This window comes from Thamnophis elegans, chromosome 6 (genome assembly GCF_009769535.1).
Source record: "Thamnophis elegans isolate rThaEle1 chromosome 6, rThaEle1.pri, whole genome shotgun sequence".
Lineage (NCBI taxonomy): Eukaryota > Metazoa > Chordata > Lepidosauria > Squamata > Colubridae > Thamnophis > Thamnophis elegans.
Window position 1 is genome coordinate 22,967,556 of NC_045546.1, and position 72,089 is coordinate 23,039,644.

At 41.7% G+C, this 72,089-nt stretch overlaps 1 protein-coding gene across 1 annotated transcript; it reads left to right on the forward strand.

The window, feature by feature from the left end:
- Nucleotides 1-28,694: 28,694 nt before the first annotated feature.
- PDX1 (pancreatic and duodenal homeobox 1) lies at nucleotides 28,695-46,996 on the forward strand. The gene is made up of 2 exons (XM_032219750.1): nucleotides 28,695-29,124; nucleotides 46,608-46,996. Exons 1-2 carry the CDS (start codon nucleotides 28,695-28,697, stop codon nucleotides 46,994-46,996), a joined length of 819 nt encoding a protein of 272 aa, XP_032075641.1.
- Nucleotides 46,997-72,089: the final 25,093 nt, after the last annotated feature.

Below are 72,089 nucleotides of genomic sequence, written 5' to 3' on the forward strand. Positions count from 1 at the left end.
TATAGAAGCACAAAGTGATATAGCTATCCTTATTAAGGTGGGTGACTTGAAATGGCTGAGCAAATACAAACGTGCTTTTCAAATAGACAACTATTTAAAGTTACAACTGCCAAAACATCTTAGGGAGATATTTACGTGAGTGAGATTCGAACAGCTTGACACATATGGAACCAGATATGGAAGATTCCATTTGGGTTTGCAGAGCGGCAAAGGTAGAAGATCTGGCTCACATCCTATTTGATTGTTGCCTGTATAAGAGGGTGAGAGGCAGGTACCTTGGTCTATATACTGAATGAATGACAATGTCAGGGCTGCTTCACTTAATAACCAAGAAAGAAGCCACTCAACTGCATTTTGCAGACCCATTGGGATCCCCATAACAAAACAACTTATCGTATACGCAACTAGAATCTGAAAATAACATTTAATGCAGCACAGTACTTGAGCAAAAGGGTTTGGTTGAGATCGGCATATGTGGGACTAATTGGGATAGATTGTAAGGGTGATACCAAAATATAATTTTATCATATTTTATTTATCTATATATTCAATTATTGTATTTTATTCCAATTTCATTTTCAACAGTATATTCCAATTTCATTTTTAAATCGTATTTTATCCAATTCCATTTTAAATTGTTTTTATCAGATTTTAGTAATAATTTGTGTCTGGAACTCTGCACTTTGATATGGGCCAAGGGCTAATCAATAAAGTAAACTAACTTTATGAACTATAGGTTTTGGTATTGTGGGCACTGCAATTCCCCCCCCCCCAAACTCTGAGGATTTCCTTTGAAGGGCTAAAATATTTGGTATCTTTTCTGCTTTTGGAGTAAGTTCTTAATATTTGTTTCTTGGCCTTGTAAAAATTGCTGTATTTAATTTAAAACACCTATTTTACATCTTGTTCAGGACAAAAATAAACTAAGTCAGCAAATTTCAGCGCTTGAAATTAAACTTTAGGGGTGGAAATACAAATTCCATTTCAGTTCACTGGAATATTCCCTTAAATCTAGCTAAATCCAATTGAATTATAGGGAAGAGCACAGTTCTGAGTCTTCATACTTTTTTAAAATAAGGATGCCAGTCAAGCAATATGAATAGATTGACTTAATAGATATTCTTTTTTATTAGAAGCCAATCTTTCAGTTCATACAGGAAAATATTGACTACATGGAGACTAGTGTATGCTGTATCATGATGTGAGCACCCAACACTACAAAGACTATAAAAGGATAAGAATATCCCAAAAGGAATTGTAATTAGGTGTGAGGAAAAGAGGAAAACCATTGTATTTATGATAATCTAGTATCTGTGAAGATTTGTAGTCATCCAGGTCATCCTTATCTAAAAGGTGTTTTTTCAAAAGGCAACTGGATTGGACTGTTTTTTTCCTTGACAAAGAAGATGTTTCACTTCTCATACAAGAAGCTTCATTGGTTCTGATAGAATGGTAGGGGCAATGGAAGGATTAGACAGGATGAGGGAGAGGTGGAAGGATCATATTTTTTTGCAGTCATCTGGTTATTAGCCCTCTTCCTGCGAGCTCTTGCGGCCACTTGGTAGTTTATTTGTGCCCACAGGGGCACAGAGTGCAAATGGGGATAGAATCTTCTTGGAACTTCTGTGAAGGTTGCGTTGTAGACAGGACATAGGAGATAGGTGATGTTGTACCCTTCCCCCTCTGTTGAGAGAGGGCTGCTCATTGTTAACATAAATGGCCTCTTTTACTCCTCTTTCAACCCAATGGACCTCTCAATCCAGAACACGGACTTCTTCCCTGGGAAAAAAACAAAAAGTACATTTGAGTTGATCATCTCGTATTTTTCAAATAAATTTTGGAGTTATATCTATGTGTCTGCTCAGATTTTTGATTCCCCATGTGGTAGTTTTCTTTACTTACATTGGAATAAAACATTGGTCTTTCGAGGTTTTGCACAAGCATTTCCTTCTTAACATTTTTTTAATGGCAATACTTATTTGAGGTGACCTTAGCCAAAATATATAATAGAGGTGGTATTCAGCAGGTTCTGACCATTTCTGGAGAACCGGAAGTGGAAATTTTTAGTAGTTCGGAGAACTGGTAAATAACATGTCTGACTGGCCCCACCCCCATCTATTCTTTGCCTCCCGAGTCCCAGCTGATCAGGAGGGAATGGGGATTTTACAGTATCCTTCCCCTCCAATGCCCACCAAGCCACACCCACCAATAGCAATAGCAGTAGACTTATATACCGCTTCATAGGGCTTTCAGCCCTCTCTAAGCGATTTACAGAGAGTCAGCATATTGCCCCCAACAATCTGGGTCCTCATTTTACCCACCTCGGAAGGATGGAAGGCTGAGTCAACCCTGAGCCGGTGGGATTTGAACCGCTGAACTGCTGATCTAGCAGTAGCCTGCAGTGCTGCATTTAACCACTACGCCACCAAGCCACACCATGCCCACCAAGCCACGCCCATGGAACCGGCAGCAAAAAAATTGAATCCCACCACTGATAGATAGTATTATGACATGCAGCAGTTAGCTTACCTGATAGGGACAGTTAGCTAAAGCAGAATGCAAACATGAAATGCTGTCATTATGCAGATTATGATAGTCAATCAATTTTATCTGTATTATGATGGCAGAAAGCCAAATCAGAGTATAGGACATCATTTCACTTTGCATGGGGAATTTTTTTTGATTGAATTGCATTTTTCAGCGGAAATATACCACGTTCCCCCTAAAATAAGACATACCCCAAAAGTAAGTCCTAGCTTGATTTTTACACGTGCACCCAATATAAGCCCTACTCCAAAATAAGCCCTAATTAAGACCCTGCCCACTCCAGGGTGCAGGGGTAAAAATTAAACTAGGGTGGGGATGGGGGGTGGAGCTGCCCTACGTCTTACCTTCTGACAGTTGCAGCCAGGCCTCGCACATTCCGACACCTGCCTTGCCAGCCCATTTCTTCTGCAGTCAGACTTCGTTGTTACCAAGATAACAACTACATGAAAAGAAGAAGAAAAGATGCATCGATTATGTTTCAAGGATTAACGCAGTGTTTCTCAACCTTGGTGACTTTAAGTCCTGTGGACTTCAACTCCCAGAATCCCCCAGCCAGAGCTGGCTGGGGGAATTCTGGGAGTTGAAGTCCACGGGATTTAAAGTCACCAAGGTTGAGAAATGCTGGATTAACGTAACCATATAATTTATTGCCTACAATTTATTAAGGAGTGAAAGAGCCATTTGAACATAGTGGTTAAGGGACAAGGCTAGAAAACTGGACGCTGTTAATTGTAGTACCACTTTAGGCACAAAGCATAATAGAGGTGAGCAATAGCGTAGTAGGCCTAGGAAGAAGGCAGTTGAAAACCTCCTTGAAAAACCTTGCCAAGAAAACTGCAGGGGCTTGTTTAGACAGTCTCCAAGAATTGGACCCAACTGAGCAACAGAAAAATAATAATAATTAAGGGTTAAGTAGGAAGCAAGTAACTAATAGGAGCTCCCAGAATTCACAGACAACTGCCTAAAATTATCTTTCCATTCTCCAAGTGATTCCTAAATGTTTCTGTTTAATGCTGGGTCATGAAATGGAGGGTTTAAACCTCAGATATAGACGGGTGTGAAATTGGGATCTATGGTATAAGCATGTTCTTGTTGATATATATATTCTAGAAATGGAAGGGAAAAGTTCAGAACTGTCCCACTTCCATTAATTCAGAACACAGTGAGGTAGTGTTTGTCCTTCTCGTTTTGTTGAGTTGTACCCCCATCTTCTGAGCCATGGTGGCGCAGTAGTTAGAGTGCAGTACTGCAGGCTACTTCTGCTGACTGCCAGCTGCTTACAATTTGGCAACTCAAATCTCACCAGGGGTCAAGGTTGACTCAGCCTTCCATCCTTCCAAGGTGGGTAAAATGAGGACCCAGATTATTGGGGGCAATAGGCTGACTCTGTAAGCCGCTTAGAGAGGGCTGTAAAGCACTGTGAAGTAGTATATAAGTCTAACAGTTCCGCCAGTTCTAACGTCTTCTATAGAAGAGGTTCCACAAATCTACAGTGCCATTTAGAACCGGTTCTAAGTCCACAAGTCTTAAAGCTGTCAAGTTTGAACATCCCTGGGGTTTTTTTTTTTCCTAAAGGGTAAGGGGTGCAAGGATCTTGTAACTTGACAGCTTTAAGACTTGCACACTTCAATGCCAGAGTTCCTGAGCCAACATGACTGGAGGAGGAATTCTGGGAGTTGAAGTCCACAAGTCTTAAAGCTGTCTAGTTTGAACACCCCTCAGGTGTTTTTTTCTAAAGGGTTAGGGGTGCAAGAGTCTTGTAACTTGACAGCTTTAAGACTTGCGTGCTTCAAATGCCAGAGTTCCTGAGCCATTTTGGTTGCTAAGCAAGAGCGTTATTAAGTGAATTTCACACATTTTACAAGTTGGCCACACCCTCCCAGTCATATGGTTGGCAAGCCACTCCCACCTGATCACATTGCCAGCAAGCCACTCCCACAAAGTAGGCCACACCTACAGAAGAGGTTCTAAAAAAAATTGAAACCCACCACTGAAGTCTAAGTGCTATTGCCATTGCTATCTTTGCATCAGACATCTTTCATGGCAGGCATCAAGTGATGCATTTGTAAGGTAGCACTGAGTCAAAACTACTTTGCCCATACTACACCATTGACGAAAGCTGTTCTATTTCCTCTTCCAAACAATTATAAAAGCTGTGTTCTATCAAAAGATACAGAGTGAGCACCAGGCTTTGCTATGACTTCCAGAATGCTATGCCAAGCTCAATTTATCCAATGCCTGGTTACAAATTTTAAAAAGAACATATGAAAGCTTTTTTTCCTGAGCATTTGTTGCTGTTAACTAGCTACATTCTCTTATCACCTGTTCATGCAGGCAGAATTAAAGAGAATTAGCTGTAAATCATATAAAATTCATGTACTTTTAAAGGAAACTGTTTGTTCTACTTAGAAATGCTCATTAGAGAGAGTGTCTCACATTAGGATACCAGCTAATGGTGCTCCCCGGGAGAAGAATCAATTTACTTTGCTTTTTTATTGCCCTGTCTTTGTTTACCTGGCTTGTCTATGTATAATAGTCACTGTTGCAGTAAATGTGTCCCCATCAGGCCACATTTCAGAAGAACAGCTCAAGTGAAAATAACACTGGATTTCACAGAGTAAGCTGTATTTGCAAGAACTTCTGATGGTGTCTACATAGATACCATGGCGGTTGGTTGTCCTGAACGGTAAAACAAATTCTACAAATAAAATGAATTGTTTGATGCCCCAAAGCATCCTTTGGTCTTATGATGAGAGAATACTAAAGAGAGAGAGAGAGAGACAGAGAGAGACAGAGACAGAGAGACAGAGAGAGACAGACAGAGAGAGAGACAGACAGAGAGAGACAGAGACAGAGAGAGGCAGAGAGAGAACCAATTTCATAGTATTCTGTCTTTAATCCGGGATGAGCAATCCATGTCCCATAAGTTCCACCAGGGTGGCGTTTGAGATGGCCAGGCTAATTCTGAGTGTGATTAAATGATTGATAAGTTTGGAATCACTACACTCCCACAAGAGACCTGGGTCTAGTCCCACTCCTCCCCCACTCCCACCGACTCTTATTTAGCATCAATTTGCCTTGACCATTAGTAGATCAGATTCTTGTGTAAAGGTAGCATGAAATAAACTTGCAGTACTTTTGAATTTTATCCCAGCACCTGTTTTCTCGCACCTGATAGGTACAATGGAATTTTGAACAATATAATGCAGTTTTAAACTTTCTGAAGTGATTGAGGTTAGATTTATAGGCTGAGTCCCCTCCGGGGAAAAGGGCGGCATACAAATATAATAAATCAAATCAATCAATCAATCAAGGAGGACAGGAGAAAGAAAGCAAATTAAAAACCAACTATTGGATGGTATCAGGGGTGGGTTCCTGCCAGTTCTAACCTCTTCTATAGAAGAGGTTCCACAAATCTACAGTGTTGTTTAGAACCGGTTCCAGCTCCCTCCCCCCACCCGTCCGCACATCATCAAGATGAAGAGCGAGAGGAGGAATTCTGGGAGTTGAAGTCCACAAGTCTTAAAGCTGTCAAGTTTGAACACCCCTGGGGTTTTTTTTTTTCTAAAAGGTTAGGGGTGCAAGGGTCTTGTAACTTGACAGCTTTAAGACTTGCACACTTCAATGCCAGAGTTCCTGAGCCAACATTTTGGTTGCTAAGCAATAGCGTTGTTAAGTGAGTTTCACCACATTTTACAAGTTGGTTACGCCCACCCAGTCACATGACTGCCAAGCCACTCCCACCCAATCACATGGCCGGCAAGCCACTCCCACAAAGCAGACCACACCTACAGAAGAGGTTCTAAAAAAATTTGAAACCCACCACTGGATTGTATGGATTTAAATGTGTGACTCAGTTATGGTTATACCTATAGTTAAATGTTAAGGGTAACTTAAAATTTATCTTTTTTCCTTTTCAACTGCACACATTTCATATTGTCCAAATAAGTCTTTAAAAGAAGCAGATTTCCCCAAATCTTAACAAATTCTGAAAACGTAACTCTGAACATTGTTGAGATGTATCCTAGAAATTACTGATAAATGGCCTCCATTGTCTTTTAACACTAAAATCACGCTATGCAAGTAGTAAATCTATGGAAGTAGTTTACATAGAATCCTTGAATGTAGCCGTACTGTATATGCGAGCACTGTACAAAAATCTCTTTTCCATCTTCTAGCTTAATTTTTGAAAAACATATAAATATGGGAAACAAGATGTGTTGATTCTTTATTTTTTTTCAGCTATTAAAATTAAAACTTAGCAACTCCAAAGGCATTTTCTTGATGACTTCAATTATTTTCTCTCAATAAATAACCAGACCCCAAATTATTACCTCACTAAAGTTCAGACTAATGTGCTGACCATGGAAAAAAATGGAATAAGTAATTATCCAATAAAACTATCAAACAATACTGTGAATCATACCGCTCAAGGAACAGCAATTTCAAGAACGAAACTCTGCTATGCAAACACGTCAAATATTTTATTTTTGTATTTGTGAATGCATGTAACCCTTAGAGCTCCAATGATTCCAGAGTCTTAACATTCAGATAAAAATAATATAGTAATCATAGCAATAGCAGTTAGACTTATATACCGCTTCATATACCACCTTTCTAAGCGGTTTACAGAGTCAGCATATTGCCCCCACAGTCTGGGTCCTCATTTCACCCACCTCGGAAGGATGGAAGGCTGAGTCAACCTTGACCGGTGAGATTTGAACCGCTGAACTGCAGATAACAGTCAGCTGAAGTGGCCTGCAGTACTGCACCCTAACCTCTGCGCCACCTCGGCTCTCATCATAACCCAAATGCCATCATAATAATATAAACTGAAGGAAAAGGCAACACATATGGGAAGGTGGGAGACCATTCATATTGTGCAACTTGCAGAATAAGGATACTTTCTTAAAGAGCCTGGTGCTTGTTGTTCTCAGGAAAGTTAGAGAGTGGATCCTTGAAAAGGACTGTCTCTGAGTCATTTTTAAACTACTTGAAGGCAGGCAAAGTGGGGGACTATAAGTATTTCTGAAAAAAGCTATTCCAAAGAGGAGGTGAAGCGTGTTCAAGAAACATAACTTCTGAGCAATATTCTGTCAATGCATACCGATTCTTTGTCATCCAACCAAAGCATTTGCCCACACATTGATTCATATCAATGGTTGGTTGTGTTGATTTTTATCTTCCTCCATCATTTATCTAGGTTTCACCTCTGCCATTTCCTCACTATTGCTCTAGATATCACTGCTGTCAGCTCCTCTTCAACATTTCTGTAGTAAACAATAAAGCCCCGTGGGGCAAACTTAGTCAAGGTCCTGATGGCCTTGATATTCCAGGATCAAGTAGGGCCAGGGTAAAGCTGCTCACCATACTCTTAGGGCCGACTACAGGCATGGAGATTGATGTCTCCCCATCAGCCTGAGAAGCACAGATGTGAACAGAAGTGGCATGTGAAGGTTTGCTGCTGTGTATGGGGCCCAAAAGGTCGGCCCAGTGGGTCATATAATGTTGCTGTCATGTAAATGGTTATTTGTAATTCCCTCATAGCCACGAGGGCTGGAAAGGGTTAACGAGTGCCCAGGGTTAACCAAAATCATGGCCCAATTTCTATAAACATCCTCACTTAATACCTCCCAGTGTGCATTTCCACTTTTCTGCCTATCATGCAGACCCAGACTGGACAAATTTATTATCCTACATGAAAGGGTCGACAATATAGAAACACAACTAGCATGACTTAACACCTTAGAAGCAAGATTAGCATCCTTAAAAAAACATATAACACAGAAAAACAAAGATACAAAACCTCGAAATCCTATCCTAACCCAACAACCACAACCACAGATAACCACCAACCCTGCAAGTAATATCATCATCCTTTTCAAAGACACCATCGAAGGTGAACAGAAGCGTCCCAATGCTATCTTATTTGGTCTTGAGGACACCAATGAATCCGATGACATCACAAAGGTTCGCAGCAGCATCAGTAACGTTCAGGCATCAACCATCTCTCCCGATGGAATCATTGACAACTCCTGTGATGTCCCCGAGTTCAAGAATAGCGACGGCTCGGTGGCTCCATGCTTCTGCAGCGTCATTTGCAAGAGCGAGTCCAGCAAAGGCCAACTCATCCACACAATAAACTCACTCACCAAAAGTGCATTAACCATAAGAAACTTCGTTCACGGCCTGACCTATCCATACTGCAACATGACAGCACCTGTGAGCTCTGCTCAGAACTCAAAGGACGCCAGGACCAAGGAGAGACTGAAATTCAATACTTTGGACAGCTCAAGTATGGAGGACATTGGTTTAGTCCCGTCAATGATTTTATATTCTATTTTTTCCCACTTCTGTTAGCATTAGTGAGATAAGAAGCCCTACTGAAATAAATAATCAAATCAGGCTCAGAAGCATTAACTAACAATCTCTATTTCAATCAAATTGAATCTAAAGAGTGTTAATTCTATTCAGAAGCTCCCACAATGTGATGTAAGAAGGCAGCAAGAAGGCAGGAGAGTAAAGGCAGCAAGAAAGATTTGAAGTCTATTTCCAGTAACAAGTATAAAGACTTCTGAAAGACCAGGGGTGGTGCAGCTTCTGTTGGCTTGAGAGCTATCCAGGCTTTAAGAGATGTACTCCAAAAGTGGATGTGGACAAGTCCAAAGTTTGTTTTGGGGACTTAAGTGTTGAAATGAGTGCAACCACCATATGCATCAAGCCAAAACATGGATGCTAGAAAGTTGTAGACTTGGGGCCTCATTTTCTGCACCCTTATTGTGGGAAAATACCATAGACCATGTTTTTAAAAAAAAAAAAAAAAAAAAGTCAACAGTGGGAATTTCTTTTGCCTGTGGGTGACTGAGAGTATAATCCAATCTGCCGGGAGGTACGCAAGTCCTGAGTGGAAATAACACATTGTGTATTATAAAATGCACCATTGCAATTCTTTCAAAGGTAAAAATTCTGTAAATATGAAAACTCTGAGTGATAAACTGAGATTCCAACTCTTCGGTATGGCTCTCCAATTTTTGAAAACTGTCATCAAGCTGTAATGTTGAAGAGTAGAGAAGAGTAGTCAAATATACCTGTGTTTAATTTAAGTATGCAGGTAGTCCTTGCTTACAAGAGTTTTTTTAAGGGATTGCTCAAAGTTACGACGACGCTGAAAAAAGTGACTTGTGACCATTTTCCCCACATGACTGTTGCAGCATCCGCATGCTCATATGATCCAAATTCAGACTTTGGGGAATTGACTCATATTCAGGGGTGGGCTGCTATGAGTTCTCCCGGGTTCAGGAGAACCCATAGCTAACGTTATGGAGAACGTTATGGAGAACGTTATGGAGCTAACGTTATGGAGAACCTCCACATCCCACCCCTGGCTGGCCCCACCCACCCTGCCCAACCCTCCCCTCCCATGCGGCCAATTTTGGATGCGAGATAAGCGCAGGGCCCACGTGGGGGGCTCAAGGAGGGGAAAAACGGGCCTCTCGGAAGTTCAGGAAGGCCGGAAATGGGCCCATTTCTGGCTCTCGGAGGGCCTCAATAGCCCAGGGAGGCAGTTTTCACCCTCCCAAAGGCTTGAGTAAAGCCTCTGGAGCAGTGGTGGGTTTCAAAAATTTTTAGAACCTCTTCTATAGGTGTGGCCTGCTTTGTGGGAGTGGTTTGCTGGCCATGTGACTGGGTGGGAGGGGCTTGGCAGTCATGTGACTGGGTGGGCATGGCCAACTTGTAAAATGTGGTGAAACTCACTTAACAACGCTCTTGCTTAGCAACCAAACTGTTGGCTCAGAAACTCTGGCATTTGAAGCACACAAATCTTAAAGCTGTCAAGTTACAAGACCCTTCCATCCCTACCACTTTAGAAAAAAAAAAAACAGAGATGTTCAAATTTGACAGCTTTAAGATATGTGGACTTCAACTCCCAGAATTCCTCCTCCAGTGATGTTGGCTCAGAAACTCTGGCATTTGAAGCACGCAAGTCTTAAAGCTGTCAAGTTACAAGAACCTTCCACCCCTAATCCTTTAGAAAAAAAACCTCAGGGGTGTTCAAACATGACAGCTTTAAGACTTGTGGACTTCAACTCCCAAAATTCCTCTTCTCGCTCTTCATCTTGATGATGTGCAGACAGGCAAGGGGAGGGAACTGGAACCGGTTCTAAACGGCACTGTAGATTTGTGGAACCTCTTCTATAGAAGAGGTTAGAACTGGCAGGAACCCACCCCTGCTTGGGTACAATCTCAAAACATATGGAGGCTGACTGGCTGCACCCGCCATGGCCACGCCCACTGAACAACCAGGCAGGGAACCCATTGCTGAAATTTTTGAAGCCCACCCCTGCTCATATTAATGACAGTTGCAATGTCCCAGGGTTTTGTGATCACCTTATGTGACCTTCTGACAAGCGAAGTTAAATGGGGAAGCTAAATTCCCTTATTATTAATTAACCATATTACTATCTTAACAACTGCGGTGATTCACTTGACAACTGTGGCAAGAAAGGTTGTGAAATGGTAAACCATTTGACCACTGTCTCACTTAGCAACAGAAACGTTGGGCTCAATTGTGATTGCAAGTTGAGGGCTACCTGTATATAAGGTTAATTTTACTTTTTTTCTTTTCCAGTCCTGACCATATTGCAGCATAGTTTCCAGCACATCATTTCAAGACTAAATGCAGCCTTTGGCCACAAGGATTCATTCTTGATGAAGTTTCTCCTTTTTTGCTTTCCAGTCGTACACCTGAGCCAAATTAATTTATTGGCTGAGATAATGAAATGTCCATAAGATTCCATGAAGATAAAATCCAGGTACCCCTGCTATGGGAATCTCAAAATTGTTCCTATATCCCAAGACAACAGGAGAATAGAAAATGAGGTTGGAATAATTAATTAGCATATAGAGATTGGTGAGCGCTGAGATTTTGATCCTATTCTTTCCCAGGACATTCCTTCTCTTTCTTTCTTTCTTTCTTTCTTTCTTTCTTTCTTTCTTTCTTTCTTTCTTTCTCTGTCTCTCTTTCTCTCTCTCCCTTTCACTTTCTTTCTCTTTCTCTCTTTCTCTCTCTCACACTCTTTCTCTGTCTCTGTCTCTCACTCCCTCACTCCTTCCCTGTGCAAAGAAAAAGGTTTTTTCAATAACCTACATGTTGCCATCTATCTCATCCTAGTAATAGAATGGATTTTCACTGTCCTTAGTCTAATTGCTTTATTACCCTTTTGTTTATTTATTCATAAGGACTGCTGTTAAGTGACATGGGAGAGCAATTGCTTAATGGATAAGTATTAAACCAAATGTTTCACTGGTTTTGGGATGTTACTGAGGAGGTAAAGAACTGAAGAGAAATTCCTGTCCAGAGAAGAGGATTGGGTGGGTTAAAGTAGTGAATCTATCTTTTGGAGACGTTGGAAGCAATATCCATCTGGTTCAGTTCCAAGCCAGGAGAAAGGTACTGGAGACAAAATGGAGGCTGGAGGCTGATTGGAAAGGGGGTCCATTTATTGATCGAGCAGAACCACCAAGCACGTGTGATTCTGGGCAGCTGACCAAATGGAGTTGAGTGTGAGGAGTTTTTTTAATACCTTCTCTTGGGCTTTGCACTTGAGCTTCCTGTTCCTGTGCAAGAACATGTATTCTAGTGGCTGTTGTGGGGCTCATAGGTTATCTGAGCTAAGTTTGGTTGAAGTTTATGAGGGTGATGCAATAATTCCTATTTTGGCTTAATGGCTTTGCCCTGGTTTGGATCTTGAGTGAGGGATAATCTGCCTTTGTTCAGACTTTGCTGCAGGGAGCAATGGATTGCCAAATCTGCATTTCTAAAAGCTGTCCCAGCTCAGTATTTACTTGGGGCAGGGAGCTGGGACTCTGAGTTTCTGTCTCCCTTAAGATTTTTTGTTTCTCTTTTAGGGGAAATATTTTATTCTGCTTTTTAAAAATATTTCATTCTTCTGAGGGGAGGTGGCTTCCCGCACAGAAGATATCTAGTCAATACCCATCTCCCATTATGTGATCATTATTATTATGATTGGTCATAGAATTAGTTAGATGTTTAGACTGTATTTGGTATTTTTACCCACCTATCTTTCCAAGGACTTGGGATAGGCAGATGTTGTTTGATGGTACTAAAAGTATTATTGCAGGATGTAAGCTGTTCCAAGTAAAGCTGCCTTTTGCAGTTGACTGGTTTTGTCAGTGCAATGATGTTCAAGAAGTGCTCCATATGTTTTGGGATTGTGTACCCAAGCAGGGGTGGATTCCTGCCAGTTCTAACCTCTTCTGTAGAAGAGGTTCCACAAATCTACAGTGCCGTTTAGAACCAGTTCCAGCTCCCACCCCCTGTCCATCTGCACATCATCAAAATGAAGAGCGAGAGGAGGAATTCTGGGAGTTGAAGTCCACAAGTCTTAAAGCTGTCAAGTTTGAACACCCCTGGGTTTTTTTCTAAAGAGTTAGGGGTGTAAGGGTCTTGTAACTTGATAGCTTTAAGACTTGCACGCTTCAAATGCCAGAGTTTCTGAGCCAACATTTTGATTGTTAAGCAAGAGTGTTGTTAAGTGAGTTTCACCACATTTTACAAGTTGGCCACGCCCACCCAGTCACATGGCCGGCAAGCCACTCCCACCCATCACATGGCCAGCAAGTCACTCCCACAAAGCAGGCCACACCTACAGAAGAGGTTCTCAAAAACTTTGAAACCCACCACTGTACCCAAGGTGTCTATTACTATCAGCTTTGTTTCTCCTTTTACATTTCTCAGTCACCCAGTGAAGAGCAAGGGAACTGAAGAAGCTTCTTGGGTGAGAAGCAAAATATTTTCAAAGAAAAAAAAAACCAAGAAAGTCCAGGTGCCTTTTGGAAAAGCATCTTTGGGGCAACCATGACCTGGGTGATTGAGAATCTGCATGAAGAGCAAAAATCTGATTTGTACATCTTGTCTAAACCAATTGGCTTGAAGCCACATTGTATTTCCCACATTTTATTTGTTACCTTTAATCAGAATCCTACCAAATGTCTTTTAAGCACACTTAGCAAACGAATCCCCCTTTAATGTTTGCATTCTTCCTCCCTTTTTCTTATCCAATACCAGCATTTTTCAATTGACACAAAAGTATGCAGCCTTCATGTACATTAAGCACAGCCACTACGTAATAAGCCCTATCCATATTTTTAGATTCTCTGTTACATCATCTATACTTGCAGTATTAACTTTTTTCAACATTCCTGTACCATTTTTGTCCTGGGTACATAACATTTATTTCAATTCAATTTTTCAATGTATCCCCATGGAGATCTCTAAGTATTCCTATTGGTTTAACCTCTCTCATGTTACATTCAAATCACTGTTCCTATGAGTAATTTCTTCATCCATTTCCAAAACAATGTCCATCAGGATTGCTGGGCAAGTTTGCTACCTCTTTTATCTTAACTATTTGTTGCTGTGTTTGTCTACATTCTTTGTGACTTTTAGTTTATATGTATGCATGTTCTAGAGTATCATGGTTACCCTCATTTTTTTGCAGAAATCGTTTTCTTACATGCATTTTTCTTTCTACACAATCTCTTTTTGTTTATCTTTTTTTAAAAACATGATTTTCATATTTTCCATTCTCGTAACACCAAACTCATCTGTGTTACTCTACAACATTACTTATTCACAATATTAAATTCTGCTGCAATCAAAATCAATTCCCAGCATAATTTTTAGCCTTTATTCCAACAACTTCCACATCCTTTCTCCTTATGATCAATGTATTTCATTCTGTAGGGAGATTATCTTTGAACACCTGTTCATATAGGATACATATTTTTACTTCCTGTAGTAGTTCTTTTACTGCAGTTTCTTGTCACTTTTTTCCCTTTTTCTTCCATATTCATTTCCCCCCAAGATCAACTCTTGACTTACATACAGGAATCATCCTTTTACTTCCGCTCTTCCAGTTTTCTGCCAGATTTGTTCTTGGTTATATCTTAGCTAAGTATGATCCTTTTCATTTATTTTTTTCTGGAATTATGCCTCTAAAATATTTCTGCTTTCTGTTCAAATTTTATATTGAAAATTTTGATGTATTTCTTTCTAGTATTTTTGAGGATTTTTTACATAATCATTTGTAGTAAAATGTTCCTTTTGTTATGACTTTCAAGTATTTATTGTTATATTATTTGTCTATCTTGGTAAATATTGACAGCTATACACCATTTGTAAAACAAAGTACCAATTTTCTATTATATTATTTATTTTTCCATAACTTTTCCTTTTGTATTGTATCTTTGAAGTTTTATATTCACTTTATCATCCAGTTAATTTATTTGTTCTGTATGTATGTATGTATGTATCTATCTATCTATCTATCTATCTATCTATCTATCTATCTATCTATCTATCTATCTATCTATCTATCATCTGTCTGTCTATCATCTGTCTATCTATCTATCTATCTATCTATCTATCTATCTATCTATCTATCTATCTATCTATCTATCTATCATTGGTCTATCTATCTATCATCTATCTATCATCTGTCTATCTGTCTGTCTGTCTGTCTATCTATCTATCATTGGTCTATCTATCTATCTATCTATCTATCTATCTATCATCTGTCTCTATCTATCATCTATCATCTATCTATCTATCTCTATCTATCTATCTATCCATCATCTGTCTATCTATCTATCATCTGTCTGTCTGTCTATCATCTGTCTGTCTGTCTGTCTATCTATCTATCTATCTATCTATCTATCTATCTATCTATCTATCTATCTATCTATCTATTATCTATCTATCATCTGTCTATCTGTCTGTCTGTCTGTCTATCTATCTATCATTGGTCTATCTATCTATCATCTGTCTGTCTATCTATCTATCTATCTATCTATCTATCTATCTATCTATCTATCTCTTAATGTATGATATTTTATGTTATGTTTCAAATTGTATCCCCTTCCTCAAAGTCCCTCCTTTTTGAGATCATGTTTTATTTATCCAGCAATATGTGAATACCTCAAATTCTTACTTTTGTTGAGGAAATTTTGCTGAGTCTTTAGACTGTTTCTATGTCTTCATGCACCATCTGAGAAGTATTCAATTAGTCCTGAGACATAAATTCTCCTGTCTTTTTTTCCTGACAATCTTTGACAATTCCCCACCCCACCCCCAGTAAGAGAAAATTTCTTTTAAAAATTTCAAAAACAAAGAAATCTCAAAAGCAAATTTTCATGGATGGAATATAGAGTTCCTGTACCCATTTTGTTAGTGGTGTGGTGGCCAAGAAATGTATGAACTTCTCCTGTTTTTTCAAGCCTCCTTGGATTTCCATACTGCTGTCACATCACAAAAAAAGACATTTGTTGAACTTTGGTAGTGCTTTTATTATCACTGTTAAGGGAGAGTCCTGCCATTCAAAAATTATTAGACAATTTCCATGCTCACGATTTTCCACTGATTTTTTTTCTGTCTTCAAATTGAATAGACAATTACAAAAATATGTATGTGTCCATCTGTAGTATCAACACAAGGAGATGCCAGGATAAGAAAAAGCTGATTTAACATCGGAATTGCCAGCAATCACTGTATATAAACCCCAACTAATCATTCTCTATTCTAGACATATTGATATACCGTATTTTTCGGAGTATATATTTTCACTCTCAAAAAAGAGAGTGAAAATCTGGGTGCATCTTATACACTGAATACAGTATTTTTTTTCCTTCCAAAACCCTGCCCTCTTCACCAAAATGGCTGTGCATTGCCTTTAGGAGGCTTCCCGAGTGCTCCTGGGGGCTGGGGAAGGCAGAAATGGGCGAAAAATGGACCGAGTTTTTTGCTTGCTTTTGCCCACACCCCCCTCAACCCTCCAGGAGCATTCTACAAGCCTCCTAAAGGCTATTCATGCCCCCCCTTTTTTGGAAGAAAACGGGCCCATTTTTATTGTATACTGTATATGTATATCCGGAAGTGGGTAACACTGAATTTGGAGGTGCTTAACTTCTGTGCAAAGATATTAAGTTACCTTCTGGGTAGACTTATAAAGAGTTGTTGAATGAGACATTTCTCATGTTACACCTCTCAGTGGCTCCAAAGAATTCTTCTAGAAACTTTTCCCATGCAATATTTAATGTGAGAATATTATTCTCTAAACATGCTCAGACTATGTCAACATTCAGTGAATATTTTATAATCAAAATCAATATATGGCATCTGAAGATATTGCAGGGAGTTAATATTCAACAGGTCTGAAATGCATCAGTATTTGGCAACACTAGACAACTGCTGATGTAACAAATAACGTTTGACAGTATCCCACAGATGACCTGCTATATGAAAATTAGTTACAAATTATTCCAATTCTAGTCATGCATTTTTCATCAACATTTAAGGAGCACATTTCTGGAATTTTACTCCAACTCTTGTCACATGCTGAGTCTGTTGTTATCCCTGTGAACTCGGTTTGATGACTAACATGAATGAGTGATCCTTGTTGCAATCTTGTCCGTTACCCTCAGTTGTGATGCACCCATCGTGATTCATGCAAAATTTATTTTATTTATTTTATTTGTCAATAAGTACAAGGAAACAAGTATGAAAAACACATGAAAAAATGGCACAAATAAATGGATAAAATAAGCAAAACATAGCCATTAACACATAAAAAGTACATATAAATGGGACAGTAGGATAGGGACGGTAGGCACACTGGTGCGCTTATGCGTCCCCTTAGGGATCTTAACAAATGCATAAGGTCCACGGTAGACAGCGTAAGGCAAAAGGTATGGGGGTTAGAGGAACTAACAACAGGCTCCGGTAGGGTGTTCCACACATTTACTATTCTATTGCTGAAATCGTTTTTCCTGCAATCAAGATTCGGACATATTACATTTAGTTTGCATCTATTGATAGCCTTTGTGTTCTTGCAGTTGAAGTGAAAGTGGTCATTAATTGGTAGGATGTTATGGCAAATTATCTTGTGCACTAAGCTCAGTTCGGAACGTAGACAGCATAGTTCAAGGTTATCCAGACCTAAAATTTCAAGCCTGGTGGTATATGGAATTTTATTACGAGCAGAGGAATTGAGTACTCTTCTTGTAAAATACCTCTGGACCCTCTCTAATGTTTTGATGTCCAAAATGCAGTGTGGGTTCCAGGCAGGTGAGCAGTATTCAAGGATAGGTTTGGCAAAGGTTTTGTATGCCTAGTTAGCAGCATAGCATTACCAGAGAGAAAACTACGTAAAATAAGGTTGACTCCTCTGAATGCCTTTTTGGCAATGTTGTTACAGTGAGCTCTGGGGCTGAGGTCTTTCGAAATGAGTACTCCTAGGTCTTTGACAGAGTGTGGCTCATCCTTTAGATCATTTCCGCCCAGCTTGTATTGTAAAATGAGCTAGACTAGAGCTCACATTGCAGACAGAATTTTCCCAGCATATGAAACCTACTGCTTTCCATAACATCTGCTTCTTCGTGGCACGACAAAACCGCGAAGCCCTTATCCGCGGAGACATAAGCGCGTCACTAAAGCCGTGATGTCATCATCGCGCATCATCACCGCCGCGACAACGGTGCGGCAACAGAAAGGCGCTTTAAAATGGTGCCGCGGCAGAAAGCCGATTTCCATTAAGGTAAGGGTTAGGATTAGGTTTAGGGGTTTGTTTTAGGGTTAGGGTTAGGGTTAGGTTTAGGGTTAGGTTTAGGGTTAGGTTTAGGGTTAGGTTTAGGGTTAGGTTTAGGTTTAGGGTTAGGGTTAGGTTTAGGGTTAGATTTAGGGTTAGGGTTAGGTTTAGGGTTAGGTTTAGGGTTAGGTTTAGGGTACTGAGTGCTTGGGAATGCGCGGATTTGCCCTCCGCGATTATGTCATCGCGGTAGGGTCGCGTTTTTCCTTAGTGCTTTGAACGGCGCGAATTAGTCTTCGCGCTTATGTCTCCGCGGATAAGGGCTTCGCGGATTTGTGGTGGAACCCTGCTTCTTAACTTGTGAATGACTGAGAATGAGGGAGCTAAGTAATATGGCTTGGGATGGGCCTTAGTGATGGATTAGGGACCATCACGAATGGCAAATTATCCAGGATGTGTTGGCGAAGGGCTTAGGGCTTATAGTTCTCTTCTTCCCGAATATGCTCACACCCACTCCAAGGAACTAGATGCTATATGGGAACCCCATGAGATGGGTTTAGTTTTAAGAGAAGAGTGCAATTAGATAACGAGTGCAGAGTCAACATGAACAATGTCTGAGTGAGAATTGAGTGCAAGCGAGCAAGCGAGCCCAGGTAAAGGAAATGATCTTTGTCCTTTGTGTAGCTTTCCACCCCCTTCATAGCCTCGTCTCCAAGTCAACGGGTCCCAGCTGGGAAGAAGCAGATTATTTATCTCCAGAGGTCAACCTTTTTCAGCTTCCTAACTAATCAATGCACTCAATCCAGAGGTAGTCCTACAGTATCCATCATACAAAGAGCTCATTCACAGATGAGCTTCTACAATAACAGTTCATAGAAGGGGCCTCCTCACACCACACAAGGCAATCCTTCCCTACTGTTGCATTTTATCTCCCTCACCTGCCTCCCTCCCTCCCTCCTATCTAAGTCCAGATGTCTTTTCCCCAGAGAAGGCCACAAGTAGCCTAGAACTCTAGCTATGCCCAAAGATGCATATATCTAGTCTCCATTTAACAACAAATCTCTTTATTATGGATAATAAAAGATACCCTCATGAAATAAATGGATTTAAGGTAGTTATGATTCATAATTTCATTCATTCTAAAAGAACCCATACCTATGTTAGATATACAATACAATACAATAGCAGTGTTGGAAGGGACCTTGGAGGTCTTCTAGTCCAATCCCCTGCCTAGGCAGGAAACCCTATAGCATTTCAGACAAACGGCTATCCAGCATCTTCTTAAAGACTTCCAGGGTTGGGGCATTCACAACTTCTGGAAGCAACTTCTGTTCCACTGATTAATTGTTCTCACTGTCAGGAAATTTCTCCTCAGTTCTAAGTTGCTTCTCTCCTTGATTAGTTTCCACCCATTGCTTCTCGTTCTGCCCTCAGGTGCCTTGGAGAATAGTTTGACTCCCACTTCTTTGTGGCAACCCCTGAGATATTGGAACACTGCTATCATGTCTCCCCTAGTCCTTCTTTCTATTAAACTAGTGATACCCAGTTCCTGCAACCGTTCTTCATATGTTTTAGTCTCTAGTCCCCTAATCATCTTTGTTGCTCTTCTCTGCACTCTTTCTAGAGTCTCCACATCTTTTCTACATCGTGGTGAACAAAACTGAATGCAGTGAGTTCAATCTATAAAGGATACTTTTTTTATTGCAAGCAAAACAAGAGTAATTTAGTAATTTTGATAATATATACCAGGATAGTGATGTTGAAGAAGCCCTTACTGGGTCCTGCAAGTGTCATGTATTGTAGATCTTCATTTAACCCAAATCTCCCTTAAAAGTACTTCATCAGCTACCCCGAAACTCAGTGTGCTGTCCGGGGTCCTGAGCCCCAGCGTCACCCCAAACCAGCGTTACCCAAGATTGGGTAAAATGAAGATTTTACCAAGGATATTCTATGGTATTCCATGAAAAGCAACAGTACATTGAAGAGTAATATGTCATAGCATTGCATCAATATGCAGGTTGTCGATGATGAAAATTGTAATCCAGCATATCTGGAAGACATTACCTTAGGTAGTCTGTTTCAGAATATTCTAATTTGTCTGATTTAGGGGTGATTAACTGTCTGCTAATATTGATAGTTTGATGCAAAATTTCCATGAACAAAGCCTCTAATTTCTTTTTTTTTCTTTTTCATTTTTTATTCCCTCACATTTTGTAAATATTTAAGAATATCTTTTCATGTGACAACACTGAAGAAATGACACTTGGCTACAAAGTAGTGAGCTTGTATAACAGTGTAAATGTGAGGTGTCCCCTCAAAATAACGCAACACACAGCCATTAATGTCTAAACTGCTGGCAAGATATACTTAAATTATTTACAAAATGTGAGAAGGTGTATTAGGGGTGGGTTCCTGAACCTGTTAGTATCGGTTCGCTGCGTGCACATGCACATTGGCCGCACATTGCTTGCGCATTCACATTTGACTAAAAATTGTTCTACGCATGCACAGAAACATGCCAGCAACGGCAGAAGACATCGGAGAACTGGTTCTGGGATGTGGCCAGCCTGGGTCATTGCCGGTTCTGCGACCCAGGCAAAAATACCACTTACCAGTTCGACCAAACTGGGCCAATATGATGCCCCTACTTTAAATGATGCACCTATCAACAATTGTGATCATACTTCATGTTGTGTAGATTTAGTGTGGAGCAATAGGAGGAAAGGGATCAGGGTCGAGGTAGCAGCTTTCATGTTGCTATTGGTAGAACTAAAGGTTAGATGGAGAGTAGGGATATCAGATGTGGATTAAAAAAAAAGAATAACTAAATGGAAGCAATAAATCCTGATACTGCTGAATGTAATATTTACAGGGATGGGTTCCTGCCAGTTCTAACTTCTTCTATAGAAGAGGTTCCACAAATCTACAGTGCCGTTTAGAACCGGTTCCAGCTCCCTCCCCCCGCCAGTCTGCACATCATCAAGATGAAGAGTGCGAGGAGGAATTCTGGGAGTTGAAGTCCACAAGTCTTAAAGCTGTCAAGTTTGAACACCCCTGGGGATTTTTTTCTAAAGGGCTAGGGGTGCAAGGGTCTTGTAACTTGACAGATTTAAGACTTGCGTGCTTCAAATGCCAGAGTTTCTGAGCCAACATTTTGGTTGCTAAGCAAGAGCGTTGTTAAGTGAGTTTCACCACATTTTACAAGTTGGCCACACTACCCAGTCACATGGCTGGCAAGCCACTCCCACCCGGTCACATGGCCAGCAAGCCACTCCCACAAAACAGGCCACACCTATAGAAGAGGTTCTAAAAAATTTTGAAGCCCACCACTGAATGGTTACATGGATTTTTGAAAACCCCATGACATTTTAAAAATATATTGTTATTGAAACTTCTATTATTTTACTGTTTATTTATTTGATTGATTGATTATGTACTATTATAATTTGGTATCGGCTTTTCACAACTAAATAGACAGATCTTTTTCAGAATAATTTGTCCTTGGACTAGGATAAGTCTTTCAATGGGGAACTCATTGCCACTGAAATTAAGTCCATCTACCTTACTGCTAGTTGTCTTCTCTTTATTCTTCCTTTCCCAGCATTTTAGGGTTTTTCAGCAAACTAGGTCTTCACAAAACATCACAATTTGAGCCTGGGTTTTTGTGCCTTGAGTGAGAACACTGGGCTGATTTGTTTTATGAAAGTCTATTAGATTAGCATTATAAAAGCCTGATCATTTGGTGGCAACACAGAGGGACTTCGGTTTGTCTTTGCTGACATCTGGCTGTAATCCATATTTTTACACTCTGTATCTTGTGTTTGCTAGGGATATGCAACTATTATTGTGCCAATATAACAGCAATGATCGTGGGATTGATATTGTCCCAAAGGTGGCTAATTGATGCATAATTAAATGCGGAATCGATGGCCACTAAATTGAATGGTTTTAAAATGGTCTTGGATAATTTCATGAAGGTCTTTCAGCTGGGAAAGACATACCTCCAAATAGGACAGTATACTTCCAAATGCCTTTTATTCAATTATATTATTTTATTTTATGCCAATCCAACTCCAAACAACTCTGGGAAGCTGACAATACACAATTGTGAGAGAACAAAACAGAAGGACAAGTATGTTCTGACATTCATCCACTTCAGTGGAATTTGTTTGGCAAATGTGGTAAACAGAGTGTTGGATCAAAATGAGTTTCCGCATGAGCCACAAAGTCCTTCTTATAAGCAAGATGTGGGGAAGTGATCTGGGACAGAACATATATGTATATCAGATACAGGGGTGGGTTTCTGCCAGTTCTAATCTAAGGGGTTTGGGCATGCATGCATGAATTTGCATGTGCATGCATGCGCTTTGGGCACTCGGTCCAGAAAAGGTTAGCCATCACTGGCCTAGAGAATGTACAATGGTGTTGTAGTGGGAACCAGAGTCTGCAACCAACTCAGATGTCTATCTTGTCCCCATATTTATACCACAGCAGCATCACAAGCCACACCAAGTACACATATAAGACTACACGATCTTTTACATGCTGTTCCTCTGGTGCAGGGTTGGGTTCCTGCCAGTTCTAACCTCTTCTATAGAAGAGGTTCCACAAATCTACAGTGTCGTTTAGAACTGGTTCCAGCTCCTTTCCCCTACCTGTCCGCACCACACTTGCCTCGCCCTCCACTCACTGCTTGGCTGGCTCATTGATTGGCTGGCTCACCAATTGCTCTAAAAGTCCGATATAAACCTTAAAGTTTTAAAGCTGTCAAGTTTGAACACCCCTGGGGGTTTTTTTCTAAAGAATTAGGGGTGCAAGGGTCTTGTAACTTGACAGCTTTAAGACTTGCACACTTCAATGCCAGAGTTCCTGAGCCAACATGATTGGAGGAGGAATTCTGGGAGTTGAAGTCCACAAGTCTTAAAGCTGTCAAGTTTGAACACCCCTGGGTTTTTTTTCTAAAGGGTTAGGGGTGCAAAGGTCTTGTAACTTGACAGCTTTAAGACTTGCGTGCTTAAAATGCCAGAGTTTCTGAGCCAACATTTTGGTTGCTAAGCAAGAGCGTTGTTAAGTGACTTTCACCATATTTTACAAGTTGGCCACACCCACCCAGTCACATGACTGCCAACCCACTCCCACTCAGCCACATGGCTGGCAAGTCACTTCCACCCAGTCACATGGCCGACAAGCCACTCTCATAAAGCAGGTGACACCTACAGAAGAGGTTCTAAAAATTTTGGAAACCCTCCACTGATCAGATGTATATTCAGATGTTTGTGTGTATCTATCTGGTGTACTCCATGATACACGATTTATATAAAATACAGAAAGTGTGTGTAATGACACACAGTTTGCCAGTGATAACAGAGTTCTATATCTTAATAATACCATAAATGAAAACTTAATTTAATCAAACCTAATTATATATTATACATACTATTAATATACAATGACATTGATTTACTTAATCACTAAATTCAGTAACTATGCTATTGTAAATTACATCAATATACTGTATGTACATAGGAACGTGATGGCTCAGTGGCTAAGACGCTGAGCTTATCAATCAGAAAGGTCGGCAGTTCAGTGTTTCAAATCCCTAGCACCACATAATGGAGTGAGCTCCTGTTACTTGTCCCAGCTTCTGCCAACCTAGCAGTTCAAAAGCATGTAAAAATGCAAGAAGAAAAATAGGGACCACTGTGGTGGGAAGGTAGCAGCATTCCGTGCGGCTTCAGTGTTTAGTCATGCCGCCCACAAGACCATGGAGACATCTTTGGACAGCGTTGGCTCTTCAGCTTTGAGACAGAGATGAGCACTGCCCCCTAGAGTCGGGAACGACTAGCACATACGTGCGACGGGAACCTTTACCTTTTTACTGTATATACATCAAAACTATTTTGAATAACTTCGTTATGTGACATGTGGTTACTTTTCAAGAGATACTTAACAGGGTCTCTTTTACACACTATATTCAAAAAGAAATTAACTTTTTTTGGACTGAGTGCAGCGATTCCCATTTCGTCTTGCTTTAATTCAGCATTATTTCCGAGCACGGCGTGTGTGAAAGGTTTTTTGGAAATGTTCCTGTTCATGTTTGCAAGGCTGGACTTCCTTGCTTGCAGGAACTGTGAAAAGGTGATAAGCAGCCAGTGGCCTTTTCTAATCTCTGGCTGATAAATTCACCCGGGTCAACAGTTTTTCCCAGGCTTGAGGTTTAAAATTCAACAATCTTGGACACTTGTTGATTGAGCCAGAAAAGGTACCACCTGCCAGGTTCCATAATTTGACTCCTCTCCTGCCCTCTTCTTGGGTTTTTCTGTTGCTATCCGGAAATCGAGTTTTAGATTTTGTTTCTTTTTTTCTTTTACACAAAGGAGCCGATTCTTTTCCAGCAATGCACAGTAGCGTTTATAATAGCGATTAGAATCTGTGAACTTTGTTCAGATGGACAGGAGTTCAGGCAATCTTGTATCTTAATGCACTCCTGAGACTTTTGCAAGAAAAGAGTAGAGGCTTGTACAGCAAAAATGATTGGATTTCTTTAAACAGCACAATTATTACTCCATGCAAAATTATTCTCTCTCTCTTTCTTTCTCTCTCTCCCTCCCTCTTTCTCTCTCTGTGTGTGTGTGTGTGTCTGTGTGCATGTATTTATATGTTTATATATATAGGTAGTCCTCGACTTAAAACAACCATGGAGCCAAAAATTTCTGTTGCTAAGTAAGACATTTGGTAAGTGGATTTTACCCCATTTTACCCAAGAGCGTTGTTAACTGAGTTTCACTATATTTTACAAGTTGGCCACACCCACCCAGTCACATGACTGCCAAGCCACTCCCACTCAGCCACATGGCTGGCAAGCCACTCCCACCCGGTCACATGGTCAACAAGCCACTCCCACAAAGCAGGCCACACCTACAGAAGAGGTTCTAAATTTCTTGACAGAATTGTTAAGTGCATCACTACGGTGGTTAAGTTAGTAATATGGTTGTTAAGTGAATTTGGCTTCCCCACTGACTTTGCTTGTCAGAAGGTCATAAAATGAGCCCAGGAGATGTGCAACCGCCAAAAATATGAGTCAGTTGCCAAGCATCTAAATTTTGATTAGGGGACCGTGGAGATGCTGTGAAAAATGGTCAGTGGTCACTTTTTTTCAGTGCCTTTGTAACTTTGAATGGTCCCTAAATGAACTGTTGTAAATTGAGGAGTAGCTCTGTCAGTGGTGGGTTCCCAAGCGGTTTACTACCGGTTCACTCGTGCTCGCACTTGCGCGCACGCACAACACTTCTGCGCATGCACAAAAGGGTCCGGGTGTGTGGGTGGTGCCTCCAGCCGCCGCTACTACTGGTTCGCCTGGTCTGGGATGAATCAGGAGCAACCCGCTCCTGAACTCTGTGTGTGTGTGAGTGTGTGTGAGTGTGTGTATGTGTGTGTGTGTACACTCCAGTGATGGGTTTCAAAAATTTTTACAACCTCTTCTGTAGGTGTGGCCTGCTTTGTGGGAGTGGCTTGCTGGCCATGTGACCAAGTGGGAGTGGCTTGTCAGCTATGTGACTGAGTGGGCCTGGCCAACTTGTAAAATTTGGTGAAACTCACTTAACAACGCTCTTGCTTAGCAACCAAAATGTTGGCTCAGGAACTCTGGCATTGAAGTGTGCAAGTCTTAAAGTTGTCAAGTTACAAGACCCTTGCACCCCTAACCCTTTAGAAAAAAACCCCAGGGTGTTCAAACTTGACAGCTTTAAGACTTGCACACTTCAACTCCCAGAATTCCTCCTCTCGCTCTTCATCTTGATGATGTGCGGGTGGGCAGGGGGAGGGAGCTGGAACCAGTTCTAAACGGCATGGTAGATTTGTGGAACCTCTTCTATAGAAGAGGTTAGAACTGGCAGGAACCCACCCCTGATACACTCTCTCTTTTTCTCGCTCTGTGTTTATATATGTTTATGTATCAGGGGTGGGTTCCGGATCGTGTTGCACACATGCACAACACACGCTTGCATACTTACCTCCCCCGACGCTCCATGACACATCTGCGACACTCCATCTGCTCGGTAGAGTATCGCGCAGGTGCGGTACGCTCTGTGTGCATGTGCGGAAGTCCCGAACAGCTCAAATACCGGTAAGGAGGACGGGCGGGCGGGTGGGCCCTCCAGAGCACTGTACCAGAATGGTACCTGGTGCTCCCAGCAGGCACCAGTATGCCCATACTGGGGTGTACCGGTCGTATCCCACCACTGTTATGTATGTATGTGTATGTGTATGTGTATTTTTTATTAAAAGTTTTAAGCAAGGATATAAAAACTTATAGCTAATATAAAGTAAGAAGAATAAAGAAAAAAGATATGAAATAAATGAAATAAATAAAGAAATTAAATAAAATAAATAAAGAAAAAAGAAATTAAATAAAGAAATAAAATAAAATAAAATAAAGAAAGAAAAAAGAAATTAAATAAATCCACAAGATATGGAAACCTATCCAAAGTGTTTGATGATATGGTTTAATCTATGTCAGTATAAGAGAGCTCCAAAAGTTTAGAGATTAAGCTTGAAACCTATTTTTCCTAAATCTACATACGGAATACAGGTAGTCCTTGTTCATTTAGTGACAGTTCAAAGTTACAGTGGCACTGAAAAAAAAGCAACTTATTACCTTTTTTCATACTTACGACCATTGCAGCATCCCCATGGTCATGTGATTAAAATCCAGACATTTGGCAAGTGACTCATAGTTATGACGGTTGCAGTGTCCTGGGGTCATATGATCCCTTTTTACAACCCTGCAAAAGTCACTGGGGAAGCCAGATTCACTTTGCAACCCTGTTACTAACTTAACAACGGAAGTGATTCACTTAAACAAATGCGGCAAGAAAGGTCATAAAATGGGGCAAAATATACTTAACAAATGTCTCAGTTAGCAATAGGAATTTTGGGCTCAGTTGCGGTCTGCATAGAAAGTTGGCATATTTTAATTGTTTCTGGAACTATTAATAAATGCTCTTTAAGCATGAACAGGGGCAATGAACTTTCTATATGTTTACAGGGGTCTTTAGCTTTCATTCTTGGAGTCTAATCCCAAAGGTGCTTTTCCAAGAGGCAACTGGACCTGCTGGTTTCTCTTTGAAGACATTTCGTTTCTCATCCAAGAAGCTTCTTCAGTCGTTCTCAACAAACCTCTTCAAAGAAAAAGCAGAAAGTCCTCTTCAAAAAGCACCTTTGGGACACCCATGACTGGGATGGCTGAGAATCTCCATAGAAACTCTTGGAGCCCAGTTCCTGCACTGACCTCTCCTGTTCAGCCAACTCAGGTGAGACTGGAGCAGAGCCACGTGGTGCTGGAGCCGCTTACTCAGTGTCGCTCCTGGGGTGGGACGGACTTTGCCACTGGAAGAGAGGGAGGGAGACAGACAGACAGGCAAGACAGGAGAGGACAGGACAGGAGAAATGCTTCATGATTACACAGGCAAACAATAGATACAAACTCAAGGTGAACTGCTCCAAACTCGATTGCAGAAAATACGACTTCAGCAACAGAGTGATCAACACTTGGAATCCTCTACCTGACTCTGTTGTTACATCCTCAAACCCTCACAGCTTCAACCTTAAGCTGCCTACCGCGGACCTCACCCCATTCCTAAGAGGTCCGAAAAGGGGGCGTGCATAAGAGCACCAGCGTGCCTAACGTCCCTGTCCTACTGCCCCCATTTATTTGTATTCATTTCCTTTGTTCATCTCCATGTTTATATTTATACCTGCTATCTTATACGTTTGACAAACTAATAACACCATGTTTCCCCAAAAATAAGACAGGGCCATATTTTCTTTTGACCCCTGAAGTAAGCACTTGGCCTTATTTTTAGGGAGGATTTATTACTTTTTGGTGTGCAGGAGGCGGGGAGTGTGGTCACCTCATGGCTGCTGCTGTGTTGCAATATTTTCGGGGATGGCTTATTTTCAGGGGAGGGCTTATTTTAGCGCATGCACTCGAAAGCCCAATTGGGCTTAACTGGGGAGGTCTTATTTCAGGGAAACAGGGTAAATACAAATACATTTCTGCCAAAAGGAGAAGAATAGGAGGTTCTGCATTAGGTCCATATACATACATACATACGTACATACGTAGTACTTACTGTACTAAGCCAAACTTGATTTGCTTGATTATGATTAAGGTCCAGTGTGTCACATGGGGTTTTACACCAGTTAAGAACAACTCTGGACCTCTTCTATGATAAGGTGAGAGAAAGTGGGGGGGGGATCAACCTCTAGTTAGGAAGAAAACGAAAGAAACGCCAAAGATCCAAACATCAGAAGCGCTCCTTCTGATTGGGAAACGTCTGGCCCAATAGAAACCCAGCTCCGTTTCACGCGGACGGTCGAGCCAACCAATCGAAAAGTCCCCTCGGGGTGCTCTCGCCCCCTCGCCCCCCCCCCTCTCGAAGTTGGGCTCCATCCGCTGCTCGGGCAGGTGAAGCAGCCTGTCACAGGTGCGCCCCTCACCTGCGCCCTGGGAAGCTTCTCTCGCGCGGGGCCCCGCTCGCCATGAACTCCGAAGAGCAGTATTACGCCTCCGGAGGCGGCGGCGGCGGCACCGGCCACCCGCTCTACAAGGATCCCTGCGCCTTCCAGAGATCGCAGCCTCCGGATTACAACTCCAGCCCCCCAGCCTGCCTGTACATGGGGCGGCAGCAGCAGCAGCAGCAGGCGTCTCCTTACGCCGGGGTTTTGGGGGGCTTGGATCAAGGCAGCCCGCCGGACATTTCCCCCTACGAAGTGCCCCCCCTCTCCGAGGGCATCCCGCACCTCCACCCCCTTCCCCCGCACCATCCGGCTCAGCTCTCTCTACCGCAGCAGGAGAACCTGCCCTTCGGAGAAGGGAGCGAGGCCGGGCTGCTGGAGCAACCCAGAGCGCCGCTGCCCTTCCCTTGGATGAAGTCGACCAAGTCTCACGCGTGGAAGGGACAGTGGGCCGGCACGGGTAAGGCGCCCTTCCTCTTCTTTCTGCCCAGGGCCGAAGAAGAACGCCTCTCCTCGGTCCCGCGCCTTTGCCTTTTTCTGGGGACCAGCCCTTTAGTCGTCTCCAAAGCGGACTCTCCTTCGGTTAGCTTGGGACTACAACATTCATCATCCCCAGTCAAGGCCGCAGGCTGCTGGCTGAGGATGATGGTGGTCCTGGCATACCCGTAGAGCGCCCAGTTCAAAAAGGCTGGCCCAATCAAGAAAAAGAGAGGCTTTCATTTTAGCTTAAAGTGTTTCTGCAAAGCCAGCTTTAGACATATTAGTTTATAGTTTAGTGTGAGGTGCAAAGCTGGGAAAATGGGTTGAATAAATTATGGGTAAATGTCACAAGCATAAGGCTGTGATGTACAGCATGTTCTTGTGCCTCTTTATTCTGAAAGGATTCCTTTGAGCTCTTGATAATGGGCCGAGCTGAATCCAGGAGTGAATAGATCAGAATGTCACTGAAATGTAATGAATAGTGCCTGAATGTAGAATGCTTGAGTTCCTACCACAGAAGTCCTGGAACTCTCATATGAGTTGAAATAGAATTTCCATCATTCCCAGAAAAAAAGTGGTTTTGTAGAAACTGTGAGTTTTGCTACAACTGATATCGAAGGCTGGCTAATACGCTCATAACTATTGACTATATTGTATATATAAAAAAGTAACACCATATAACATTATATTTTTCTTTGTCTGATTAGTCCTGCGATAAATCTTTTTGTTCACTTAGAAGTAAGTAACCCCTAAAGCACTTAAAATTGCATTTATTGAAACAGGGAAATGTTTTAGAAATGTAATAAATAGAAACATGTAATAACTCAAGGATTGACTTTCTAGAGATTGTCAAATATAAACATTGGAGGCAAAATAAAATAAAATAAATAAGGCGGCAGCTGTTTTCGAAGCCCTCTGCCATGCTTCCAAATGTTAAAAGCTGCACCCTTTGAAGTAACCTTAGTCTCCAGACGAAATGGAAGTATTTTGAGGATTCTTTTAATGGCACATGACTGACTCAAAAGCCTACCAGCCCTTTGAACCCAGAAAACCTTGAGAATACTCCCAGGGAACTTGTGTAACTTTGAGTGTGAATGAAAAGAGAAACAGTTAAATTTATGGCCGGGGAGTAATTGTTTTGGTTGTACAATGCAATTTTAATGCAAGAAACATAATGGAGTTCTGTTCTGCGTCCATTCACTACTCTGCAGGCTACCCTTGGGAGTTAAGGGCATCACTCATCCTGGTAAAAATTGCACATTTTGCCTTAGTAAAACTTCTCTTCTTTCACATTGTGGTAAACTGAGCTTGCTGTATCCTCCTCTACAACAGGGGCTGTGCTTGCGACACCCCAATTCGGCCTGTCCGCTTCACAGAATGAGGCTTTCTATTTCCTGGTTGAAACTGGGAACACTTTGTACAGACAACAGTCTGATTTCTTGGCAGGGAGCTAGTGATTTTTGTAAAGAACCTAGCAGAGAATGTGTGCCATCCTCATCGTCATTGTTACCACTATTATCCATTTTGGCTCTCAAAAGTTTTATTGATGCATTTACCAAAATGGCAGCACTTTTCATTTCTCTGATGCAATTAAAAAGTGGGGAAGGAAATCCTGCGATCTTAATGACCATTGCTGCAGAAATATCAGCCTGAATAAACACAGGAAGACTTATTTTTAAGTACCCACGCTTAAGATAAGTGTAATCCTCAACTCCAGTAGCCACACCGTTTCCAGACTAAAGGCTTTGAGGGAATAGATTGGATCACCTTAAGCCTTTCGTGGATATTTTTACTTCTGCAAAGCACCACAGGAGCCCAATTAATAAGGAATCAGATATGTCATTTCATACACTGGCATGTTTATTATGGCCTAGGTTTTGTGGGGCCCACAGAAGGGAAGTGTAGTTCACATATTTATTTGTTAATCCTTTAAAAAAATATCTTGCGAATGTCTGAAATGTTCGTTTACTGCAACATGAATTAACACTTTGGAAAAAAATAAACTAGGCTGGCAAGATTATAACTGACTATATCATATTATATGTAATTAATAGCATAGTGATTCTTAATGAACTGTTGAGTGAGTTTAAAGCGAGTCTCATATTAAATTCACCCTTGGACCATGTTTGTTTTCATGCCACAATTGTTTGGGATGCGTCTGTAAAGAACTCTTTGATTGAAGTTTGTGGAGATCCGCTCCAGTCCTCTTTATTTACAATTAATTGGGGTATGACTTTAAATAGTTCTGTAAGATATTTGCCCTGTACCTGGGCATTTGCTCACAGCTTTTATTTTATTTTTCAAGAAAAGGATAATGAGAATATATCATATGTTATTATCTTGTCTTTTAGAGTATTTTATCTCTTTGAAAGGATTAAATGTTAATTACAAAGACTTGGAACTATTACATTTTTCAGCGTGGGGAAATTCAATTTTAAGCTCTGACTTTAAGAATGCTGGGTGTGATATTCATGACACTATATTCTGATTTAAAAACGGCGAAACAGTTTGTGGTTTAAAAAAGCAACAACACAACAGTGATTCCAAAAATCCGAATGGTTTTTAGCTGTCAACGAATCCAAGCAGTTTGCTTTCATTGATTTTGTGCTGATAAAAAAAAACTCTTCTAATTAAATCTCAGCGGAGGGTGGCGAAAGAGATTGATGCAGTTTTCTCATGTGGCTTTTGCTGTCCAAAGATGTGTGTCAAATTTGCTACCTGTCCAGGAAAAAGGACCATGCCGAGGGATCCAAATTTGCAGCAGAAATGAGAGAGAAATAGGAAAGCGGGGCCAGCAAGGCAATCGCCCGATTGCCTTTGAATTGCAACCTACTAAAAGGCGACTTCATGAGAAGGGAGAATTGGCTCTTGCTCCAGCCAGGGAAACAGAAACGGCGTTTCCTCAGCTTAGTAGTAGAACTCGGTTCCTTACATCTGCAGAAAATCAGACTGAGTTGCTTCGCCAAGCCAAAATCTTTCAGGGCTGCCGTCAGGACCAAAACAGGAAAGTAGAGAGAGACGCTGTATTGATTTTACCTGAAACCAATGAAGGTGGTGCCTGGATTTTTGTGAAGACTGACGCGGAAATCGGAAATCAGGCAGACTGATTAAGAGTCCTTAACGTGTTTGCTAAGGAATAACCCTCTGAAATGCCAGGGAGCAGCTGGCTGACATTGCAAATGATAAAAAGTTTGCCCCGTTGACAGAAGAGTCTGCATTGTAAATCTGTTGCATTTCCCTTGTTTTGTGTTACTGGGTAGAGACCCCGTTTATACCCTTCCAGGGGCAAATTCAACTTAGTGAAAGTGGTAAAGCTGCGGGCACCAATTTACCATTGAATCCTACTGCAATACAGCCGTAGAATTATAGCAGAGAGATCTACGCTTAAAAAAGAAACTTTGCACGCCGATTTCAAACTTATTCGCATGAAAATGACATCGGCCTATCTCCGCTTGACTTCTGCAAATAAAAAAGTAAATATAGTTTTAGTATCTGTACATGTATGCCTGTCTGCATTGAGGGAGAAATACTAAAATAAGCCCTTGCAAAGAGAACAGGATCCAAGAAATTTCATGTGCAAATCCACATTTTATATACGCTAGTAAGAATCCAGAAAAGGACGGCAAGAAGCTTTAACTGGCCCTTCTAGGAACAGAGATGCCAGTCTTCTTTGGATACTAATAAAGATTGTTATGCTCACTGAAGCATCAGTTATGAAGGTCTATTTAACCAGCTCAGCATTGATAGCATGAGAAGATCTGTCAAGGCCTTGACATCTTATCCTGCAACACATCCATCTAGGAACCGAGCCATATATTATTCCCAGTGGAATCCCTAGGTTTATTTTTTTTAAAGAAGCTGGCAACTTGGAGGTTTTGATTTTTCATCAAAGTTCTTATATCCCTCTTATATCCTCCAGGACTTCTCTGTCCTAATAATCCATCTGCATTGCAGTTATTCAGCGAAAAGTAGAGTGAAAATCTGCCGATGCGAGTTGCTTTTTTAAGAAGGCTTCGTGGGATCCACCAGGAAATCCAACCATTTCCAGACGGATAACCCAAAGCAACGCCGGTCGCGCGCTTAGCTAATGAAGATTCTTGTATCTACCCAATCCGAGAAGCCTCGGCAGAGCTCACCCCATTCCTGAGAGGTCTGTAAGGGGGCGCGCATAAGCGCACCAGCGTCCCTTTCCTACCGTCCCCATTTATTCGTACCCATCTCCTCTGTTCATGTCTATGTTTATACTTATTCTTGTTATCTCGTACATGTTCGACAAACAATAAAATAAAAAAATGAAAATAAAAAAATAACCCAAAGCAAAGTCGGTCGTGCGCTTAGCTAACCAAGGTCCTTGTATCTACCCAATCTGAGAAGCCCCAGCAGAGGATCTATCCCAGTGTTTCTCAACTTTGGCCACTTGAAGATGTCTGGACTTCAACTCCCAGAATTCGCTGGCTGGGGAATTCTGGGAGTTGAAGTCCGGACATCTTCAAGTGGCCAAGGTTGAGAAACACTGAACTATCCTAAGAGGTCTGTAAGGGGAATGCATAAGTGCACCAGCGTGCCTACCGTCCCTGTCCTGCTGTCCCCATTTATTCGTCCCCATTTCCTGTGTTCATGTCCATATTTATACTTACCTATTGTCTCGTACATGTTTGACAAACAAAATAAAATAAAAAATAACCCAGAGCAAAACGTCCTTAGTTAAGGAAGGCCCTTGTATCTACTCAAGCTGAGAAGTCCCAGCAGGGACCTCAATGACACTTTCTTTCTTCAGAAACACTCGTGGCCTCGGAAAGGGCGCAGACGTTCACTCACACAAAGCTTTGGTGGATCCCAATTCTCTCCTTTTCAATCTTGACTGACTTAAAAATAAATCGCCCGGCTTCTTTTGGAATGAAGGCCAGGAGCGTCAATATCTGGGAAACCGCCTTGGTGCAATAGACTTGCCAAGCCTTCCCTCTCCCCGCCGCGCTAAGCAGCAAAGTGGCGCCCTTTCTTACACCATCGCCTTTCAGTTCTCCGGAAGAAACCGGACTCTCCAAAGACGGCCAAAGAACAACGGCCGGCCAGCAGAAGCGGCCTGACCCGGAATGAGCGTTGGCTCCGAGAACAAGCGCAAAGACTCGGGTTTTGGGGTGTTTTTCTGGCTGCCAAGGGGTCACACACTTCCCGGGGAACAGGGGGAGTCGCCTTGCCTTTCCGATCCGGGGACAGCGAGCCAAACGCCAGGCAGGGCAGCTGGGGGAAGAGCGGGTCGGTCTCCGGCAGCACAATGTTATCGCGCCCTGCGTCCTGCGCTCAGCGGGTCACGCCTTTGGGCAAATATTGCATTAAGGGCTTTGTAAGAACAGATAGCAGAAATGGGGGTAGGAGTGGGGGATGCCTACATTTCCTTAGTTGGGACAAACCGTTCGGGCGGATTTACCCTCATCTGTGGCCAGTTCATTTAGGAACCCAAATGGAATTGGAATAGGATAGAATTCTTTATTTGGCCAAGTGTGATTGGACACACAAGAAATTCGTCTCCGGTGCAGAAGCTCTCAGTGAGGGAAAAACAGTACCTATTGTTTCCCCCAAAAGTACCTATTGTTTCCCCCAAAAGCACAAATATTGGAAAATAACAAACAGACGACTACATTGAAGTGTGTATGTGGGCCTGTTTATATAGTTTTAAGTCCTATCACAATATGCGTTTTATAGGAACACTGGCGTTATTTTTAAATGCGTACGCTGAATTGCATTAAACTATACAGCAGCAATATTATATATATATATATGGACCGAAAAGGAGATGCCTTAAATTTTCTACCTAGAAATGGATTTGCTGTAAGAGATAAAGTCCCAAGGACACTTAACTAGAAATAAATTCCTAGTCAACAGAATATAATATATAATTTCAAGAATAATTCATATAATTTCTTTGTGAATAGTGGCAGTTCGCAACTAGGTGTATATCTACGCAAAAATAAATCCCATTGTAAAAAAAAAAAATTCACCGAATCTCCGATTACAATTCACTGCCCTTCCAAGATTGCGTCTCACTGATTTCAATGGATCTTTATTTATAAATATGCTAGAAAAACAGCTCGATTTGCAGTGCGGTAGGAAGAAAGAAAAATGCAGGGGGAAAAAACAAAATAAGAGAGGAAGTTAACTTAGAATCGGAGAAATGCCTGCATTTTCAAATGCCCGAAGCCGGTGCCATTGAAACTTAACCAGCACCAACTTTTTCTCCTGAAAGAAAAGTTTTTAGACTCTTCAAAATTGCGGGACATGTGAATGTCCATCCTGCTGTTTGGTTCTCCTCTTGAAGTTTTCCGCTTGAGTTGAACGTTCCTGATGCGGTGTGGTGAGACCGTTTCTCTCTGGGATGTATTTGTTTTATAGTCGCTCTCATGGGAAATATATTTGACTTCGGTAGATTTCCCTTTCCCACTTTTTAATATTTTGGTGCAAGTTTTTGTGATAGAAAACTTACCCACTGGAATATTTTCTTCAATGTTTTCCTCCTCCTCCTCCTCCTCCTCCTCCTCCTCCTCCTCCTCCTCCTCCTCCTCCTCCTCCTCCTCCTCCTCCTCCTCCTCCTCCTCCTCCTCCTCCTCTTCCTGTGCCATATCGGTCATTGGACGTTGGGGATCATGTTGGCAATACTATTTTTGTTAACAGCCACATGAAAAAGTGCTGTTGAGTTTTGTCCAAACCAGCCCTTTAGGTTTTGAAGCCATGATATTCTTCTTCTGCCTGGACCTCGTTTGCCTTCAATCTTTCCCTGGAGGATTAAGTGAAGGATGCCATATTTTTCTGGGTGTCACATGTCCAAAATATTCTAACTTTTGCTTTTTAATGGCTTCGATGATTTCCCTTGGCTTTCCCAGGCGGCCTATCACTTCCTCATTTGTGATTTTGTCAACCCAGCTTATATGTAAATCCACATTTCAAATGCTTCTAGTCTCTTCAAGTGGGTTTCTGCCAGAGACCATCTCTCTACTCCGTAGAGCAGGATGGAAAAGATGTAACATTTGACAAGCCTGATTTTCAGCCTTAGGTTGTGACTGCAGAAGACCTTTTTCATTTTGAAGAATGCTGTTCGAACTTTCTCAATCCTTGCCTTTATTTCACTGATCATGTCCCAGCTTTCATGTAAAATGTTTCCCTGTAAGACATTTTAAAACCTTTTTGTTTGCCTTAAGATAATACAGGGCAAAATTTTGTAGATATCCCTACTCAGAAATAATTTCCCTTCTTCCTCAAGGAGGGAAATCAATTTTGCATTGGTGTGGATGAATGTTTATACTTGTTTTATTCTAAAAACAACTTATTGAAGACTATTAAAAGTTAAAATATGGGTGGGGACAAACCTCATTGAAAGGCATGGGAGCCGAACCAGAGCATTCTTGCAAGCTCCCCGTTCACTTCAATGGAACCTGAGGTGGATTGTTTTCACTGGTTGGTGCCCACTGCAGCCAATCGTGCTTTGACCACCTCATTTTAGCCACTATATTTTAAAATCTACGTAAATAAGACTACCTACCATCTGATTTACTGTGGCCATGTATGTTATGCATGCCAATTCATTGTGATGCTTGTTCCTGGTGGAACAAGAAGGCAAAGAACAGGATGGTTTGATAACATCAAATCTGATGCAAAATTGAAAATCCAACAATTGAAAGAAACTGTGCTTGAGAGGGTAGCATGAAATCCACTTGCCTATAAAGTCGCCAAGAGTCGGACATGAGTAAATGGTTTAAAACAACAACAGTTTAAAGTCTAATTTCTTCCACAGGGAAAGTGTGATAATTGATTGTCCTTGTTGAGACTTGATTTGACATAAATCTCCAGCCAGTCTGTCTAAAGGCCATGATTTAAACAACTTCACTAAATTTGCTCCCGGGCTCACGTTTTGCTCAACCAGGTTCCAAGCTATAGTCCAGCCATATAATAAACTCATTTTTAATCTCCTCCCCTCTTTTATTTCTCCAAGGACACAATGGCACAATGGGAGATTCTAAAACCACACCAGGTTTATTCTGAAAGATAAAGCAAGATAAAAGGGATTATATTTCATGATGCTTGTTTTTTTGCTATGACCATTTCTCTTCTAAAAATGTTAGCCATGAAATACCAGCTAAATACTCAAATATCTTCGGAGTGCTTACATATAACTGACCTGGGACCAGAGGGTGTAAAAACCAATTCGTTTTAAATTTTGAAAGAACATCAAGAGTATTTTTATTTAAAAACAGAGAGGCAAACAGAGGGTGGTACACTTTAAATTGTTCTGGGTATTTGTTCCACAAGTTAGCTTCTCATTTTACGCATCTGAAAACAAAATAATTCAAATAACTTAGACCTAACATAGTTTCTCAGTGCAGTAAGACCCTAGGTGGCTTACAAAATATGCTAATTAAAAAACAAAATGAAACAAAAGCCAAATTCAATATAATAATTAATAACTACAAGCAAAAATGTCACAAAAACCAAAATAGCAAAAAAGAGCATCATACATGCACACACACATCCCTCCAACACATAAGCCCAAAGCCAAGATTTTAAAGAATTTAAAATTTTACAGAATTTTAGAAAAAAATTATCTCTGGAGGGAAACTGGTCCAGAGGATGGAGACACACACACAGTGAGAAGACAAGCTTGCTAGGTCCTGTAAGATGGCAATGTTTCATAGAAGAGAGCGGAAGTGCACCCACTCTGCCTAAAGGTACCCAGATAGGTAGTAATGAAAGCAGATAACTTGATTGTCTGCCATGAAGAGCTTTAAAGGTAACCATCAGCACCTTGAATTGCACACAGAAGCCAAATGGCAGCCAATTCAGCTCACGTGGCACTGGTGACACATAGGCATGCTGAGAAGTACCCATTTCTATTTATGTCACTGTATTATGTCAACCATAGCTTCCAGATAGTCTTCAAGGGCAGCCCCATGCAGAGTGCATTGCAGTAGTCCAATTGTCAGATGATCAGGTTGTGAGTGACCACTTGCAAGATCCAAAATGTTATGGTGCAATCCAGGCCCTTAAGTCTTAAATAAATAAATGCTCTTCCCTGAGGATTTCTTTGAGGGGAGGGCAGAAAAATGGAAATAATCAAATTTACAATTCATGCAAAGAATCTTATCTTTTTAAAGCAAAAATCCATCTTTGGACACACTGCATCACTGGTGACTAAATCCCCTTAATAATATGTTTATGGGTATATGTGCATGCACCACTATTACTTGCGGATATTTACAATAGTTAAAACTACTGTATTGAATCTATCATTAAACTATCATTAAAAAACACAGTAATAAAAAGTGGCATGTTGAAAACAGACAGGCATGGCAGCTACCAAAAAACCAATGGTAACATTTACAAATTAACTTTCGGGGGAAACACGACTTGCCTTATTAACTCATCAGTGAAGTTCACAACAGAAGATTCCAAGATGAGAATGTTTTAATATAAAAGCAATGTTTTTTTTTTCCAAACCTGGCAGCTTTAAGAAGTGTGGACTGCCCTTCTCAGAATTCCCCAGAAAGCATTTGATTAAGGATTGAAGCCTTAATAAATCTTGTTAATTTTTGAATCCACCTTTATGGAAAGGGTGCCTGTTCAGAGGCTTACTCAAAGGAAACTTTATCTAGGATTTCAGCTTTCATTAACTACTTTCTGAATTCATATGGATGTGTTTCCTTCCAAAATGTTAGGTAATTGGTGTATTAGTGCTACAATGCTGAGTGACAAAACTACTGTATTTTCCCAGGAATAATCTGACACTGAATTTGTAATGGAAAACTGTCTGTCAGAGAAGGTACATGAACATCATAGTCCCTGAAGGGGAGTCTGAAAAGCTGGGTGCTTTTCAAGTATTTAGAGCTACAATGGTCGTCATTATTTCCCAGTTTGTCGCCTTGTAAACTAATGGGAGTTATGCTCCAAAATATCTGAAGGATACCATATTCCAGAAGCCAGTCCTAGGAAGTAACAACGATAGACTAAGTCTCAGAATCCTAGAGAGGAGCAAAATGAAGCAAAAGAACCAGAGAGATAAACCAAAAGATTAAAAAAAAAATACTAGAAAGGTTCTACAAATTCAGCAAACGAACCTTAATTAACAGGATTTTTAATTTAATTTTAAAATTATATTTATTTTCAAATATACAAAGTTCAAACAGCACAGAAATCTCAGAATAGTAATGAAGTGTTTTCAATTCAGCATCTAATCAAAGTCAGCATACATGGTATCCTTGGCGTATATTTTTGTCACTTTCGATTTGTTTTATTATTCCTTTTCCCGTTTTCCCTCCTATGTTAGTTTGCATTTTAATGTTTGACTCTGAAATTTAATAAAGATATTATTTAGAAAAAGTTGGCACCATTTAGTCCAGCAAGGTCAGGTTAACTTTGTGCTGGATCGTTTTCCAAATAACAGACATTTTGTCATTTAATGGAGTAGAATTCCTGTCCTATCCAAATCAATGTGTTTTTAAAGGTTGTGGAGCAGGACAACCCCATAAGGAGCAGTGTGTTTTATCTAGCCTTATGAATCAAAGCTACAGTGCATTTATGTCGGCATTTCCCATAGGAAGCAGTAAATTGCAAACAAGGGGTTACGTTTTCAATTGCCACAAATACACGATCATTCCAGTATCTAACCTGCCACTAATTTGCACTTAGAAATATTCAGCTGTGATTTTATGAGAGGTTAATTCATCTCAAGGAGAGACAATGTAGGTGAGTTAGTTTAGTTGTTAGATTAGAATCTGGAGTTTCTAGGTCTTCTATACTGGATAATAGAAATTTGTGGGATTACCCAAAGTGCCTTGTAGTGTGATGCTGTGATTGAAAATAGGAAAGAGCCCTTTGTAACCCTCCCCAAGTTTCTGAAGGAAAGATTAGTTTAGTAAAGTTGTTTAGTAAACAAACCCCAACATTTTGGTGAAGAATCTTACTGTTTTATGACCAATAATTTGTCCATCAATTTACTTCTTCAAGTTCTGAGAATCTTTCTGCCTTAATTTTACATCCAAAACTAAGCTGACAATCAATTCATACTTAATTTGATGATGGAAGAATTTGTGCATTTTTTTGCACTAGAATATATCATGTATTGGGATGGTTTAAACATCTTTATAAGAATGTTTTTGTAAAAAATCCTACTTTTGAATATGTAAATGAGAGCTCTAGCATAATGTTTCAAAAGAAAATGTGTCGGTTCTCTAATTTTATAAATAAGCTTTGTTTATATACTATAAATTTGTTCGTTCCAGCACAAATGTCCCAACGAATACCCAATATATATATATATATATATATATATATATATATATATATATATATATATATATATATATATATTATTTTGAATTATTAACACACGCTTGTTTTTCACATTATATTAGTCAGCGTATGTCATTTAAAAAAAAACCCGAATCCTTTTCAATTTAATGGTTTAAATTCAAACAAACAAGTTTTTAATTTTTAAGTCCCGTTATTCCAATGGAAGAGAAAACTTTAACATGTAGACTAGTGTGTGAATTCATAACAGCATCAAGCGGTCAGCATCAAGAGGCCAGAATAGTTGCAATTCTTTCAAGTCACTAGTCGAATTGGAGAAACAGTGTGCAGAAATGCAAGTTACTAGTCAGGTTTGAGAAACAGTGGGAAGCAATCAAAGCTTTCTGAGGAATAGCGGTTTCTTTATTTACCCTGATATGCCGACGCCGCCTATGATTCTGAGCGGTTTGATTAGACTTAGATCGCATAATATAAAGTACCTATTACAGCGCGTTCAATCACATCCTGTAGTCGCCGAAGGAGATAAAACCTGTCTCTCTCTGGCGCGATTGCTTTCAACCAAGGTCTGTGCTGCGTTTTGAAGCGAAACCTGGGAAGGGACCATGGCGCAAAGCATGGGAACGGCCAGGTTACTCCACAATGCGAGGCCACTACTCAGAAGGCCTGCTCCGCGACGCCTTTCCTTCGCCTCGATAGGGTCAACCCATCTTTCTGATTAATGAATCCGATTAATTAAATCAGATTCATGCTAAGAATGAAACTCAGCTTCAATACACCAAGTAAATGAGATGAAGAGTGTGGAATACAGGAGAGAGGGAAGGGAAGGAGAGAGGGAATGGAGAGAGGGTGGGGGGGGAGAAGGAGAGAAAGAAGGAGTGGAAAGGAGGAGAGAGGAGAAGGCGAGGGGGAGGAGAAGTAGAGAAGAGAAAGATGACAGAGGGAAGAAAGGAGGTAGGGAGGAGGAGAAGAGAGGGAGAAGAAAGTGATGGATACAAATACAAATAAACACACCATACAAATATGGTGTATGGAGAGCAGAAGAGCCAACAATTGTTTTGAGAGGTTGATGGTAAGATGAATTGATGTAAATGTTTTAATAATATAAGAAAAATTATTTATTTTTGTAACAATATACATGTGGGTATTTGTTATGAAAATGAAAACAATAAAAAAAGTTTTTTAAAAAGAATGAAACTTAGCTTCGCGGGCCGGTCCTTTTCGTTCATTTGCGCGCATGTTTATTTCTCAGCGTTTAAACCAGTGTTTCTCAACCTTGGCAACTTGAAGATGTCCGGAGAATTCTGGGAGTTGAAGTCCGGACATCTTCAAGTTGCCAAGGTTGAGAAACACTGGTTTAAACGCTGGAAAAATTTTGGGGGATGATGCTGGAGGAGATCTATAGTTGCGATAAATAAAATCTGCATTACTTAACTCCGTCGGTTCACGGTCGCCGCGGCACTGATAACGCGCCGATGGCAAGCAGTTTGAGGAGCCCGAAGCCGGAGGCTGCCGCCCCATCCTATGGTGTGAACCCCATTGAATTCAGCAGGGTTTTTACTCCTGGGCAGGCGAACATAAAGAGGCATAGCGGGACCGGAGAACTTCTAAGTTCACTTTGCCCCACGTTTGTCGGGCAGAAAAAACTCAAAGGAAAAAATGGGGGGGGGGCGATAGGCGCAAAAATAGGCGCAAAAGCCCCATTGGGCACCCCGGGAGGGTTGCTAACGGGCCAAATGGTAATCCATTGTAGCAAAGCCAGCCAATCAACTATATACAGTTCGTTAGGATATTGCGCCCCTCCGCATTATAACAGCAAAGCGAAAATGCGCGCTAATTAAAGACCCTGACACTTTTTGCAAGAATAAATCTATTGGCCTTCGGAGCAGGATAAGCTTCGAAGATGCTCCTCTTGTCGAAAAGACGAGTCCATGCAAATATATGCATACCAAACTGGAAACTTCTGTGACTTTCCGAATAACTTTCCGGGATGTTGAATAACGGTACATCAGAGAAAGAGAAGCAAAAAGAACAGGAGAAAGAGGCTTTAAATGTTCAAATAAGGAGACAATTTGGGAAAAAATTAATTACAAAAGGATTTCATGAATGGCATAATGCTTTTTTTTTAAAAAAGAATCATAATTATGGTTCAATTTGGCACTGTACTAAGAAATCCTGTGTAGATTTTCTCCGATATAAGGACTTGAATTCTTAAAATAAATATGCACTCCCTCATCTTACTCAATTTAGGGAAGTTTCTTTTACTCTTAAGGGCTCAGTGGCTAAGACACCGAGCTTGTGATCAGAAGCTCGGCAGTTCGAATCCCTAACGCCGCTTAACGGAGTGAGCTCCCGTTACTTGTCCCAGCTTCTGCAAACCTAGCAGTTCGAAAGCATGTAAAAAGGCTAGTAATAGGAACCACCTTGGTGGGAAGGTAACAGCGTTCCGTGCACCTTCGGTGTTTAGTCATGCCGGCCACATGACCACGGAGACCTTTATGGACAGCGCTGGCTCTTCTTCAGCTTTGAAACGGGGATGAGCACCGCTCCCTAGAGTCGGAACATTAGCACATATGAGTGAGGGGAACCTTCACCTTTTACTCTTGCAATTCTATTCCTTTCGCTTATTCCTATTCAACTGAGATACAACCAGATAGAGACGATCTGAAATAAAAGTTAGCAAATTGTTTCGTTTCTCACAAGACTGAAGGCTAACTATTATAAAAGCGACTGTAGTCCTGTTTTGTCAACCGAAGTGGTTCTATGGACCCAGTCGCCGAAACCAAGGTTAAGCACAATGTCAAAATGGTATCCAAAGGAGAATGTGAAGTGCGTGCTTTTATCTCAGGCGAGGTGTAATAGGAAAGGACAACATACGTTTTATTTAAAAAAAGTTTCATAGGATGCCTCCGATCAGCAAATGAGCTAATGAGTCGTGAGAAACATGGGCATCTGGTGGCTGAATCTCGGCGCGTCCTCTAGTGCAGCAAAGCTGGCTAGGGAATTCTGGGAGTTGAAGTGCACCAGGCTTAAAGTTGCCAAAGTTGGAGATCCCTGCTCTAGTGTTTTCCTGCAGCTACATGATTTGTCTCTTTGAAGAGGAACATACATTTTCTTTGTTTTAATAGCATATACCAGAGCCAGTTTGATGTGAGGGTGAAGACATCCGCTAAAAAACTAGGAGACTGTGAAGGCAGAAAATCAATTGAGTAACCTTGGGTCTCTCTTAGTCCTAGGAAGGAAGAGATTTTCCACTTCGGAAAAATCTTGCCCAGAAAATTGCAGGGACTTGGTCCTAAGTAGTGTCCAAAAGAAACAAACTTGATTTTAACCATGGATGTGTGTGTGTGTGTGTGTGTGTGTGTGTGTGTGTGTGTGTGTAATAACAGATACAGGATTTAAACCCTGGGCATAATGCAAGCACCACCTCACTGACTCCCATCCTTGTTGTGTTTCTTCATTAAATTAATCCAGGAGACAGGTGAATGCAAAAAGATTGTTCAGGCTTATAGCAATCTTCTCGTGTTTATTAGCCTAGACTAGAGACTAAATTCCATTCATCTTCTCAAATGGAGAACAAGGGAAGACTTGAAATAGGAAGAATCCTTTGCTGCTTTACCCAAACAGGAAAACTCTCCAAGAAATCTTCGATGAGAAATAGTTTGAAAACTCGAGTGGTTATAACGGATTTTGGTGTTAAGAAATTGAGGTGGGAAATATTCTACTGAATGGGCAAGGCAGGAGAAAGGGACGGAATAACAGGTGTGAGGGGAAGGTGGATGAGTGGGAGATGGAAGGAGAAGAGGAGAAGGAGAAATGCAGAAGGAAGGGGAGTTGGAGAAGAGGAGGACGAGGAAAAGAAGAAGAGGGGAAGGAGAAACCCTGAAGGAGGGGGAGTTGAAGAGGAGGAGGAGGTGAAGAAGGAGAAGGTGTTTCCAAGATAAAGAGACAAGCAGAAATTATTCAGACCAAGAGCCCTTCAAAGGATAACAGTTCTGAATGAAAGTCAACAACGTCCATAGACATCCAAGATAGGAAATGTTTAATATAGCACCAGTTGCTAGCACCAGTGTATCCTTCACACTCTCAGAAAAACCCTGAAGTTGGAAAGGTGGAATGGGAAGGGAGACAATGATACCTGCTGGTATACTTACTGATACCCCACATGGGTACAACCCCCCTTCCCCAATTCCACATTTCTTTGCAAGAGGGAAAGACATTGTATCTTTAATTTTCTGCTACGGAGTGATTGAAAGGATTGATTCTATGGAGCAATTAACTCAAGAGAATTCGATTTTTGAAGGGTGAGGGTGCGTTTTAAACAAATAACAATTTCCTACTCCGTCGGATTCTCACAAATAGATATAGTTAATTGAAGCAGCTGTCCCAAATTAACAGGGTGTTTTCTCTTGAGAAAAAATGCCAAGTAATTGGGAGTGGTTCTTACTTTTATCCAGCAAGAAGGAATTTTATTCAGGGAGCAAGTTACCTACTCCTTATATAGTAGATTGCCTGATACCTGTAAGAGTCAGTTCTGTTCTCCCAAAGACTAAAGTACTTCTTAAATCCAATTTAGCTCCTGATATTTTCTCAGCAATGGTACAGAAGCAGAAAGAGTTTCCCAGTCTATTCTACCGCTTAGGTTTTCCTAGTGGTACCCTATCCAAATACTGACCCTAGTTAGCTTTTCATGATCAATTGAGATTAGTTATGTGGTACATAGAGCTGGCTTAATCATTCGGTAGATAGCCCCTCCTTTTGATTATATAGCAGTGGCCAAAATTGTGGAAACCTTTTGGGAAGTGTATTTTTGAGGTTTGATGGCTAATAACACTGTTTTTTTCAGGAGGGAGTTTCAAGATAATCATATTCACTGGTGGAATGGCCTGGGAATAGCCCAGACCTTAACCCAATTGAAAATCGATGGAGCTGACTAAAGAAATTTGTTAGTTAGAAGTGACCCAGCAATAAAACCCATTTAATAGAAGCAATCATTCAATCTTGGTTTCACATTATAACAGCTGCACAACTAAAAGACTTGGTTTGCTGCATAGGAAGACGCTGTAAGGCCATATTTCATGCTAAAGGTTACCCAACTAAGTATTAACTGACATGGTGATAATTTTGTATATCTCATTTTTTCTATGGTGATAATTTTTGTATATCTTGTTTCACTTTCCTTCTTTATATCTGCTGTTCTAGTAGTAAATCCTTCATAAAAGTTATTGCATTACATTCTTGATTAAATTAACTTTCCATTGATATAATCTTATGGTACTAGTAAAAAAAATGGCAGTGTTAGCTAGTTTTAGAAAATACACTTTCCCCGAAAGTAAGGAGACGATACAGAACCCAGATGATGAACCATTAAATAGAAAAAAAAAAAGGGGGGGGGAGAGGAAAACAGAAAATAAAATATTAAATATACAGGTATATATTCAAGAGCGAGATATAAAGGTGGGGAAACATAATTAGGATAGATTAGCAAAGGTAAGAGTAAGAAAGGTAAGAAATGATACCAAATTATATTTGGGTTTGCGGAAATACCATCCCAAGGAATATAAACTGAGATTTGAAAGAGACACCTACAACAATAGAAAAAGAAAGGGAGAGAGGAGGAGAGAATGAGAGGAAGACTGAGGAAAGAAGAAAGAGGTAAGGAGAGGCGGATGGAAGGGAGAGAAAGAGAAGGAGAGAGGGTAGAAAGGGGAAGAGTAGGAGTAGGAGAAAGGGAAGGGAAGAAGGAAGGGGAAGAAGAGGAGGAAGGAAGTAGAGAAGGGAGGGAGGGAGAAAATAAAGGGAAAATAAAGTGGTGTTACAACAAGCAGAAGGGATTGTAAATAAAGCAACCCAAACTGTAAATTATAACCTATTAAATGAAATAACAAATGTATAAGAATGACAAATGTAAAGAAGTATAATAATTAGGTGAATGTATACATAAAATAGTATGTAAGAGAATAAAAAATAAATGTTGGGGGGAAAAAAGAAAAGAAAATACACTTTTCCCCAAAGGTTTCCACAATTTTGGCCACTACTGTAGAACAGTGCAATTCTTTTCTTCCGAAATGCTTGCAAACGAACCCGCAGCTAAGGGTCTGGGCGTTGCTCGTGTCCTTCTCAGGTTTCTAGTCCTTAAGGCGTCTGACTCTCGTTCTTCCTTAGGTGGCTCCTACCTGGTGGAACCCGAGGAGAACAAGCGGACCCGGACGGCTTACACGAGGGCGCAGCTGCTGGAGCTGGAGAAGGAGTTCCTCTTCAACAAGTACATCTCCAGGCCGCGCCGGGTGGAGCTGGCTGTCATGCTGAACTTGACCGAGAGGCACATCAAGATCTGGTTCCAGAACCGGAGGATGAAGTGGAAGAAGGAGGAGGATAAGAAGCGAGGGGCAGGAGGCGGCGGGGGCAGCCAGGAGCCTGAGCAGGACTCCGCCGTGTCCTCAGGAGAATTACCCGGCAAGGAGGAAGGGCAAGAGGGCGAGTCCCCCGTCGCCAAGCTGCTGCTCCCCGTCAGCCCCACCGTCTCCCCCTGTCGGCCTCCGGAGACTCGGTGAAGGGCTCGGCAAGTCGCGGACGGCCCCCTCGAACGCCCCTGGCGGAGACCTGGCGCCTCTCGAGAGACTCCGCAGGGTCTTGGGAAGGGGGCGACCGCAAGGAAGGAGACTTATATATTGGACTACAACTTCCATGAGAAGTGAAGCTCATGGGAATTGTAGTCCAACGGAGCTGGAGAGTACCAGGTTGGAGAGGAAGAGGAACAAGAGCCATGTCCCTTCCCATTTGTCTCTACTTTGTCTCCCCACCCCAGTCCCCATTTTAATCCAATCCTGGGTTTTGTTTTGTTTTTAAAAAAAGATTTATTTTCAAGGGTTACAAAGCTGGTTAATTAAATGATTCCTCCATGCCATACAGGGTACAAATAAGCCATACACACTTAGCCACTGGAGGAGAAAGGAAAGATTTCTGTTGCACTGGATAATGTTGGACCTATTATATTTCCTGGGCAGCTCCTATGCCTGCCGGGCTACCTAGTTGATCTTTAATGTTTTCAAATTCTTCTAATTAAAAACAAAATGGGAAACCAGCATGTTGCAAAGGAAAACCTCAAGCGTAATCTTCCTTTACAGCGCTGCCTGACCTCGCAGAGGCCACCCCTGAAAACTAAGAATAGAATAGAAATAGAATAGAAAACACACAAGGAATTTGTCTTTGGTGCATGGGCTCTCAGTGTACATAAAAGATACATTCGTCATAAATCATAAGGCACAACACTGAATGATAGTCACAGGGTACAAATAAGCCATCAAATCATACTAGGAAACAATCATTGTAAATGGTAAGGATACAAGCAACAAAGTTACAGTCATACAGTCACAGGTGGGTGGAGATGGGTGATAGGAACGATGAGAAGATTAATAGTAATGCAGACTTAGTTAATAGTTTGACAGTGTTGAGGAAATTATTTCTTTAGCATAGCATCAGTTCAGGAAAAACTGTTCTAGTGTCTTGTTCTGGTGTGCAGAGTTCTTATATTGGCATTTGAGGGTAGGAGTTGAAATAAGCAGGTCAATGGTTGCTGGAAACTGGAGGAGATCTTGGAGAGAAAACCTATCCCTTCCCCTTCAGTTAAATCAGGGTTTTATGACTCCACTTATCACTACAACCATTTTGTGAGACTCTGCTTGTGTGTGAGATAAGAGAGATGCCTTTCAACAAAAGCTGAAATTCAACAGACACTGACTTCGGAGTATGTTCCTTTCAGACAACAGGGATGTCTGCAGTATATGGTGAAAAGCCGAGATGAGGGGCAGTGACAGTGCATTTTGAATCTCTGTTTATAGCACTAGAATTATAGACTACTTCACAGTGCTTTACAGCCCTCTCTAAGCGGTTTAAAGTCAGCATTTTGCTCCCAACAATCTGCGACCTCATTTTACCAACCTCGAAAGGATCGAAGGCTGAATCAGTCTTGAGCTGGTCAGGATCGAACTTTTGGCAGTCAGCAGAACTAGCCTGCAATACTCCATTCTAATCACTGTGCCACCATGATTCAGTGTACATTACACATGAAAAAACAAAAAGGTGGCACTTTCGTTGCATGCTTGTGGCTGCTATCTGGACTAGGGAGCCGAGGTGGTGCAGTGGTTAGGGTGCAGTACTGAAGGCCACTACAGCTGACTGTTATCTGCAGTTCAGCGGTTCTAATCTCACCGGCTCAAGGTTAACTCAGCCTTCCATCCTTCCGAGGTGGGTAAAATGAGAACCCAGACTGTGGGGGCGATATGCTGACTCTGTAAACCGCTTAGAGAGGGCTGAAAGCCCTATGAAGTGGTATATAAGTCTAACTGCTATTGCTATTGCTATTACTTTTTTCACCATATCCCGTGGATACCTCTGAGATAGATGTTCATAAGATTATACTATCTTGGAGGGTTGCTTAGGGTTACAGGAAATGTAAGGAGGTGCATATGACTGCCAGTCTTCAAGGGCTGGAGACTCTTCAAGGTTGACAATAAGAACTTTTCAGGATGGCAGCAACATTAATGAGCTTGCTTCCTATCCTAGTTGGGATGGATGAGCATCAGCTTCACAGTTTCCTACTTGCAGCTTGAGGATTTCTTATTGCAATGCTTCCCAAACCCAAAACTGCTTATCAGAACTTATCGAATTTTGAGAACCGGGTGTAACACCCTTCCTTCAATATAACTTTGAATGGTCATAACTTTGAATAGCTCTTAAATGAATGATCGTAATTCAAGGACTACTTGTATTATAAAAAAACAACAACATCACTGAATGATCTTTATGTCATTTCAATAAATTACCACTGGTAATTTCACTGATTTTCATCTTTGGATAAAATACTTCAAAATACTTTCCGAAAATATTTCAGAATACTTTCAGAGTTTATGTGTGGTTAAGGAAAAAAACACTTTTACCTAATTTGGGGCAGGTTTGGAATGCCCTGTCTTATGGAGATGTCCCCATGGCATTGCCTGTCTCATCCCACCAAAACTAAGGCCACTTATCTATATTTGATATTAAAGCGGCCATTCTCATGTTTTTTTCTGACACAAGCGATTATTTTTAACACTTTGGCAATGACTGTCTCAAAGATGCTGTCAGGTTTCCCAGTAACACCCCAAATGAAAGACGACTCTGAGGCTTGAGTTTCTCAAAATTCCATTTTATTAGAGATGTCATATTTGCACATCTGGGAACCTCCGAATCTGAAAGTTTCCATGTTTTCCCCACCCAAATGAAAGTCCAAGCGCCTGCCCAGTTTAAGTTTAAGTTTAAGTTTTATTTTATTTATATGCCGCCCTATTCCCTAAAAGGGACTCAGGGCGGCGAACAACTTAAACGGGAAGGGGAAACATACAAGTACAAAATAGACATTTAAAATGGCCAACAACCGCACCTGTCGAGAGGGGAGGGGAGCTCATCAACCCCAGGCCTGCCGACACAGCCAGGTTTTAACGGCTTTTCGGAAAGCAGGGAGAGAGGTGAGGGTCCGAATCTCCGCGGGGAGTTCGTTCCAAAGGGCCGGAGCTGCAACAGAGAAGGCCCTCCCCCGGGTCGTAGCCAGATGGCATTGGCTGGTAGATGGAACCCGGAGGAGGCCGACCCTGTGCGATCTAATGGGTCTTTGGGAGGTAATTGGCAGCAGGCGGTCTCTCAAATACCCAGGTCCAATACCATGAAGGGCTTTATAAGTAATAACTAGCACCTTGAAGCGTATCCGGAGACCGATTGGAAGCCAGTGCAGCTCGCGGAGGATAGGTGTAACGTGGGTGTATCGAGGTACACCCACAATCGCTCGCGCGGCCGCGTTCTGGACCAGTTGAAGTCTCAAAATGCTCTTCAAGGGCTGCCCCATGTAGAGGGTGCCCAGCACCCACATGTCCATCACATGGTCCAATCAGGCCCCGAACCAACTGGAGATGCCTCCTAGTCATGCCCTTCCAAGTGCAGGGCAAGATGTCCTTGACTCTCTGAGAAAGGAATATTATTATGAGTATATATCTCCCATACTCCATATAATCCCTCCTCCCATTTTCCCACAGCATTAAATGTGGCAGGCCGGAAGGCCCAGTGCAAAAGGTGGCTTCCACGCTTGACTGGTGCTTTTCCAAGAGGCAACTGGACTTTCTGATTTATCTTTCAAGATGTTTTGCTTCTCATCCTAGAAAGCCTCTGGAGCCTGGGGAGGGCAAAAAAACCAAATCCATCGCACGCCAAAAGTGAGGGGGAGGGGGGGGTCACACGTGCATGCACACAGTGGGTGGATAGCACGCATATTATGGGTGTGGGCACACCTGCACACGACCCCCTTGCACTCCCCCCACTTTTGTCACACAATAGGGAAAAGGTTAGCCATCACTGTTCTATGCTATTGTCTGAGGACGGAGTCTCTGCAGATGCTATTTCCCAGGATTCTTCTTCACTTGCTGCATGTAAGGATGAGATAATCATGGGGGGGAGGGTTGGGCTGTGACCTGGTTCTAGTGTTACTCCTGATTACCACCCATTTTCTTTTGGCCATGGACACAATCAGACTGTCTTTGCCAACCCTTCTGTTGGTGGCATAGTCAAGGGACTACGGAGATGGCATTTGGGTGGCTATAGAAATGGAATAGGTAAATATAAAGTAAATAAATAAATTTGTTTAATTCTTTTTCATATTAAAAGTTTTTAAAAAGTTTTACAAACATATACCTCCCCCTGAACCCAGCTCCCCCCCCTCAACCTCCCAGAGCAAAATAGGGTATAAACATTAACAACCATATTCTAAAATAAACTAACAGACTTTAGCATCATCCCTCACTTGTGCTTTAACTCCCCTTTTGTAAACTAACTTTAAACAAGTTGTATCATTCCTCGCCCGTTCACTCATAAGCTATCTGGAGTTTCTTAGTCCCATATTTATTCTGAATATAATCAATCCATCTTCTCCATTCCAGCTTGTATTTCTCATCTGAGTGGTCCTTAAGATATTTAGCATATAAATTTGTTTAATTCTGTTAGCATATTGCGGGCACACTCCTCAGCCACTCTGGCTTTCACCACAGGTCAGTCTGGTCCTGTCTTCTCCCTCTGTTTCAGGGGTGGGCAATTAATTTTTCCAAGGGGCCACATGAGAAACTGGGAGTATTTATGGAGGGCCAAATCAATAGGGCTGTGAAGGTGCATAGGCGCGCAAAGACAGATACACACAAATAAATTGGAGGGAGGAGGGAATTGTCACCTTTTTCAAAACAAGAGCAATTCAGTTGTATTGCATGCATGGCAAACGCTTATTTATATTTGATTTCTAATTGCCGATTGACCGCATGTGGGCCAGACAAGAACAGCCAAAGGCCTAGATGTGGCCCAGGGGACATAAAATGCCCAGGACTGCTGTATATGCGTAAGAGCTTATTCCAATGCTCTACCCAAACCTCTACACACAAACCCAGTGCCTGCAACTTGTTAGGCTACTCTTAAACATGGCTGCACATGACTTAATGTAACCTGATGTAAAACTGAAAGGCATTTCTGCGTGCCTGTGTTTGTGCGGGTGTGTTTGTGTGTGAGTGTGCTGCGGGGGAGAAGGAGACTCCCTTCACACATTGTTAGATGTTGTATCAATAATTTCATCTATTTTGGGAGCCGTCTATGCAGAATATCTGTTATGATTGTTCATCCATTTGGTTTTTACAATATTTATATGGTAACCTGTAAACAACTACATTGCTATCAACAACAAAAATACAACAAGGCCTATACATTTTTTTTTTAAAGTACATACATTATAATGATTAAGATAAACTAAACAAGTACTAATTTTAAAAGATGTAATACTTAGTATCCATATAGCATTAATTCAGTCCTTAAACTTTTGATTAACTCTATTCCACTGGTGCAACTTCCCATTTTTAGAATATGAAGTCTTTTCAAAAATAAAAAATATAATTTATTAAGTCCACTCATTAATAATAAGGAATAAATTTTGTTCCATGTACATAAAATTATCCACTTTCTTGAGCCTGAGGCACGGCAGAGTAATTTCCCCCCCCCCATAAAATGCTACATTCATATTTTAGAAACATTTACATTCTTAACCGTTATATTTCTTTTCCAAATTATATTAATTTCTGCTATTATTTGAAACCAATATGAAATTATGCCTAGACAAGACAATATTGTTTAGTTAAACTCATAAGTTTTGAACCACACCACCAACATTATTGGATTTTTAAAAATGGTAAATGAAAATGATATTTTCTTATGAATTAATATCATTCTTAAATCGTAAGTATGCTTTACACTTCTTAGACACTGATTTTCCAAAATTGGATATTCCAATTCTCTGTTTCACAGGTTAAGTACGTAACCTTGGATAACTTTAGTTCTTATTTAAAAATTCTATATCTCTCTATATAAAAATGGCTGTTTGTGTATGTTCCAGCATAATCTGAAACGCCTCAAGCAATTTCAACCAAACTTGGTACACAGATGATTTACTCTCTGGGAAAAAATATTCTGGGGGTAAGACATGCCTAACACCCTTCGGGGGTGGTGTTCTGTTAAGATACAGCCTGTTGTGCCTTAAAATGGCTTCTAGCGTACTGCCTTAAAAATGGCTTCTATTGTATAGCGCTGTGGAGTTGCCATGGTAATGGCTTCACAGTACTCCACAAGCGGGCTCCCTCTAGTAAGGAGGAAAATCCAACATTAGAAACTGCAGCACTGTTCATGGAAGGAGGGTTGTAAATAAATACCGGATGTCAGCTAGTAAAATATAAAATGCATTTCTTAAGATAGTAGGTATATCTGAAGCTGCCAAAGTGTCTGGGCCATGCTGTTTTGTCATCACATGTTTCCCTTGTATATATCGCGAAGAGAATGAAATGAGTAAAACCATGCACAAAATGGAATCTCTCAAAGGATTTAAAGCTGCCATTAATAATAAATTATGTTTTGTTCCCTTATTTGGCCCAAGTGTTCCAGCTGAAGATCTTTCCTGCTATCTTCAAATCTGAATTATTTTACAGCATCGATTTCCTGTGTAAACCTGATTCAAAACTTAAATTTGCCTATTAACAGCTAATTATTTTTAGCAGCTTTCAAAACTGAAAATGAAGATCCTTATTTATTATAGCTGGTCCCTAAAACAGTATTTCTCCACCTTGGCACCTTTAAAATGTACTGGCTGAGAAATTCTGAGAGTCAGAATTTTAAAATGTTTTTAAAACGGAGGGATACAATCAAGATCAAGTGAGGTACTAATACCACTCTATAAAGCCTTAGTTAAGACCACACCTTGAGTACTTTATCCAGTTTTGGTCGCCACACTATAAAAAAGATGTTGAGACTCTAGAAAAAGTGCAGAGAAGAGCAACCAGGATGATTAGGGGACTGGAGACTAAAACATATGAAGAACGGTTACAGGAACTGGACATGACTAGTCTAGTGAGGAGAAAGACCAGGGGAGACATGATTGTTCCAATATCTGAGGGACTGCCACAGAAAGGAGGCAGTCAAGCTATTTTCCAAAGCACCTGAAGGCCAGACAAGGAATAATGGATGGAAACTGACCAAGGAGAGATTCAACCTAGAAATAGAGAAATTTTCTGACAGTGAGAGCTATCAACCAATGAAACAGCTTGCCTTCAGAAGTTGTGGGGCCTTCATCACTTGAGACATTCAAGAAGAGATTGAACTGTCATTTGTCAGAAATGGTGTAGCATCTCCTGCTTGAGCAGGGGGGGTTGGACTAGATGACCTATAAGGTCCCTTCCAATCTGTTAATCTGTTATCTGTTAAAATTGCCAGGATTGAGAAACAATGCCCTAAAAATGTAGCAAGATTTAAGAGGGGCTACGTGCTTACTGTCTAGACCAGTGTTTCTCAACCTTGGCAATTTGAAGATGTCTGGACCTCAACTCCCAGAATTCCCCAGCCAGCATTTGAAGTCCAGACATTTTCAAGTTGCCAAGGTTGAGAAACACTGGTCTAGACCCAAAGAAGATATTTATTTATTTATTTATTTGTTTATTAGACATATACCGCTTCATAGGGCTTGCAGCCCTCTCTAAGCAGTTTACAGATTTTTAGCAAATTGAGTCAGCAAATTGCCCCCACAGTCTGGGTCCTCATTTCACCCACCTCGGAAGGATGAGTCAACCTTGAGCCAGTGAGATTTGAACCGCTGAACTGCAGATAACAGTCAGCTGAAGTGGCCTGCAGTACTGCACCCTAACCACTGCGCCACCTCGGCTCCTATTTAGAAAAGCTGTCATTGTATAAACCATACCTCTGTCTTTCATTACTCATTGCATTTTCCTATCTTAAAGAATCTCTTTCTGAAAACTCACTGTACAAAAGAAAGTACACTGAGAATTGACAAAAGCAACAAGTAGATGAGCTAATTTGCCCCTCACTTAAATTACAGGTAGTCCTCAACATACAATCATTAAATTAGCTGCCTTTCAAAGTTACAACACTGAAAAAGCTGACTTACAAACAGTCCTTTTAATTTCGACTGTAGCAGTTTCTCCACAGTCACATAATCAGAAGTTGGGTGCTTGGTAAACAGCATGCATCAACTCCTCCCATCAGGATGCCACTATAGCGGATATTGCATGCCAAAACAAATAGACAAGGAGCCAGTTTTTCCCCCCTCCGGCCATCACTGTGGTGAACACCTTCTACTTCTCAAACCGCCGTCTTACGTCTAAGGATACAGGTAGCCCTCAATTTACAACAGTTCCATTCGTGACCGTTCAAAGTTACAACAGCACTGGAATCAGTGACAGGACCATTTTTCACACTTACAACCTTTGCAGCATCCCCGTGATCATGTGATCGAAATTCAAATGCTTGGCAACTGGTTCATACTTACGACCATTGTTGTGTCCCAAGGTCCTGTGATCACCTTTTGCGACCGTTTGGCCAAGCAAAGTCAGGAAGGAGGAAGCCATGTTCCGTTAACAACTGTGCTACTTAACTTACCAACTGCAGGGATTCACTTAACTATGATTGCAAGAAAGGTCGTAAAATGGGGCAAAACTCACTTAACAAATATAGCAATAGCTCTTAGACTTATTTACTGCTCTACGGTGCTCTGTAGCCCTCTCTAAGCGGTTTACAGAGTCAGCCTCTTGCCCCCAACAATCTGGGTCCTCATTTTACCCACCTAGGAAGGATGGATGGAAGGCTGAGTCAACCTTGAGCCGGTGAGATTTGAACTGCCAAATTGCAGGCAACCAGCAGTCAGGAGAAGTAGCCTGCAATAAGATATTTAGTACAGCTAAATATCTCACTTAGCAACAGAAATGTTGGGCTCAGTTGTGTCATCTTTCCTATTACCTTCTAATATTGGTATCTTATGATTATATCACTTTGTTGTTTTCATGTACACTTTAGAGCAGTGTTTCTCAACCTTGGCGACTTTAAGTCCTGTGGACTTCAACTCCCAGAATTCCCCAGCCTAGCTATGCTGGCTGGGGGATTCTGGGAGTTGAAGTCCACAGGATCTAAAGTCACCAAGGTTGAGAAACACTGCTTTAGAGTTTAGGCAACTGAGATAAATCCCTTGTGTGTCCAATCACACTTGGCCAATAAAGAATATGCTAACATTCTATTCAGAAAATCTTGTTTAAAGTGAGCATGACTCGCTGACCATGTCTTGGTCAGGATTAGATTGTACTATATTAGGGGGAAAAGATAATTTTTCTTTTAAATAAGAATAAGAGCATCTGTATCTCTTTTCATGCTGAACAAGGATTCTGACTAGAAACTGTTTTTCATTTCAAAAGAAAAAGAGGATTAAAGAGATTGTGGAAGGAAAGAAAGACACTTGGTTTCATAAAGGGTTGGGTGAAGGTAGTAACTGAGGTAAAATTAAAAGGTAAAGGTTCCCCTTGCACATATATGCTAGTCGTTCCTGACTCTAGGGGGCAGTGCTCATCTCCGTTTCAAAGCCGAAGAAGAGCCAGCGCTGTCCAAAGACGTCTCCGTGGTCATGTGGCCGCCATGACTAAATGCCATGGAACGCTGTTACCTTCCCACCAAAGGTGGTTCCTATTTTTCTACTTGCATTTTCACATGCTTTCGAACTGCTAGGTTGGCAGAAGCTGGGACAAGTAACGGGAGCTCACTCCGTTACACAGCACTAGGGATTCCAATCGCCAAACTCCCGACCTTTCTGATTGACAAGCTCAGCATCTTAGCCACTGAGCCACCACGTCTCTGAGCTAAAATTAGCCAACCTCATTTTAGCCTAGCATGTAACAGAAAACCATATTGAATCAATATTCTATTCTGTTCAGCCATAACCAGAAAGTTGGCTTAACATTTTAAGCTGTGGTTAATGTGAACACTTTATGAGAACAGAGTCGGTGTGCTCACTGACCCTGACTGCCAGGGAAATGGTTGAAGGTGATCTCAGGCACTAAAGAAGAAAGGAAATAGCTAAAATGATGACCCAGCCATTTTCTCTTGCAACCTGGAAGCTCTGCTTATTCCCCCTCCCACCCTACATTCCTCCCTTCTTTTCCGGGACAAACTCCCAAGGAAAAGTAAATATTGCCATCTACTGGTGAGGTGTCACAATAGCCACATCTGGATATTATTTTGCAACAAAGGCAAGAAACAAAACATGAGAGATTGTTCCCCTAAGACTGACCTTTTTCTTCTCTTACATCATCCTATGAAATCGTATTCAACTACGTTGGGGGTCACCAACGAACAATGAAGAGTTCAGTATAGATCATCATACAATGCTCAGTCAAACTTTGGAACCAGGGGGGGATCCTACCAGTTTAGCAACCGGTTCGCTGCACACACGCACCCAGTTTACAAAAACCTCACCTTCTGCATTGCTGCTGGTGAGGAAAACAGCTGAGGCGTGGCAGAGTGGCGCTCTGCCACGCTGATCAGCTGGGCTTTGGGGAAGAAAATATAAGTGAGTAGAGCACAGGGGCAGGCTCACTTCAAAGTTGGAGCGAACCGGTTCTCTCCCAGCTGATAGTTGGAGCTACTGGTCACCCAAATTGGTCCAAATTGGTAGAATCCTACCCCCTGTTTGGAACCTGTTAGTACAATAGCATCTAAGACAGATTTCCTATATCAAGGCTACAAAAATCCGGATGGTCACTGGTAATAGCTGTAGTACTGCTGGCAATAGTGAAGTCTTTATTATGGTTATTAGGTAGCAGCATTTTCTTGGGTTCCACCTAGTGGCCATCTGGATTTCTGCCACTCAGATAGCATCACTCTAGCCCCATTAGGGCACGACACGCCTTGCCCCATCAGCTTCAGGGCACCGGCTGGTTTTGGCCTTCTTTTTTGGCAGTTTTTCGCCCTCCGGAGACTTTCCTGAAGTCTCCGGAGGGCGAAAAAACCAACCCCCAACGCGAAAACTGGAAGTCTGTTTCTGAACTCACGGGTTGCCCGGAGGGCTGTTTTTTGCCCTCCAGATGTTTCAGGGAAGCCTCCTGAAGCCTCCAGAGGGCCTCTGGGGAGGGGGAGAAGGCTGTTTTCACTCTCCAGGATCCTAGAAAGCTTCTGGAGCCTGGGGAGGGGGCGAAAAACAGGTCCACCATGTGCCAAAAGGGGGTGGGTGGAGGGTGGGGGAGTCACACATGCATGTGCGCAAGGGTCTCACACATAGCATTATGGGTGTGGCATGCCCGCGCACAACCCCCCTGTGCTTTTTGGCACTTGGTGCCAAAATGGTTTGGCATCATTGCTCTAGCCTAAAGGGAAGTGATTTGCATGACATTAAAAGAGGAGTAATCCATTTTTAGGCCTTTTTGAAAACCAGGAAGAAACAAACTGATGGAGTAATCATGGATTCAGGTGGACTTTTAATGTTCCCATACAATATACAGGTAGTCCTCAATTTACAACCACAATTGAGCCCCAAAAGTTGCTGTTAAGTGAGCTTTGACCCATTTTACGACCTGTCTTGCCACGGTTCTTAAGTGAATCACTGCGGTCACTAAGATAGGTTGATAAATGAATCTGGCTTCCCCCTTGACTTTGCTAGTCAGAAGGTTGAACAAGGGGATCACATGACCCCCCACCCCCCAGGACACTGCAACCGTCATAAATATGAGTCAGTTGTGAAGTATCTGAATCTTGGTCACGTGACCATGGGGATGCTGCAAAGGTCATAAGTGTGAAAAACAGTCATAAGTCCCTTTTTTCCAGTACCATTGTAACTTTGAAGGGTCGCTAAAAGAACTCTCGTAAGTTGAGGACTCCCCATATTCAATGTCCTGGGAATCTCAGCAGGTGGCAGCTCGTAAAGCTTAAATTAATACTCGATTGGGAGGCCCTTAGTAAAATTAGGCCTTAATTAGACTAGGAAGTTAAAAAAAAACACATCCTAGAACAAGGGTCTCCAACCTTGGCAACTTTAAGTCTGGAGGACTTCAACTCCCAGAATTCTTTTTGTGCTGGCTGGGGAATCCTGGGAGTTGAAGTCCTCCAGACTTAAAGTTGCCAAGGTTGGAGACCCCCGTCCTAGACGAAGGCAAAGGCAAACAATGACGTACCGATGTCAAGAAAACTGCAAGGTTGCATCCATGCGTTCACCAGGAGGCACTCTTTTTCATTTTTCATATCATCAATATGCAGACGATACTCAATTGTATCTGTCCGCCCCATGCCAACTCAACGAAGCAGTTGAAGTGATGTGCCAGTGCCTGGAGGCTGACAGGGTCTGGATGGGAGTGAACAAGCTTGCACTCAATCCAGACAAGACCGAGTGGCTATTGATGCTGCCTCCCAAGGATGGTCCAGACATTCCACCTCTTAGCCTGGGGGGTGAAGTTATACACCCCTCGGAGAGGGCCCGCAATTTGGGTGTCCTCCTGGATCCACAGCTGACATTAGAACACCATATGTCGGCTGTGACCAGGGGGGGCTTTGCCCAGGTTCGCCTGGTGCACCAGTTGCGGCCCTACCTGGACCGGGAGGCACTTCGAATGGTCACTCATGCCCTCGTCACCTCAAGACTGGATTACTGTAACACGGTCTACATGGGGCTGCCCCTGAAGAGTGTTCGAAGACTACATATGGTCCAGAATGCAGCTGCGCGAGCGATAATGGGTGTACCTAGATACACCCATGTCACACCTATCCTCCGCGAGCTGCACTGGCTCCCCATTGGTCTCCGGACCCGCTTCAAGGTACTAGTCGTTACTTTTAAAGCCCTACATGGTATTGGACCTGGCTACCTGAGAAACCGCCTCCTGCCATTCACCTCCCAACGACCAATAAGATCGCACAGGTTGGGCCTCCTCCGGGTGCCGTCAACCGGACAATGCTGGCTGGTGGCCCCCCGAGGGAGAGCCTTCTCTGTAGCTGCACCGGCCCTGTGGAACGATCTACCCGCAGAGATCTGGACCCTTACCACTTTCCCAGCCTTCCGTAAAGCGACCAAGACATGGCTGTTCCGGCAGGCCTGGGGCTGTTGATTATATCCAGCCCCACTTGACTGTATGGATGATGTATTAATTTTAAATATTGTATCTTTTTAAATTTTTAAATGTTTTTATTTTGCTGTGAGCCGCCCAGAGTCCCAATGGGAGTGGGCAGCATACACATTTTATTAAAGTAAAGTAAAGTAAATTTTATGGCCTATCAGTAGGGAGGAATCAAGACTGAGTTCACTCTTGCTTTGGACCACTAAGGATGTCCTAGATCAAGGTTTGGTTCCAGCTTTAGAGAAGCCCATCAGTATTAAAATGTCATCCCACCAAAGAATCAGCAGAAGGGATACAATAGGATGGTATGCCATTTTCCACAGAAGTGGATGGATTTAATGTAAAGACTATAATGATGTCACCCTAAAATGCAACTTCTGGATTAATCATGGGGCAATTTACATTAAGGGAGCTTCCAGTAATAACACATATGTGTGTGCATACGCACGTCTTTGGACATGTGCATGCCGTGTGCATACACATACACACACAGCACCATAGAACTCCACAGTCAAATTGTTTGTATCCCCCCTTTCCTTGTTTTGAGTTGTGAGCCGCCCTGAGTCCCCCTCGGGGGGAAAAGGGCGGCATACAAATGAAATAAACAGTTAAACAGTTAAACAGCCCTCGATACTTAATTTACCCTACAATGCTTTTTCATGGTTCTTTTTCTTTTCTTTCTTTTTTTCTTTCTTTCTTTCTTTCTTTCTTTCTTTCTTTCTTTCTTTCTCCCTTCCTTTTTCTTTTTCTTTCTTTCATTCTTCCTTCCTTCCTTTTTCTTTCTTTCTTCCTTCCTTCCTTCCTACCTTCCTTCCTACCTTCCTTCCTTATCATCACCTTTTTGCATTATTTTTCTTTTGGATGATTCTGTGGATCAAGTTCACCAACTCAGAATTTCAATACTTTTTTTATTTTTCTAGCAGATTATGTTCATCAGCTGCCTATATTTTAAAACAACATTTTTTTCCTGAAATCACCTAGAGCCTTTCCTGAAACTGGAAACTTTCTTTGACTTAAAAAAGTGGTATCAAGAGCTGGTGGAGTCCTTGAAAACATCCTGCACTGAACGAGATATTAACAAGGAACTTTTCAAGTTTGTTTATTTATTAATGAAATAATATATATAATCAGCCATCTAATGAAAATTGATTTGGAGCAGCATACAATAATCAAATTTCTGTGGGTCATCTCTATCTCTATCATGGTGATATATCTAATGCAAACATAGCTGGCGAATAAACTAGTAGAATAACAGAGTTGGAGAAGGGACCTTGAAGGTCTTCTAGTCCAACCCCCTGCTTAGGCAGGAAACCCTATACTACTTCAGACAAATGGATATCCAACTTCTTCTTAAAAATGTTCAGTGTTGGAGCATTCACAACTTCTGGAGGCAAGTTGTTCCACTGATTAATTGTTCTCACTGCCAGGAAATTTCTCCTTAGTTCTAAGTTGCTTCTCTCCTTGGTTAGTTTCCATCCATTGCTTCTTGTTCTGCCTTCAGCTGCTTTGGAGAATAGTTTGACTTCCTCTTCTTGGTGGCAGCCCCTGAGATATCAGAACTAGAGTAAACTAGAGACAAAATTAACTAGACAAGGGAAAAGCAATACAATGATGACAGGCACCAATGAAGTTTCCATGCATGCTTTCTATGGCACCATCCAAGCTCCCAGTTTAAAATTAAAATCAAACAAAAATTAAAATAAATAAAATAACATAATGTAAACTGGCATTTTGTGAAACTAAACCAAACCAAGTGCTGACATCATCTTTACTTACAAGAGTGGCCCCGTAAGGCTTTCTCAGAAATAAAAATTGGTGGGTGGCTGCAGCCCAGTTCTTTGTTTGGGCATGGACCTGCCACAAAGCCAAAGGTATAATTACAGATGATTGTTCCACTTGGCCATCTGGTGGAGAGACATCATGACTCCCTAGCCGGGCAACCATGGCAGATTTTCTGCGGCTAGAAATGGCTTTTCAACAGCCCTGCTGTCTAAAGACCAAAAGATGGGAAAAGCTGCCTCGGGTCTTAGTCTGCTCAAAACTGAACTAGGTGTCGATATGAATAGGGCTTGGCGAGGAAAAAGAATGTACTGTAGTGCATAGAAAGAGGGACATCAAGACAAAGTATCCTGCTCACTTCTGAAATGAACCAGAAGCAAAGGCCAATGTTGATAGATAAGGAGCTCCTGGCCTTTATCCCATAGATAACACTAGGTGGCACTAGATCTAAGCCTAAGGCTGGGATCCAAAGCCTAATTAATTGAGAGTAACTATCTTGGGAGCTCTGTCTTCACCTGCAGCCTTCCATTAATCCCTGTCACTGACTGGATTCACACTTTACATCATGCAAGAGTATGATTTAATTGTTTTCAATTAGGACATTTTAGGGATCCATCAATTGTAGCTTATAAACAATGACTTATGTTATGCCATGAACAATGGAATGAACGTAGCCCTTTCATTCATTGACCTGAGTTGGGTGAGAAAAAGTAGGGTGTTATGTGTTTTCTTAAACGATTAGTGCTAAAAATAGTAAGAAATAGACCTGGATGCCATTAATGTATGATTAAAGGGTGTTTCTTTTCTTTGATTGTTCATAGTAAATATATGTCACCTTCTACTCTGACAGCATCCTGGAGAAGAAGTTGGGTTTTATACTCTTCCAAATAGAGAGATTTTTTTTTGATACTATTGGAGAGGGACTAGACCAGAAATGGTATTCAGCCAGTTCTGACAGCTTCTGGAGAACCGGTAGCAGAAATTTTGAGTAATTCAGAGACCTGGCAAATAGGCTGGCCGCGCCCCCGCTGCCTCCCAGCCTCCCAGCTGATCTTCTTTTGTTGCCTTGAGCAGAAGAACGGAGCTGGAAAGCAGGTTAGTGGGGTGGGGAGGGAATGGAGATTTCCTCTGCTATGCCCACAAAGCCACAACCACAAAGACATGCCACACCCACAAAGGCACACCCACAGAACCAGTAGTAAAAAAAATTGAATCCCACCATTGCACTAGACAACTGAGCTTTCTGAGCCATGGGGATGGGTTGGTGGGATCCAACTGGAGGCTCAGAACAATTTTCTATCACTACCATTAAAAGTGTGATGGGCATGAGTGAGCCCTATCATGTGTGGCCTAATACCCTAAGCATCTTCTCAATAATAGTCTAGGGATTAATCTCATCTATTCCAAAGATGGACAAGGCACCTTATAAAACCTGGAGATAGTTGGACAGAAAGGATGGGAGTTTGGATTGCTGTCTTGTCATGAGAGTTTCATAAGCCGAAGGCAAGAGGTCTTCTTAAAAATTGAGCTATTCTTTCTAATTTGTAAATCAGCCAACAAAGCAAGAGAAAGATGCCCACTGGAGTTTGCTTCGAGTGGGAAGCCTCAGTAAAAGGACGAGAAGAGTTAACAAATGCTTCTGACATCAAAGAGCACCTGGGAGATGACTAAAGGGGCTAGAAATGCTTCCCGTGAACAAGACCCTGGGGACTTCGAAGCTAACCATATCTGTCGTTGTCGTGTGCTCTTCCTCTGATTGTTTGACCTTTCCCCCTTCAATGTTGTCCCTTCCCTCCCTCCTCCTCTAAGGACTGGGAGCGACTGGGTACCTCTTGTTATTTTCCCTTGTTTTTCCGCATTGGGGTAAAGGAACTTGGATAGTGTGCTAATTGTACCTGATGATATATATATGCCATGACACTAATTGTTTCCAGTACAAGGGGTCAATAGATTGTAAATGGCCAGCTGGAGGAAGAAGGGCACTTCTAAAGAAGGGGAAGTCACTTCTGTTAATTAAGCAGAATTGAATAGATGGACACTTCCATTGCAGATAGGATTAGAAATTATCTGTAATGGATAACCATCCAAGGCTGGGCTGGAAGGGATAAGGCTGGGCTTGCATTGAACACACAGAGAGATAGGCCCTTTCCATAAAAGAGAGAGTTGAAATTTCACATTCCACTTATTTTCTTTTTGGTTACCAAAGTGCAAAAAGTGTATTTATGAGCACAATTTGCTCAGAGATAGTTGTAATTTTTTTCCCCAGATCAATAAGTATTTTAAATTTAAAACATCAACACATCTATGGTAGTCAATCTAATCTTTACAGAATTTTGACTTTTTGTTGCAATATACAAATAAATGCAAACGTTGCTACTTTTGTCTCTTAGTTGTAAGAAATAAAGACCCAATCATGATTTATGGTTAGGATGAACCAGATAATGAAACATGTTTCACAAATCATGTTAGCAGAAAATATGAACACAATCTCAGTTTAATCTGGCTCTCAATTTTTCCAATTCCTGCTATAGGCCAATTGACAACTTGCTTGAAAAAAGGAATATTTACAATTAATTTCAAAATCCCACTGTTATCTGTAGGGAATTGAACACGTTTCTAGAGGCTGTTTCAGGATTAATTCCCCCATTATTATTATTTTTTTGGTGCTTTGCTTTGTTTTTAGCATGGTCTGATTTGTAGCATGTAGCTCAATTCCTAAAAAAAATTGCAGTGAGTTCCTACTTGTTATATTATATTGTTATATTGAAATATATTGATATATTATATATTGTTATATTGAAATACATTGATTGCATTCAAACATCAGACAATATCATGGTTTATTTCAGAATGTCTTAAGGAAAAAGATCAATGGCTAGTTGACAGAACGAACCACAATAGCAGAGTTATCTGGCAAAGTGTACAATGTGTTTTTCCAGTCTTTTACCATTCTAGATTTGATTTCCCTGGATTACAGTGTCCTGTGATATTGGAAGAATTCTCATTGTTATTGCTGGACGATGATAGGTAGGTGAGCAGAGATTATACTGGGCCATGAGAAATAGATTGGCACAAGGGTGAGCAAAGTTTTACCTGATGAAGGTGGCATTCCCATGGCAAAATCTTCTAGGATCCCAAACCGGTATAGCAAAAGCCACTAGGGTTACACATTCTCTCATTCTCAGCCTTTAGTTCTGACTCCTCCAACCAACAAGCAGATTGCAAAGAAAGCAGGGAATGACTTTCAGCTGCAGAAATGAGGCAGAAGGGTAAATAAAATTGATTCAAAGCCATATGTGGTCTTAGGGCAACCCCTTGACCCAAGGAACTGTTTATTAAGAGTTTACATGCTTGGAATCTGCTGCACATATTGAATAGTGTACAAGCTGCTGGAAATTATCTCTACTGCTTCTATCTAAAAAAAAAAAATGCTCCAAATTTGTGTTAGTTGAAAAAACCCTATATGTGATCAATCATGCATGCAGCATGGAGATAAATGTTATCATTTTCAGTCTATAGCAGGGGTGTCAAACTCAATTTCATTGAGGGCTGCATCGGGGTTGTGTTTGACCTCAGGAGGGGCATGGCCAGGGGGTGTGGCCAGCTCAACATCACTCCTGTTAGGGGCAGCTGTGGTGGTCTGAGTGCTTCTGCCAGCTAAAACAGGCTCCCGAGCTTCATTTTCGGCTGCCATGGACTCCTGCCACCCTCTGCCAGTGCAAATGGAGCCGAACTCCATTTTCACTGGCAAAGGGCTGCAGGAGGCTGTGGCAGCCGAAAACGGAGCTCGGGAGCCTGTTTTCGCTGGCAGAAGCACTACAGGCTGGTCTTTTGCTGCACTATGGGCCAGAACTAAGTACCCCATGGGCCGGATCCAGTCCCCGGGCCTTGAGTTTGACATCCCTGGTCTATAGATTATACCCGTGATGCGAACCTATGGCATGTGTGCCACAGGTGGCAGGCAGAGCCATTTGTCAGGGCACGCGAGGCTTGCCCTATCAGCTGACTTCGCCCTTCTTTTGCGGCTCTTTTTTACCCTCCGGAGGCTTCAGGAGCTTTCCTGAAGCCTCCAGGATGCCCCTGAAGGCTCCGGAGGGCTAAAACCGGCCCTACGAGCAACCCGGAAGTGACTTCCAATTTGCTCGTAGGGTCATTTTTTTTGCCCTCCAGAGCCTTCAGGGAAGCCTCCTGGAGGCCCCTGAAGGCTTCAGAGGACTAAAACCGGCCCTATGAGCAAACCAGAAGTCCGTTCCCGAACTTCCGGGTTTGCCCGTAGGCCAGTTTTTCATGCTCCAGAGGCTTCAGGAAAGCTCCTGAAGCCTCCAGAGGGCCTCAGGGGGCGGGGGGGAGAGGCTGTTTTCGCCTTCCCCAGGCTCCTAAAAAGCCTCTGGAGACTGGGGAAGGCGAAAAAAGCATGAAAAAAATAGGGGAAGTGCTGGTCGTGTGGACATGTGCACTGTGATCATGCGCATAGCATTATGAGTGTGGCATGCCCATGCATGACCCCCCTGCTCTCCCCCCGCTTTTGGCACGCGAGCCAAAAAAGGTTCCCCATCACTGGATTATAGATTCTGTGATGGCACAAAAATCATATAGCTGGTAAAGAAATAGTGGCTTCTGATATTTTCTGTACCATATTGCATTTGGTATGCACGTATGCCGAACAGGACCCTTCGCTGTTTGTCTAGTCGAGTGTACACAACTCTGGATTTATAACTGTGAAAAGTAGCTCTAATAGAGTTCCTTAAGCAGTGCCTCTCTGTTCCTAGGTGACACAAAAAGCCCAGGAATGAAAATGCCTGGAGTCTAGGGATAAAAAAGCAATCACAGCCATATACTCTAAATCTGTTAGTACTCAACATAACAGTAATGTGGCATTAACTGGAAAGAGAGAATCCTGTGTCCCTAGCAACAAACGGAAGGGAGTTTGTGGAAAGCAAATAGGTTCAGAGCCTCTGTAACAGATGCACCTTCTTTGTGCAATAAATCACCTCCGGAAAGATTCTTAATTCACCCTCTTTCAGGCTTTGCAGCAATTTCAGAACTGATGTTGCAGAGGAGCCAAGCATAGCTGAAGATGTTCCCTTAAGCAGGCCTTGCTGTATGGAGTGAAACTCCATGGAATTTTCTGTGGAATAAAGATCCTGGGTCTTTACACTTGAAATATGCCCAACCAGGATTTTTAACAAAACTTCCTGCTTTGAAATCTGTTAGTTTTAACCTTGTTCTAGGTGTATTTATGCCAGAAGCAAACATAACTGAACTTGGTTGGCTTTCTTTCGTGGGGAGTTTTGAACTGCAATATTCTATGGCAGTGGTTCCCAAACTTGGCAACTTTAAGACTTGTGGACTTCAACTCCCAGAATTCTCCAGCCAGCAGAGCAGAGCTGGCTGGAGAATTCTGGGAGTTGAAGTCCACAAGTCTTAAAGTTGCCAAGTTTGGGAACCGCTGTTCTATGGAGTAACTAACTTGTAAGGTAAAGGTAAAGGTTCCCCTCGCACATATGTGCTAGTCATTCCTGACTCTAGGGGGCCGTGCCGAAGAGCCAGCGCTGTGCGAAGAAGTCTCCATGGTCATGTGGCCAGCATGACTAAACACTAAAGGCGCATGGAACGCTGTTACCTTCCTACCAAAGTTTCATCCCTATTTTTTCTACTTGCATTTTTACATGCTTTTGAACTGCTAGGTTGGCAGAAGCTGGGACAAGTAACAGGAGCTCATTCCACTACACGGTGCTAGGGTTTCGAACCGCTGAACTTTCTGATTGACAAGTTCAGCGTCTTAGCCACTGCATCCCTCACTACTAACTTGTAAACTAGAATTTTAAAAAAACAACCATTGAACTGGTTGGATTCAAAGAAATATGCAATCCCAGGTTGTCAAAGGGCAATTGGTGAATTAATACAATATTCTGTGACCAATATATTGTGGATTAAAGGGATGGCATAGTTCACACAGCTTGCTAAAATCCAAGATACAAGATCTGATTGTAGCCTAGACTAACACATTGTACAAACCCAGAATAGGAATCCTGGATGAGAAAGAAAGAGATCAGGAATCTTTGCACTGCCAGAGTTGAGTGAGGTTCTGGAAAAAAATGGCTTCCGAGATCACTGCCCTTTTCACAATCCTCTTAAACTATTGTTTGCTTAATTATACCCTGCTGAATAAGTCAGAATATGCTTCACCTTCAACCACAATAATACACAGGCAAACAATAGATACAAACTCAAGGTAAACTGCTCCAAACTCGATTGCAGAAAATAGGACTTCAGCAACAGAGTGGTCAATGCCTGGAATGCTCTACCTGACTCTGTTGTTACATCTTCAAACCCCCATAATTTTAACTTAAGACTATCTATTGTTGACCTCACCCCATTCCTAAGAGGTCTCTAAGGGGCGTGCATAAGCGCACCAGCATGCCTACTGTCTCCATTTATTCGTACCCACTTACTGTGTTCATATTTATGCTTATACTTATACCTGTTATTTTTTACATGTTTGACAAACTAAATAAAATAAAAAATAAAATTATACTCATACAGAGGCCAGATCCAAGGATTGATCCCCACAGCCTACAAACCAAAATGAAACTTGCCTGGTTCTAGCTTAGCCTAGCCACTGCACCTTGAAAACTGTGGTTTATCGCTGATTTAGGTTCACTCCGTTGTTTTTACCTGTTCGGCATTTCTGATCTCTGCCTGCACCACCCTTCCAGCTCTATTCTGATTAAATGAAAAAATCATCAGTGGAAGGACTTTGCCTTCAGAAGTAGCGGGTCCTTCGTTACTGGAGGCTTTTAAGAAAAGTAGCTGAAATGCAATAGGGTTCCCTGCTTGAGTAAGGAGTCGGATAGAAGATCTCCAGGATCCCTTCCAACTCTGTTATTCAGTTCTGTTTCAAGCCCAAATGGGGCGCTACAATGGAAGCGGCGGCTTTGTTGATTGGCTTCGTGGGTTGGTGAGCTCGTTTCTTCCTTCCAGACTGTGAGTTCTGCGTGCTAGTAAGACAATGCTGACTTTTGAACCTCTAACCACTAAGCAAACAGACCTTGCACGCCGTTCCACAATCCAAATACGCATTATTGACCTTCCGTTCCCTAGCAACGGAGGTATCTGGGGTTTCCTCCATTGACGGCCTGGCAGCCGCGGTTCGGGTGTGGAGGCGGCTGGGCAAGATGGATCATTTTGGGGAAGCAAGCCCACCGACGGACGGCTGGCCCTCCGCGTCCTTCCAGCTATTAGTTTATGGTTAATCGCTTCTTAAAGAGGCACTGGGGCTCCAGGCTGCCCGGAGGGGTGGAACGAAGGCATGGCATGTTTGTCGATTGTTTCTTATTGAGCCCCCCTGGATTCCATAGGTTGGCCCTCCCTCCCTAAGGAAGAGGGGAGAGACAAGGCGGAGGGCAGTTAGGCTACGGGATGGGGCAACTTCAGCTCCCTGGGTAACTGGCAAGAGCACCAGGTCTCTTCATCAGGTGCACTGAAAGGAAGAATGCCCAGGCTTGCCAACCCTTTGAGGGGAATAAATAAAATAAATAGAATAAAATAGAATAAAAACAGGATCGTCTAAATCTACTAAGAAAATCATAGGGTGATCTGTACCCAATTGCTGTACTGCTAAAAGTAATACCAATGGCACAGGAGACTTGCACAGCGCCCTGACAGCCCTCTCTAAGCTGTTGACAAGAGTCAGCCTATTTTCCCCAACAATCTGGCTCCTCATTTTACCCACCTCGGAAGGATGGAAGGCTGAGTTAACCTTAAGGAACAACTACTCCAATTAAGTTTTTGTTTTCCAAACTGGGCTCCCAGGGAGATCCATTTGCAATACTGTAACCCCTAGCACCGCATAACGGAGTGATCTCCCGTTACTTGTCCCAGCTTCTGCCAACCTCGCAGTTTGAAAGCATGCAAAAATGTAAGTAGAAAAATAGGGACCACCTTTGGTGGGAAGGTAACAGCGTTCCGTGCGCCTTCGCCGTTTATTCATGCCGGCCACATGACCACGGAGACGTCTTCGGACAGCGCTGGCTCTACGGCTTTGAAATGGAGAAGAGCACCGCCCCCTAGAGTCGGGAACAAGGGGAACCTTGACCTTTAATGTCACAAAGGGATCTTGGAACGCACTCCGTGTGACACATCTGGACAATATTGATGTAAGGAGATGTTGATGAATAAAAGTTTGCAGAACCTGCCAAATTTATCTGCTGTGGGTCAGAACATCTGGGCATCATGTTTTATTACTAGTGGTGGATAAAAGAGTGTCAAGGGCCAAGCTTAATATATTTGCCACCTATAAGAATGAGGTTAAGCCCAAATGATAAAGGATGGATGAAGGATCCTTCTAGCTTTTTTCTTGGATCAGCTGTGGTTGATCGAGGACCAGTTCAAGTTTTCTGTATTTCATAATTCTGCTTGAAAAAAAAGAGGAGTGAATTGGACTTCAATTCCTAGTTTAGCTTTTGAATGGCCACTGTTACCATTCGGAAGAAGCAGCTCTTTATTCAGGCATCTTAGTACAGGTACCATAGTCCTAGACCCATGACCACAATTCAGCCCAAGATTTATGTTGTTAAGTGAGACACTTGTTAAGTGAGTTTTGCCCCATTTTGCAACTTTTCTTGCCACAGTTGTTAAGTGAATCACTGCAGTTGATAAGTTAGTAACCCAGTTGTTAAGTGAATCTGGCTCGCCTATTGACTTTGCTTGTCAGAAGGTCACATAAGGTGATCACATGACCTTGGGACACAGAAATGGTCATAAATATGAACCAATTGCCAAGCATCTGAATTTTGATCACATGACCATGAAGATGCTGCAATGGTCATAAGCGTGAAAAATGGTCATAAGTCACATTTTAGTGCTGTTGTAACTTGAACAGTCACTAAAGGAACTGTTGTAAGTTGAGGACTGCCTGTATTTTATCTTTAATCAGGCTACAGATCTGTGGGTAGCAAAAATTCAGATGACCAGGAAACAGAAGATGCTCTGGACTTTTGAAGCCTAGATCTTTAATGTATTATGTTTTTCTTCTCTCTCTCTCCCCTCCCTCTCTTTTCTTTCTTTCTTTCTTTCTTTCTTTCTTTCTTTCTTTCTTCTTTCTTTCTTTCTTTCTTTCTTCTTTCTTTCTTTCTTTCTTCTTTCCTTCCTTCCTTCCTTCCTTCCTTTTTGCTACTAGACAGAGAAGACAAGAGGTTTGCGGTATATTCTGCCTCAGCTATTTTTTTAACACTTTATGCAATCTCCTCACCAGACACTTAGACCACAGGGTCTCAAGACTTAATTCAGATAAAGATGCTGCTGCCTTGAATCTTTGTTGAAGGAAAATGTTCCTTCCATGCTTTGCACAATCTTAATTCAGTGTAGCACTTGAATAAATATCTCACTCCACTGGTGGGAAGAGGATTAGGTTTCCTTCATACAAGAATAGGTATGTGCTAGTTGTTCCCGGCTCTAGGGGGCGGTGCTCATCTCCATTTCAAAGCCAAAGAGCCAGTGCTGTCCAAAGACATCTCTGTGGTCATGTGGCCATGCTTTCAACTACTAGGTTGGCAGAAGCTGGGACAAGTAACGGGAGCTCACTCCGTTACTCAGCACTAGGGATTCAAATGCCAAACTGCTGACCTTTCTAATCGACAAGCTCAACATCTTAGGCACTGAGCCACCGTGTCCCTTTTTGATACAAGAATACACATATGCACTTCTAATAGAGGAAGACCTATCAGCATGTAAGTCTTAAGATAATTAACAATCTGAAATTTTAAAACATCCAGGATGTACCTAAGCTTACCAAAACTAGCAAGTGATAGATTCATCTGTTAGTCTTCTGTGTGACTCCCCCCCCCCCCCCGAGCTAATAAAAGGACTCTGCATTTTCATATTTAAGTCACTATCCTTGTTATTGTCGTTGTTAGAAAAGACTTTTCCAAATAAAAACAATCTCATTTTTGTGTCAAAAAAAGTGTATGCATTGATTTGTTCATGTGCATTTTTAATATTACCTCAATCTCCATCAAGATTCCTGTATTTTCTTCAAAGAATACAGCTATGCTTACTGATGAAAATAACAAACTCTTTCAAGAACTTAATTAAGTTAGGTTATTGTCCGAGAGAGGAAAAAAACACTATTTGATTAATATTTTTAAACTGCATTATTTGGATACAGTGATATTAAATATTTCTACCCACTTTACATGGAGAAAGGAACAGTGTGATTTCCTTGAATGAGTTTTCACTAAATCTTGCTGTTGATGTGTTCAAAAGAAAAGGAAGGCAAGTATGGATGTTTACACACTTAAACTCATTTCCAATTGTTTAAACAGCTGGAATTTGGGGGACTCGCTAGAAAGAATTTAACCTAGAGAACTTAGTTTCTCACAACTTC

What these genes read in the sequence shown, in the direction of transcription:
- PDX1 (XM_032219750.1), top strand. Translation starts at nt 28,695, where the DNA reads ATGAACTCCGAAGAGCAGTATTACGCCTCCGGAGGCGGCGGCGGCGGC. An exon ending in GTGGAAGGGACAGTGGGCCG is followed by an intron (nt 29,125 to 46,607) that starts GCACGGGTAAGG and finishes GTTCTTCCTTAG; the next exon opens with GTGGCTCCTACCTGGTGGAA.